Here is a 70,488-nt window from a genome sequence, read left to right on the forward strand (position 1 = left end):
AGCGCCCCAGGCCGCCCCACCCAGGCGCCGGACCCCACCCCCCGACCAACGGAGCCCCCACCACCCCCGGCCAGGCACCGGAGGCCCCGACCCCCACCCCGGCCCACGGCAGAAGGGCAAGGAGCAGCGACGACCATGCCCCCCCCACCCCCTAAGTCACGGAGTTAGCTATGGGAGACCAGAGAGACCGAATTCTTTCAAAGTTACTTGAACTTTGGGCTGACATTTTTTCCAAGCTGATATGATCAAGCAGCAGATTTCTGTGTTGACTTATATTTATATTTTTTTTGCTTTTCCAATTTATTAAAATAGTTTTTTTAGCAATGCAAAGAGTTATGAAAATGATAGAGCCTAATCCTCCTTCTACATCGATGGCACTCATGTCACCAAGCACACAAAGTGACGGTGAAGCTGTGATTGAAACCTTAAGCCAGACTGATAGATCGGCACATACCTGCTGCCAGAGAGCCTGGACAGGCGTGCAGAACCATAGTGCATGCATGTAATTGTCGGGTAGATTACTGTCACAGTGCTGACAATTTATTTTACTTTTGAACATTTCGAGTCATTTCAGTGATCATTGTGGACTTTCTTTCTTTAACTGAGGTGTATCAACAATTTTGTCCACCCCTGTATGTGCAGTTGCAAGAAGCCTGGTGTGAAACGTGGAAGTGGTGCAAATCTTGTGAACCTTGCTTCAGGCTTTTTCTTGCTCTATTCTGTTATATGAAAGACTTGGTGTCATATCATTCTGGCTGGCCACAAACAGCAATTATTAATTATTACAATTATTAATTGTCATTACAAAATCTAAGTCATTCATTGGTCAAAGATCAAGTGGTTTAATTTTAAACACAGGTTCAAAGGCTTTATGTTTCTTTTACGCAGAGACAAAAAAATTGACTTAAAAACTTGCATGGCAACGCTTAAATGTGTCAGGAATGATCACAGGGCTGGACCCAGATGCAGAGATTTAGTGGTTTTAATTTCTTGTACAGGCTTAAACAATAGCTCTGGAAATAACCAAACAACCTGGCACAGGACAAAGGGAGACAGACTATTTAAGACATGAGGGAGGGAACACAGATGGAACCAATCAGAGGAAATTACACAGTCACACCTGTGGGGAACAGACAAGAGCAGGAAGGAACATGGCCTGAAATGAGAGGAGTGTTAGTGTTTCAAAATAAAACAGGAAGTGCAACATGAGACAACACAGATGACAGACCAGAAGTGCACAACTCAGGACAAATGATAAGAACGACAAGACATGACAAAATGCAAGACTTTTGAACATGGAAGCCCAAAAATACACACCTGTGTAAACTTACTATTAGGATATTCTCGAAAATTGTATTGAGACAAAGTGAACATTACCCAAATCAGATTTATCTATGGCTCAACACTCTGTGTCCCGTAGGTAAACTACTTTTAGAAAGTAACTGATTACTTTAGTTACTGGATGAAATTGTAATTAAATTATAAGTAATCCACTACTCGTTACTATATTTTACGTCACTTTACTTTTTTCCACTCATACAAATTCTCAAAGGAAAAGTTTGCACAAACAACGTCCTCTTTTCTTTCATTTAACTTTATTTTTAAAGCAATGATCTCGTAGAAACTACAAACCTGGTTCAAGACATAACCTTCATTGGAATTCAGACAATAGACTGACTGACAATAGACACAAAAATAAGTCACAACACATGTGGTCTATGCTACTGCTCAAAGTGAGATGTGGAAAAATACTGTTAAACCAATATTTAAAAAGTTAGGTTCATATCTATCAAATCTGAAAGTAAGCCAGTCTTTTGAAAACTGTTCAATGCCTCCATGTTAGTTTTCGCGGACTTAAGGTATTCCAACACAATGATTTGCACCTGTCTCTCTCTCTACGTCTGTCTTTTATTGCACAGTTCTGCGCTGACGCGAGTCTACTGAAACAGCAATGATGGCATCTCTGTACTTTGACCGATCCCCAAATCTGCACTCACATGCGTGCACACATGAACCAGTAATTCAGTTTTTTCTTTTTAACTAATCTCCTTTTCGTTTCATTTAACTGAGAGAACATATCTAAGCCTACAATACCGTTACAAAAGTAATGAAGTAACAAGGGTTTCTGTAGTTGTAATTTATTATCGAAATTTGAACTGTAATTCGCCACGTTAACTCCATTACTGACAAAAGTAATTAAATTACAGTAGTTCTTATATTGTATTCGCCCACACTGATCAACACTTACCCTAAATCTACACTGATCTGTCTGCGGTTTCCATTGCGTTGCGTGAGGAATCCATCTCACGATTCATTTACATTCACTCCGTTGCGTTTCCGGTCCGTCACCCCGTCACCCCTGTGTCAGGTAGTTCGCCCCGCTCTCTTCGCTCGTCCAACACTCAAACGATAAAACCCGATGCCTTCTCCTTTACAATGACCGCTACGAAGCCCATTGAGACGACTGTTGTTGTGATTTAGGGCTATACAAATAAAACTGAACTGAATTGAAACCTTCCTAACTGAGTCCTAATACAACGCATGTTTTGTTTTATATGTTGTTATGTTTTTGAGTCTCCACAACTAAACTTTTGTCGTCCATGATGGAACTCCTGCTTAAAGCTTGTGTTGTGGTGCAGAGGAATGGTCGTGGAATGCAGATGTGATGTAGGAGATGTAAATATTCAGATTACTTCATGAACATTCTCTTCTTTTCTGTCAACACAACACAGCAGAGATGCAACGCAAACGCACCAGTGGGAATCAACCTTTACTTTGCCCAAAACAATCAGTCTCTGAGTGTGGGAGCCACTGTTTTACACACTCCAAGCCCCAACTTATGGTATACACTCTTCACTGCCATTCACCAAAATATGGAAAGACTTTGTTCAAGGTGCAAACATTCTGTACAAGGTTTGTAGACAACAATATTTTGTCTAGTTGTAGTTTGTTCAACTAACATTACAAGACCAAGTTAGAGTCTTAAAAACATACAGTTGTGGCCTTTTCCCTGACCAGTTCAGGTTTCCTTTAACCAACCCTGCCCTAGAATACGACTCACCTCCTATTTGCCAGTCAGAGGCTCAGCTGTCTGACCTGAGCAGGAGCCTAATGTAGCCCCAATGCCTTCTCAAACCCTTCCCCGCCTCCGACGCCCATCTCAAGTCTTAATTCATACACTTTGAAGTATCATGGTCTGTGCTGAAGAGCCACTCAATCAATTACCAATGAAATAATCCCCTTAGGATATTTCAGGGTTCCTCAAGTAGAGGAGGGGAGCAATAGAAGAACAGATTATAAAGCCCAAATCAGTCTCTCAGATGTGTCTAAAAGGACAGTGGAAGAAGAATCTTACGAGTGGACGGTGGGAAATTAAATAAGTAAAAAAAGATTATGTGTAAGTGTGTCAGCTCCAAACAGTGCTGTGAAATCTCCAACCTGATCCACGAGGAGTGGAGAAAAGAGAGCAGATTATTGCAAGCCAAGCTTAAGAAAGGGCCCACGATTGCTTAAAAAGCTCTTGGCTTAAAACTATGAGAGTATGCACTAAACTGTGGGGATGACTGAAAAAAAAAACAAGCTAACAAAACCTTTATCTAATAAACTTAGAGAAAACTTTACACATACCTCCTAAATATATGGAAAACAAACCTTTCGAGTTCATCTCATTCTTTAAATTTAAAGTCCACCTATGACATGTTTATTATTAAAAAATGTTCTTAGGGGTGTTTTAATTAGAATTATGAAGTTTTCAACCAAAATCCCACAACATAAATGCCTTCAAAAGCCATGCTTCATGTCTATCTGTATGGGAGTGGCTTTGGTTCTGAAATGAGTAGCCCCGCCCTTGATCCCACCTTTCTGTGAGTGACGAGCTTGACTGGGGGGGACGGGGGCGTGCAAAAAACGACACCGACTGACAGTCTCTATTCTCCAAAGTTTATCTTTAGTGCTCCTCTGTTTTCTGCTCTCTCATCGCTGACATGGCTTATTGTCTTTTCCATCCTTCCCTTCATTCTGGGGAGTATGACCATCTTCAACAGGTTCTCTCAATGCTGCAGTTTATAACCTTGTTTGTCAGCGTATGATTACTTTTCCATTAAAAGACCTATATTGTGCTTTTCTTAAGCCCTTCAGAGTAAACTATGTTCATATAATATCAGTGGCGGTTTTTGATATGGGCGATGTGGGCGGTCGCCCAGGGCGGCACTTCATAGGGGGCGGCATATGCCGTGCCTGAGGCGTTACACCTAATGTGCTACATACTATATTCAAAGAGGAAGCTTAGAGCTTTTAATTTGAAATTGCTTCAGCAGCCAACACTTAATGCTTTCAGTTTGACACATCAGACTCTTAAGAATGTCTTCCTCCTATTTGCTCTTCACACTTATGGTGCAAAAAAAAAAAAAAAAAAAAAAGAATACCTCAGAGTGAAACAACGTAAAACAGGCACATGAAAAGGAATTAGGCATAACAAACACCCGTGCTCAACCCAATTTCGAAAAAAGCAGGCAATGGAGATTATTTCCCACAATTCTTTGCTCCGACACAGCAGACCCGATGCGCACGTGACCACCGCCCTCTGCTGCAAGACGCTTGCGGCCACACCTCTTTGCGGTAGTCTTTGGAACATAAGTCAAAAAACTCGAGAGGGGAGCGCAACTCGCCGGTGGCTGGCTGAATCACACTAACAGGTGATTGGGAGTCTTTTTCTATCTGACAATCAACTCTGGGCCGCAGCTGCGCCTCCCGTCATAGAGACGGAGCCGCGTGTGTCAGAGGGAAGGGGAGGGGGAGGGGGGATGAGATCAGACCATTTTTTATGGATTGATGTTTTTTGGAGGATTTCTGCTGTTGGTGTTGCACAAATTTAGGGAAATGCCAAATATTTTTGGAGTAATCCCACTGATGAGTTCTAAGATTTAGTCTTTAATGTTTTATAAGACCTAAACATATTAATCACAATAAGTTTTATTTTTTAGATCTAATCCCTCTGATATGTTTCACAAAGACACACACAGGACGTCACACATTAAGAAATTATTGCTAAAAATGAAGCAGGAGTCCAGCTCTAAAAAAAAAATTCTCTAAAAAATGATGAAAGAGCAAAAAAATGGAATTATTTGATATAATTTCTTATTAATATTTCCAGGCTTTCTTTGTTTTTTGTCCTGCAGCATGTTCATATTTGTATAATTTTGACAGAATATATTTATATGGAGAACAAAATATTACAACTTATTTAAGGTTTAACTTGTGTTCCTGTTTTTATTCATATTTATGTTCAAAAAGTTCAGTTTAAAAGGTTTAAAAGTTTAGCTTTAGTGTGTTCAGTAAACATTTATCTTCTTCGGCCCAAAACCTTAAGCGTGTTTTTAACTTAGGCCCCTGTGTGACTGAGTTTGACCCCCCTGTAATACGAGTCTAGAAAATTCATGCATTTTTTGTGTAAAATGGCTAAATAGAAGATAGGGAACACAGCAGGATGTTGTCAAATTTTGTATGTGTGTGTGTGTGGGGAGGGGGGGGGGGGGGCGCTGGTGGGGTTACTCGCCCAGGGAGTAAGTTAGTGTAGAACCGCCACTGTATAATATTACCGATTGCACACTAAATAGCGATTTTTTAATTAAATATTCTTTGTTTCGCAGTTCATTTACCTATACCAGGTGTACGGGGAAGTAATGAATCTCTAAGGCCCTGGCTTTCGCTCCTTTTGGGTGCAAATTATCCTTTTACTTGGCCTTATAATCTTAAATAATCTATAATCTTAAAATAAACTGTAAAAAGAAATATGCACAACATAAGGTGTTGTAAAAAGGGGTGAGCTCATACAAGATTTTTCTTCTCACTCTTTTCAAGCATATTGCTTTGTTTTATCTGTGTATTTGTAACTATTGTGTTTAGTTTCATTTTGTGTTTGTCTTTGAAATAAAAAAAGGGGAAAAAAAGTCAGTAGAGAAATGCATCAAACTAGACAGCACATCCAGCCGTGCCCCCGCGGTGATGTGGTTCTGTGGGGTGATATCTAGCTTAGTCTTTCTGTCAGTGTTTGACATGTGTCTTCTCTTAAGCCCCTTGTGCTTTTCTTTATGGCTGACTGTTGTATTTGTTGCTGCAAAACTCGCCCCATGCAGCTTGTTTCCCTTTCCCGCCCTCCACAGTCAGAGTTCCCGCCGTTATACGTGGCCATAACCACTAATTCCCCCGTTTTCACACTTCTTCAACCCAGATTGAGAGGGTCAAAGGAAAAATCAATAACTGTAACAAGTGGGGCGGGGTCATGGGTCAACCAGGACCTTGATGAGTGGGGCAGGCAAAAAAAGAAAAAGATGTGAAAAAAGTGCTTGTCCGTGTGTGTGAGTGTGTTATCCAAAGGGTCTTCTAAAGAAATGGCATGACTAAAGGCCTCATGGGTGCAAGTGTCAGGCTTGTCAGGGATCAAATTTATGACCATTGATCGAAACCGTGCGCATGTGTGTGTGTGTTTGTGTGTTAGATGGTTTTTTGTTTGGATCTTGGTGGAATCTGACAGGGGTGAGGAGTCATCATATAAAGCCCATTACGGCTAAACAAGCCAATGAAACAAGTGATTCTCTGGAGACGTTCCAACAGAGGCACTGCCGCTCAGGTTTTCATCAGTCTCTTCTAACATTTGTCTAACTAGGTGGTGACTTTTAACTCTCTTGGCCAGGAGTAATTAAAAAATATTTTTAAATTTGTACTCTTTTGTTTACGTCTCATACATTCATCTATATGCACAATAGAACTGAGATCAGGTGTATAATGATAAATGATCATTAAATAGATTTGTATTTATAAAAGTTGAAGTAATCTGTCAAAGGTCTCAGAACCTACAGTTTTGGTGCTTACTGAAAAAGAATGACAAGCAAGGGGCAATGCTCCCACCTCCTCCTTCAGACATGGGGGGCCTGGCTGCAGACAGGGTAATTGTTTTATTCCTTTCAAAAAGGAAATTAACAAAAGTGTTCAGATTTGTAAAACTGTTACACCTGAGCTTTTTCTCCAGTGTTTACATTCCTTTGACAGCCGAAACTTTTCAACCCTTAACCCGATCAACATGAATCAGAGTATTCTGTCGCGAAGAAAAGCAGCTTTGCACCGGTATGCAACACTTTATGTGCATGTCAGTTAAAAGCCACTTTAAAGTGTTGCTTACTGCACAAAACCGCTGATTCAGCTGATTCACATTGATTACGTAGGACGTTACAGTCAGAGCATACCAGGCTTTGACAGAGACGTCTCAGCTTAAAACTGAAAAAAACGTAACTGTTAGGGACACCAGATAAATTTGTGTTTTATGACCAAAAAAACAGTATTCTTCGACCGAAAAGGGGAGGGAGGAGATGGGATGTGAAATTCCGGTCCCAAACTTCCTGTTCCGGCAAATGAAGTCTGGACGCCATGTTGTCTTCTGCCAGGTTCCTTTTTGCTTGAGACTGGTGTGAAAAAGACCACAGAGTCAGATCAGTTGACCAGCCAACCACTAGGGGACTTACTACCAACATAAGTGAGTCTCCTATTGCTCTGCAACATAAAATTAAATCATTCAATTCAAAACAAGATTGAAACCAGCTCAATGGGCTTGTGGTAGAGTGTCCGCCCTGAGACTGGAAAGCCATGAATTCAAATCTAGACTGAGTCATACCAAAGACTTGAAAAATAGGATCCAATGCCTCCCTGCCTAACAACAGAGTTGGATTGGGGGATTTTTGAACTACCAAATGGTTCCAGCACGGCTGTGTCTGCAGCCCACCACCCACAGCCCTACACCACTAAGATGGGTCAAATTCAGAGCGCAAATGCTAATGAGACTTTAACTTTAATTTTACACTTAAAAATCTACAGCTGGTGCACCCACAAGGGGTGACTGTGTGATGCCCTACAAATGTAACAACTTTGAGTGATCCTGTCTCTTTATTAAGGGATTGAACAGTGTAATCCTCACCCAACATATAGTGTTAGGACTAGTTTTCAAAGCTTGACAAATATTCATGCTTTTCCTTTCTCATCTATCCAATAACCTTTGAGGTAGGTGTAACTTGGCAAAACCATTTCCTGGTTGATTTTTGTGGTAGGGGGAACCATCCATCCTGCACATCACACAAAATGAACACAAAGTTTATGAGAAAAGGCTTTTTACATCTCGTGCATCATGCTCGGGAACAGACTGTGCCAGTTTTTCTGCGATGCCTCACACAGACACCTCAACTGTACATCCTGGCTGCACACGAGCAGGGGGGGGGGGCACCGATGGCGCATCAAAGAAATCAATTTGCAATTTAAATGGAAATGTAATGAGTCCGTGGTGGCAGTGAATTAGCCTGCTGATCGATTGATCACGTCAAGGACAAATAGGTAAACAAACATATCCATTAACCTCCTGCTCCACCTCCTCTCTGTGCTCCCTGCTGTGGAGGAGTAGGGGAGGATGGCAGAAAGGTGGTGCGTCTGTCTGTGTCAGAGTTAGAGCTCAGGATGGCATGCTTTCATGCAGGGAGGGGGGGGACAAACTCCTCAATAAAACTATACACGGTTAACATAAATGTAGGAACGCCCCACTGTGGCTGTCCCACCCTGCTCATTACACAGGCAGTTGGTCCCAGCAAGGCTCCTTTCAGAGGTAACAGAGGGAGCAGAGGAGGAGGAGGGAGAGACGAGGTCTCCTCTTAAACTAAAAGCAGTCTTGAATCAACAGTGGAGAGATGAGCCAAGAGGCTCTGATTCTGCACCAATCTGTTTCTCCAAAACCAAAGAATATCATCCGTCAGGCCTTTCTGAATATCTCTTGATAACCGCTCGAGTTTGGTGGCTAGAGTGAAGAACACTATCTTCTCCCAGGTTTAAGCAAAGAAGCAATCAAAGTCGTTTCGATGTTTGGATTTGCAGCACTCTGAAACATTGATATTCCATAAATCACTTCAGTCCAGCCTGCTGAACCACATCCATCAATCACAGGAACTCGTTTTCTGATCTAGCAGGTCTCAATCAGCGTGGCTAATTCATCCTAATGAGGACGCTAATGAAGAGCTTCTTTGGTCTGAATGTCAGAAAAAAATAAAGGAAACTCCGTGAACCAGCTTCAACACTGCAAATGGCAAAAGAATGCTTTTGTGAGGCTACTTTGAAAATGTGTGCATTGTATGAAAATACATCATTTTGACAAAATAAAGGATTTTTCATTCCTCCATTTACTTAATCCACTTCATCCCTTTCAAGGTCATGAGGTTGCCAGAACCTAAACTTGTGTTGGGCAAAGGTGCAAACCCTGAGCAGGTTGCCAGCCTGTCACAGCCCTTGACTCAAATTGTTTCCTGTGTCTCCTTTCTTTTGTACCCTTATCTCCCATCACTAATGCCTCAATCTCTCCTTTTTTCTGTCTGGCCCAACAAACACCATGTATACGAATACAATTAATATAAATAAAGTTTAGCCTCAAATGCAAAAGGGGGTTTATACAAATATAAACTTCAAGTGTCTGAAGATTCATAACCCCCTATTGTAACAGTAAAATCTGTCCAACACACGAGGCCTTCAGCTCAGATCTGTTTGCTCAGCTGCTGGACAGAACTTGTTAAAAAAAAGTGTTGTTGTTTTTTTATGAGAATTTTTGTCTTCAACACCCCATCAATTTCCTTTTTCACATTTAAATAGAAAACACAGAGATGGGTGTTTCTGCAGGGTAGCTGACATCACCATTTTTGAAAAGAAAGTTACTTAGTTTGTCTTTGGTGTTAGAAAAACCTGTATGATGAGAGTCAATCCATTCAGATCAAGAGCACTTAAGTTCTGCAGCAGGGTGATAAACCAATCACAAAAGCAATTTAGCCTTTTTTTTCTTTTAGGAAAATACATGTTTTGGAGCAGCAAAGTCAAATTGTTAACTGAAATCCAGTTGAGATTCTGCTTCTTGCTGTCTTTGCTGGAAAACACTCCAATTCTGTGAGGAATATCTGAAGAAACCCCTTCACAGACATGACAGTCATCACAAAAATTTGATGGGGTGACACGTCTGTCCAGCTTTCAGGATACAAAAGCTCATTTTTTCCAAATGGACAGCTTTATTCATATTCTAAATGAACTTAAGAGAAGCGTGTCATTTTTGTTCAATATGGTGTATGTGTGAAGAAGAAGAATTCGGAGCATTAAAGTCATAAATCAAAACGTGTATAGTAATGTGACATTCTAACAACTTAATTTTCAGTGTTTTAAAGTCCCACTCCGATCATCTTTTGATCAAAAGTGTTCCCAGTGGTCTTTTTTATTGTTATTATACCGGGTTTTGGGCTAAATCAAAAAACTGTTTCTGCAGAGCGGCAGGAGTTCATTAGAAATTCACCTCTGAGTTGTGGGCGGGACTGTTGGCAAGGGGAACATCTTCCCCCTCCCTCGTCATCTCCTGCTAGCTTACAGCCACTCACACCTCCAACCGAACATTCCCGGTGCAACAAAAATGGCGAGCAACATTGGAGCTATCCAGCCGTACAGTTTTGAGTCAGATTCCAGCTCAGATGAGAAAAACAAAGACGGACACGGATCTATTAGTATGCAAGTAGATGCATCAGAATGGAACAGGGCAAGGAGCTAGAGGCGCGCCATGGTAGCTTCTACATCACACCTACAAGTGTTTTCCAACAGCAATTTTTTCATCTACTCCTGATTCACAATGTATAGAATAGAGAAATACTCAGAAATACAATTTTCATCAGAGTGGGTCTTTAATAATCTAGTTTAATCTTGAAAACAAGTCAAAGCTAAAAGAAAAAGGTTAACTTTGAGAGCCTATCTGTTTGATTTTAGCAAAAAAATGTTTTTTGTGCTCAAAGTCCAGTTACAGCCTTTGCTCGTTAACTTCAAAATAAAGCAAATGGCACCTTTGAGAGGAGATTTTCCTTCATTAGTCCTAATTATTCACCATAAACAGACTTTAATTATAGAAAGGAAGAAACTACAAAAAAAATCTGTTTAGGGTCTCCAAAGAACAGACGCATGGGAGGAAGAACAGCTTCAGAATTTCCATCAGGAGTTATTTCATGCAGGCTGCTCGCTCAACGAACTAAAAAAACTGCTATCGTCTTCACTTCCAAAGAAGAGCAGGGTATCACCCTGAGCTTTTGAGGACAAGGACAACTGGGAAAATGACTGAAATATTACAAAACTGTGAGTTGGTTCCTATAGCACATATAAGACACACTGATGTTAAAACAAGAAAGGACTTCTTTTTCCTGTTTTTTCAAAGATTCTACATTTATTCTCACATTCCTCCATCCTAAAAAAATGACATGCAAGCAAACAAAAAAAAGAAAAACTGCTGATGTGAAAACTGTGGGTTAATACAGGATAAAATAAAAAAGAGTAAATACCCAGGCGTAAAGAAAAGGCTTTTTAAAGAGGACCATTTGTAAAACAAGGAATTTTAAAGCCAGATTATAGGTGAACAATGACACAATCCCTTATGTTCATGCCTGTAATACACTGTGAAGAAGGGGATTTATACTTTATTGTGGTGGAATGCATCATGCCTGCCTTGTGTTTCCTCCGCCTGTCTGCCTATTTAGGAACCATTTTCCTCCTCCTGGGGCCAGGTGTAATCCCTGCTTCCAGGATTCCTAGACGCCTCCAGCCAGCTGCTGATCATCCTCATGATGAAGAATCTCCAGTGAGGGGAAGCTGGGTTGTGCCGAGCTCTCTGGCGGTTTTCTCCTAGCCACACTGGATCGCCTAAATTATCTTTAATGAATACCGTAAATTGCTCCAACGGTTAGCTTCATTAGGTCTGCATCAGCTTTAAAGACGAGAATAGAGGGTGTTAATGATTAAAGACATTAAGTAAAAAGAAAAAGCTTATTTTTATTTTAGAGAGTTTGTGTTGATATTGGTTATATTTGTGCTGCAAGTGTGCAACGGTGTTTCCCCCCCTGTTCCCTAAAGGTCAAAGTTGAACTCGGAATCTGCCGCAGATTAAAGTTTGACTCAGAAGAGGAGCTGATGCAGAGGGATTTCCTGAACAAAAGACAGATGGTTTGAGAGAAAGTGCAGGGATTCCTGTTATACAGATGAGCTTTGGCTTTGTCACTGCTGGTAAGATTTGCCCTCGTGCTCTCATTCCTTTAATTGGAAGGACAAGGAAAGCGTATTTTAATAAGTGAGGAGGATGTATTTCATTAGGAGAGAAAAAAAAAAACTTTGGTTTAAGGTGATAAATGATTTGTCCACCTTAATGCAAAAAATAACTATTAATCGTTACAACTTTTTAATCTAAAATACAAATTTCTGACCAAAATGTATTCTGAATCCATATTTTGACATTTTTTGTTATGAGAACCAAAAATGCTACAGCCACCATCAAGCATTGTTAACCAGCATTTTGACAACAAATATTCTATTTTTTTATGTCATATTTCCAGATATCAACAGAATATCGATATAATATAAGAATTTGTGGTGACATTAGTGTCCCATAAAAGCATCAGAACTGTGTTCTGTGGTCCACTTGGTTTGTGGTAGATTTCAAATAATTTGATTTTTTGGGAAAAATGGGCTATTATGGGTTAAAATCAATATTTAACTGCATATTTTGTTGTTAATAAAGACTGAATGTCTGCTTTTGTTGTAAAAGTTTGAAATTTTATTTCTGGAGGCATTAAAGAGAAATTTCCAAATAAAACTGCAAACAGAATTAACAATCAATATTTAGCTAATCTGTCCCCAAATAATTGAGTCTTTGCACGTAAAGTATATTTGAATTCCTGGAGTATTAATAAGTAAAATTAAAAATTAAATGTATTACATGTTTAATGTAAAGTCAAATGTTTTGTTGAAATTGGTTTCTGTGTTTTGCAGGATATTTTGGGTTTCTTTTTGAGATTAAAACCCTGTTTTGTCAAAGCCTGGATTATGTTGGTGTTATTCTGGTGATGTTTCTCCCCATTATGTGCGCTCAGTTAACACCTGATCTTCCTGCAGGTGAGAACTCCGGGCATCACTCACCTCCTTCAGGAAACCTTGACCCCTACCTCAAAGATCCCCTTCAGTTAAATCAGCAGTTTGAGTCCCCCCCCCCCCCCCCCCCCCCCCCCCCCCCCCAACAATCTCTTGTTTTCTCTCCTTTCCCTCCTCTGCCATTCTCTGCCACTCTCTGCTTTTTCCTCTCTTTTTTTTCAACACATAGGTGGATTAAGGGAGGGGGGCTTTTGTTTAGATAAAGCGAAGGATTAGGGAGAGATTTGCCCCCATAAAGTTGTGGTCTTGATGGGCCTTTTATCCCTGCATGTCCCTAAAGCTGTGTTGCCTCTGGATTAAAACCATACAATGGAGCCCCTTGTGCAAAGGGATCCGGGCCAGGGAGGGAGAGAAAGAGGTAGAAGGCAAGGGAAAAGAATTGAGACAGAGGGATTGAGACAAGGGTGGGGGCAGAAAAGAGGGCAAGAAGATGTGGAGAAGGGGATGGCAGGAGAGTGAAGAAAAAAGGGGGAATTATCAAGCTTTTATGGGGGGGAACTGACAGGTTGAAAACTTTTGGAAGGAGGGATTTTCAGGGGAAAATTCTGAAATATTGTCACTAAAGAATAAGGATTTCAGGAGGTGTCAAAATAAATCAAAACATCCTTCTATTGTCTTTATTTCTCCTTTATGAACTCATAAAAATGTAAAAATAAAATAAAATAAGAGCAGGTTTGCTGCCAATAAGATGTCTAGGATGTGGCTCCTGGCAAATTGCTTTGTTATTCTTGTCAAAAAAAAAATTAAAAAAAAGGTCCCCTGCAAGACGTCGATTCTAAACTACACATCAAAATGATTAATTGCTTTGGGATGAACAGATGCTGAAATACCCTTGAATGGTGCACGGGAGGCTGAGGCTGGCTGGACTGCACCAATAATGTATTCATGAAGTTGCAGAAACATCATTAGGAATATTTATTGGCTCTTAAATTGAGGATTTTTTTGTCCTGATCCTTATCCTAGAAAGAATTTATGACAAAATCAGCAGCTTAATTGTTTTGTTGATGTGAATTCGATGATGAACTTTTTTTTCATATGAAAAATGAACTTGCAGAATGTGTGTTATTATGAACAAAATGAGGTTGTGTTGTCCTGAGCAGCGGTCCAGGCTGCGTCTGACTGTACTGCGGTGAGGGGAGCCGCTTTCTGCCGTTTAAACCCATCAAATGCGCCGGACAGCTCCGCTCGCTCTAAGGAGCTTTAGGTGGAGAGGCGCTGAGAAGAAACTCTTTCTCGCTTTAATTGCTTTAGAGACGCTCCTCACAAAGAGACAGTGGCCAGATTTACCTCCCGTTTAAGTTCTTATTTCCATTGGTTCACAAGTTAATCCTCTTTCTTTCTCAGACCTCGAAGAAGAAAAAAGAAGTGATAAAAGCCGAAATTCACAGAGACGCACCAGTTTCCCAGGGAAAAAAGGGTTTATGTGGGGGGGAAACGTAATCAAAATAAAATAAAATAGCAATAAGATATTTTTTTAAAAGCTTTATTGTTTAGTAAACTTATTTAAATCTAATTGGATCACCGAAACGAATGTGCTGCAAACGGATGCGTAATTGGGTTTGGAAAATTTCCCATTTTCATAGAATTAGAATGTGTCTATTTATATTCCTATAAATGTTTGTTCAATAATATCAGAATAGAACAGAACAGGATAGAATAGAATTTGAAGTAATTGAAGTGAGTCAACAATTGCGCACTATACAAAAGAAATACTTGAGTCTTGATGCACAACAACATTCCTTCATTCCATCAAATCATTTTTTATTCATCAAGGTGAGAAAATGAGAAGAAAATAAATTATTACCAAAAGAAAAAAAAAAAGAACCTTTGCGCTGCCCTTAATTCTTTACCTAAACGGTTTTGCTCCAGGAGTATAAAATCTTTTCTGAAAACCCTTCAAAAAGAGAAGGGCATTATTGCCCTAATCCTCTTATCCGCAGTCATTTCAAGACAGGGGTTTTCTAGAGACTGAGACGACGTCTTGTCGTTCCTGCATCGCATCCGAAATCCTTCCAGGCCGCAGCTCCCGCCATGCATGGCGTCTGCGGCCATCACCTCCTTTAAAGTCTCAAACATTCAATCAAATTCATCTTTGGATAAATATTTTTTTTATCTTTCCTTAAATGTAAATTAAGGTTCCAATAATTTAACAGAATATTTTCAAACTATTATAATCATATAATAAGAATAAATGTGTTAATATTGCATATTTCTTGAACATTTAATTCATGTTTTGTTATTAAATTTTTAACCATAAAACAGGCCGAAAAAAATGTTAAACAGTGAAAACAAACATGGCGGGTTTTGAAACCTTAACATTGAAGTACTTTATTGACGACTGTAAAGCGATTAATAGCTGCCGTAAGGACGTCAACAAACTTGACGCGGTCAAACTTTTCGTGTTTGGTCATAAAAGTCCACACTGTCCGTGACGTCATCTGACAGGGCGGAGAGCCAATAGGAAGCGTGGAAGCCCCCGCGAGGCGCGGCTTAAAGATCCCTCCGCGGGGGTCTCGCGCGCCAGCTGATGGCGGCGACCCACTTCAGCGTGAGACGAAGAGAAACCGCGGGAGCTGCGCGTGCGGACTGTAAGTTTTAAACGGAGCAAGACAAACAAACAACAAGCGGGCTCAACAGAGGGTCGGAGGAGAGAGCTGAAGTCTGAGGGAGCTGGAATTTTCTCTGTCGTCCACGGATAAAAAAAGATCCAACACAGGAAAGGTAAAAAAAAAAAAAAAAAAACAACAAAAGAACGTGTTGAATTCAAAATACCTTTATTTATAAAGCTAAAAACAACAGTATTAGTCTTAAATGCTGCAGAATAGGCTAGCGGACTGTTATGTTTGTGTAGGAAAACAGTGGCATATTTGTTGTTCCTTACCTCAAATTTGTTTGAGTTATTGTTGTCATTCAGAAAACTTAAAAGTCTTAGCTCAAAAATGTAATTAGATGTTTTAAGTGGGGCAAAAACAAATAGCTAACATTTCCATGGTTAGCTTGTTGGTTTATTCAGATTCGTTCATTTTTGTAGTTTTTGTTTACTTTAAAATTGAGGCAATTTTAGGCAACGTTAAGCAAAACGTCCGATGTCAAACTTATCGTAGATACCCCAAACTATTATAGTCCTTTAATAAATGGAGGTCAAACGTGACAGCTTCCCACTGGTGACTCAGCAAACTGCGTGTCAGCTCCACGCGAGCCCCCCGGGCCTGGAAGCAAATAACGTGTTTCCTCATTTGGGAGGATCAAAAAGTTGCGCTGTATTTGACAATTTACATAATGACGATGTGACCATGGAGCCTCGCAAAGGCCGCCGGGAGGCCTCCAGTTATGAATGACAAAGGCTGCCCTGACAGACGCTCACTCTCTGGTTTGTACAGGAGAAACGGGATTATTGCTGGAAACCAAATCAATCTCCGCATCTTTGCCTTTAATCTGCAGGGCGGAGAAAAGAAAATCTAAACTTCAGCTTTATTGAAGCATTATATTTGGAACTGCGTTTATTAAATAAAATGAAATTGCAAACAAACAAAAAAAAACAGATTATTGGCAGATTACCAACAGGAGCCTAAGTCTAACCGGCCCGGCCCCGCTGCGGAGGTCCAGGCGTGTCAACCGTGATGATGAATGGAGTTCCTCGCAGTCGAAACCTATTTGCACTTCCATTAGACGAGGAGCCAAATGGGGATCAACGTGCATATTTTTACCCGCGGAGAAGCCATACATCTCAGCCAAAACGTTGCCCCGGGGGCGGCGGGATAAAAGGCCGCAAGAGAGAGGAGGGTGGAGGTGTGTGTTTGTGTGTGTGTGCAGTGGGATGGGGGTGGAGGGGGGGCGAGGTGCCTATTCTGCTCAAATACTTGGGGGAGTAAAGTAAATGTTTAGCGAAGCACCTTCTGTCCCCGCGAATTAAACTTTTCCCCCGCCGCTCCGTTCACATTCACCGGCCACAGAGTTGAGCATGCGCACTACTCCACTGTTATTAGTAATATTAGACTGGATTTTATTCCTGCAAACACAAACTTGCATCTAAAGGCGGATTTCATATGTTTGTCTCATACCTGCAGATCATTTTGATCATCTGCAGGTGCCACATTTGACATTTCTTCTCCAGTTTGAGAACACAGCTGTCTCTGCCTATACATATGTAATCGTGTCCTCCAGCATTTCATCTAATAAACCCGTGTAAGTCTGCATAATTTAAGATAAAAAAAATCGTGCTATTTCTAAATGTTACCTCTATCAAATTGCTTTTATTATTATTACTATTTTGTAACAGTTTTTAATAAACATGGGAAAATATAATAACTAAATAAGTAAATAAAGGCTAGAGCTCAAACTAGGTGAGAAGTGCTGGCTTTCCTTACCGGCACCCGTAACAACTTAGCCTCGTTTTGCCGCGCGGCTCCTGCTGATAGAGCGCGAATAATAACTCATGAATTACGCATTCGTCACGGTTCATTATGACAACGAGGGGCAATTACCCTAATTAAGAGTCTTTTGTATAATTAATGGATGGAACAGAGCGATAATTGGATGTTAATGAATAACACTTAAGCGCGCGCTCTCACGGGGCTCCGCGCTCCGTCCGCTGGAGCGGCGGATCGGGCGCGTGGGGAGGATTCCCGGTGGACCGCTTGACATCCAGGCCGCGATTCCCTCCAGGAGTGAAACAGAAAAGTGGAAGAAAAAGAGGAGAAGCTGCCTGGCTTCAGTAAAATAGTTAATCAAATACATGTTTAACCAGTATTTAACCAACATGTTTAATGACCGCAATACATTTGTTCAAATTCACCACGTGACTGAAAAAAAGTGCAGATAAACGTGATCAAACATTAAAATTGATTTAGAAACGGAAAATGAAAGACTAGATATGCACAATGATTTAACATATTATTTATTTTAGGGGGAAAAAACAGTATCTTTATAAATAGTTGAAGCAGAATCTTTAAGATCTTCCACATGAAATTCTCTGTCTTTAATTGGTACACACATCCCTGCTGAGAAGCTGATGAGCCTGAAATTAATCAGTCTGCTTAACTGTAGTCAAGAATACAAAATTGTTCAATTAAAATATTAACTTTTCTATGCCTATTTTGTTTTTGTATTTCTCCAAATGTGATAAAATAATTCCCATCAGACTGCTTCCGGTAAGTTTTGGTTAGAAGAAATGTCTTGCTGACCTGAACCGTGCCTCGTCCTCTCTTCCAGGAGGCAAACGCCCAGCATGCAGCACTACGGGGTCAACGGCTACTCTCTGCACGCCATGAACTCCCTGAGCGCCATGTACAACCTGCACCAGCAGGCTGCACAGCAGGCTCAGCACGCACCTGACTACAGGCCCTCTGTGCACGCTCTCACGCTGGCGGAGAGACTGGCTGGTAATTGAGCGCATACACGCAGACACGAGTCACGCATGAATGCTGAACAGGGGCGGGAATGGTAGAGCCCCTCAAGATAGATGTGATACGAGCTTCCTGATTCTGATCATCATAAATCACTGGATTCTGTGAGATTCAGTCAGACTCTTTGTTTTAAGGGAGTCCAGGTTCTTACAGGTTTTGTGCCGCACAATGTTTAAATTCATCCCTCCTTCATGTCTAAAGCACCAGATATGGATTCAGTCCCGACATTGGGATTAGTTTATTTATAAAAACTATTCAAAACTAAAGATTGCGCAAAAAATACAATTTATTATACTTTCTTTAATCCATTTTTTTTAATAATTCAAACACCGGAAATATTTAATGAATTAGGTCCTAAATCCCTGTTAATCTCTGTGGAATTATCTGACTTTACATTTGAACTGCTGGTAAAATGATCCATAAGTGACGCAATGATCCGTTTCTACGATCCCAACACAACTTTGCCCTCGTTCGACATTTCTGGATGGATTCTATCAAATTAAACTCACTTCTAGTTTTTAGGTAATGTTGGACACTTTATGCTTTATTAAGGCCTTATCTCATTTTTTGGGGCCAAAGGTTTTTGTTTTGTACTCTTGAATTTTTTTGTAATTTAAAATCTGTCAGGTTCATTCCTCTTTGAAATTTGTTGGCATGAAAAAAGTAAAGTATTAAATGGAGTTTATCTATAGTTTTGATGTCGAGGAACAAATATTTAGTGTTTCATCCGGCCTCAGATCAAATCGCTGATCTGTTTCTTTCAAATGTTATAATACATAAAGAGCAATATGTTTGATCAGCGTCCATGAAGACTGCATGTACACTAGAGATTGTTGTCTGGGGTAAAATAAAACTCGCCGTGTGCTTTTCTCTCCTAACGGCTTCGCATTTCAAGACATCATCTTGGAGGCTCGCTACGGATCTCAGCACCGCAAACAGCGCCGGAGCCGCACGGCCTTCACCGCTCAGCAGCTGGAGGCGCTGGAGAAGACCTTCCAGAAGACACACTACCCAGATGTGGTGATGAGAGAGCGACTCGCCATGTGCACCAACCTGCCCGAGGCCCGAGTCCAGGTCTGACAGACCCCATTCGTGCAGAATGACAGGCCTGACTGCATTACATTTACAGGAACTGTTTTGTAGATGAATATAAGACAGGCAGCCGGAAAAAAAAATCTTCAAAACGGCAACAATAGGGGCTCAAAATGGAGAATTTGTGAATAAGCAATATGAAATATAGATGAGTGATTGGAATCTCATGAATTTGTGCACTTTTGCCACCAGGTTTGGTTTAAAAACCGCAGAGCAAAGTTCAGGAAGAAGCAGCGCAGTCTCCAGAAGGAGCAGCTTCAGAAGCAGAAGGAGTCAGGGGAAGGAGGGAGCGAGAAGGAGGACGCCTCCTCCTCAGCCACCGTCCTTCCTGATCCCCAGCTACCTCAGTCGTGCTCTTCCTCCTCCTCCTCGGAGACGGCAGAGGGTCCCGGGGTTCGTCCTGTCGCTCTGGACATGGAGCTGAACGTCACCTCTGCGGAACATTCCGGCAGCGAGTCAGCAATGGAGGACAACGCCACAGACAAGGAGGATGAGTGTAAAGCTCCAGGACAGGAGATGAAGTGCGAGAGGGCGCTGACCCCTGCAGACGCCTCCCCGGGATGCAAACGGCTCAGCCCTAAACCAGGTAAAGATTCAGAGCAGACCGGCCGGGCAGAAAAGCTGCCGTTTTTACAGAAACATGCACTAATTTGAGGACATTTTCTGTCAGATTCTCCCTCAGTGTCTCCATCGGTGACTCCGTCCTCCTCCTCCAGCAGCAGCTTGACCAACACGGGCCCCCTCTCTCAGACCCACTCCTACTCCTCCTCTCCGCTGAGCCTGTTTCGTCTCCAGGAGCAGTTCCGCCAGCACATGGCCGCCACCAATAACCTGGTGCACTACCCGGGTTTTGAGCTGACGGCCCCATCCTCCCTCCCGTACCTGGGAATGAACGTCAGCATGCCTCCCGCTCCTCTGGGCTCCCTGCCCTGCCAGTCCTACTACCAGTCTCTGTCCCACCACGCCCAGCAGGTGTGGAACAGCCCGCTGCTGCAGGCCTCGGCTGCAGGAGGCCTCAGCAGCCACAACAGCAAGACCACCAGCATCGAGAACCTCCGTCTGCGGGCCAAACAGCACGCTGCCTCTTTGGGACTGGACACGCTGTCCAACTGAGGCTGGCTCTGTTAACTAGACACCACAGCATGTCCGAGAGCCCGTCTGCTGACACCTAACATCTCCATCCACCAAAACCATCTGCTTCTGTACTCGTTTCAGTTGGAGCTTCCAGCGTAAAAATGACTTCAAAGTAAAAGTTTAAAAAAAAAATGTAATTGCTGCTAAAATGATTGCCGGTTCAGACTAAAAGATGTGAACAGCTGACGGGGGTTAAATGACAATGCAAATCCTGTTTACATGAGAATGAGGCACTTTGGATGGCAATTACATGTGCAGGAAAAGAGACTTTTCATCTAAGCAGCTGTTTTACAGCGAGAACTGCACAACAGCACATTAAGAAAAGCTCTTTAGTCTTGAGCAATGGCTACTTTAGCAGTTCTAATATTGATAGAATCTGCAGTCACTAACTTGATACTGACAATAAAAATTGAAAGAGATTAAATGACACAAACTGTTGATTTTAGAACACAAATCTCTTTTTCTTTGATTTTCTCATTAATGTTTAATCTTGTTTGAGGGTGAAATGCATTTTTCTCCACACTAAGCACTTCACACACATCCCTAATGTTCTCATTACAAAAAGCACATTATTTTAAAATGATATGTAAAAAAAAAAAAAAGCTATCTATTAATGTTTACTTGTAGGGTAATCGTTGTAATGATTGTAAGATTATATTCCAGCGCTTTCTGTCACGAGTTCATTTGTTTTTAAAAAGGGAACACTTCTGGAAAGTCAAAGCCTTCTGCCATTTGTAAGAAAGGGAAAGAAAGTGGAAATACTCCTTGAGTGAATATTTGAACCTGTGTGTCATTTCTGACGCCGTTTCTGTGACCAATAGGTTCTGATGGTGGAGAAAAGCCTTCGCCGTGTTCCGTTTTTGGGTTTTGCTTTTCTTTGTAATGTAGTCTTGAATTACTGTTGATGTTAAATACCGGTAAATGAAAATAAAAACTTTGCTTGAAGAGCTTTATAATAAGGGCTGCAGTTTGTTTTTGTTTGTTTGTTTTTATTGACAGCACTGCAAAAATCTGAGTTTTAAGAAAATAAAAGGACTTATTCTCCGTCTTTCAGGAAAATTAATCTCATCAAGAAAGTTTTTCAGTAGCAAAATAATCTTAGTTTGCAAAAACATGTCTTGGTGACTACAATTCTGTTTTTCCTTAAAATAAGATCTCATTTTTCTCCCCCCATTTGCAGATTCTTTTGCTCAACGAAAATCAGCCAATAGGGGAAGAATTTGTGACTTATTTCCTGTTTTTTTGCATTGAAACTGAATGAAAACAAGATCTTATTTTTTTTTTTCCTCTAACGTTAATTTAAAAAAAATCCAAAAATACTTTTTTTGGTGCAAAATGGCAACAGTAGGGGCTTGCGATGAAAACGATAAAAACAGAAAAGAGAGGATGTGAGAAGAGAACAGTTTCATGTGGAATATCTGCTAAAAAAGCAGCGTGGAGACATGGAGGCCTCCCCAGTGAATAAGCAGGCCATTATCCTGAAGAATGACGGCCCGGGGCGGTGATTATGATGCTATTATATCTGTAACAGCATGGTTTGTCAAAATGTACAGACCCCCCCCCCCAAAACACCCACTCACCCCCAGCTATTTCTGCCTCTCGCACACGTGCACACACACACACACCACCCTTACTTTATCCTCATAAACTTAACACGTAGCTGCACTACTTTAGCTCAGTGATATATTTGTACTGTTAAGTGAATCGGCCTTGGTGTGTGTGTGTGTGTGTGTGGGTGTGTGTGTGTGTTTAAATGACTAATGCAGCTGCTGTGCATTTTTATCCGGCAGGTTATGAATGGCCGTTCCTCCCAAACTGGATGGAGGAGGAAAATGAGCTCACCAGATTAGCGGCGCTAATATGGCTGTAACATCTCACCCCAACCCTTGTTGTGTTTTATTACACCACAAACATGTTTGTGCGTTTGTCCTCAGCCAAGGGCGCCTCGCTGGTGTGACTGATCAGACGGTGTGATACACACCCCGATAAGCGTGTCCTTGTTATCCAGAGGTGGAATCTGTTCAGCTGTGTGGCAGGATTTTTTTTTTTCTTTTTTATTCCCGTGGGGAGGCGGAGCAGGAAACGGAGCAATACTCCTGTTATGAGAGCTCTCACTTCTCTGAACGCCCATCCTCCCCCACAAACACACACACACACACCCTGAGGCTAGAACAGGGATTGGATTGCTTGATTGTACCGCTGCAGGGTCAAGTGTGTTGGGTCTTTGGCACTAGATCAGCTGCTTCAAGGGCTAACACTCAAAAACGCTCACGTCTCCATCTACTCCTCCTTTTAGCGAGGGATCTGATGCGAGCTCTGCAGGCTGTTTTTTTCAGTGGTTTCCCCTGCTTCTCTCTCTCTGCACCCTCGGATCAAGACCTCCACACAAAAATCACAGTGTACCATTCAGTCAGGGCTTTCTCTCCCTCCTCTTCATGGTTCTCTTAAAGGTTTTAACCACCGCAAGAACGAAAAGTGCCAGCGTTAGAAACCTCGGTCCATTGAGGAAGTGACAGGGTCTGCCAGAATATGATCCTAATCCTGTTTCCAGCATTCTTTTAGCTCAGTGGCACGGCCGTTTCGCAGCATATTCTCTGAGCTGTCAGGCCCAGGGAAATCCCTCTAATAGAGCATAGCTTAGATACACATCAAAGCCCTCCTGGAAACCAACAGCAGGAAGGGAGAAAAGCTGCAGAGCAATCAAATGCAAAAAAGGCAAAAGCTTTAACTCATGCCGTACCCTTTAAGGGAAGCAAAACTGTTCGCTTGTTTGCATAGTTCTCCCTAAAAGTATCAAGAATCCGAATAAAGTCGATTAAAGAATCGAAGGTATCAGGAGGTGCCCAACAGGTGGCTGAACAGTGAATCCAGGACCACCCTCCATTCATTCCACTTCATCTTCAGTTCTCCTCTTGTCCTTTTTCTCTTAAACACTCCGACTGTCACCTCGCCCCTCCCCAGGTAATCTTCTTAGAGAGAAGACAATGCCCCATTCTCTCCTTTCTTAATCTGGTTGCAGCTAAAACCTGAGGTTGCATTTCCAACGGGGAGCTGAACTGCAGCGCTTTCGGCACCAAATCCACCGGTCAGCACTGAGATCACACATCCAGAGCTCCCATGAGTAAGGAACACCATCTAAAGTCATTTGAAGGGCGTTTTTTGGTTCAGATCCCATGCACTCCTGGCCGTTTGTGTATTTTCTAAAACTATACAAAATAAATCCAAATACTAGCTGTAAGCCTAAAGAAAAGCTATCAAAGTCGCCAAACTATCAGCTTTATATTTATATCAGAATATATCAGTGTTTATATCAGTTTTAAAACTAATAAAAGCAAAATACTTTGAAATCAAACAAGTTAATAATTTACTGACAAGAAAACATATAATACGAACAACACAATTAAAGTTTTGACTGATGTTTTTTTTTTTTTTCATTTCGTTCACTAAATGAGCTCAGATTGTTAACTTTTACAGATTTTAACAGAATTGATACAGGCAATTAATTACTAAAATCACAATTGCTCACTTGCTGCTAAAATAACTAACAATTGACTAGATAGTTGACAAGTAGCTAAAATAGTAACAGCTTGCTAAAACAGCTCACAATTGACTAATGCTATGTCCAAATTCTCACCCTAAGCCCCAACTACTAAAAAACTAAACAGTACGGCACTATGTAGTGCCCTAGATTTTAAAAGCAATTTGATTAACTAGTTTTTTTTGTTTTGTTTTTTAAACGCCATTTATGACGTCATTGATCTCACAAAGTTAAAATTGAATTGATATGAGTGTTTTGCAACGATTATTTATGAGTCCACTGTCTACTGAAAATTAAAATGTTGATGGTTTATTAAATAAATATATTTTAATAAATATTTTGGGCAAAAATTGCTCCAACGCAATATATTGTGGTCTATATTCGCCAATCTAGTGAGCATTGATGCACACTAGTTTTTCCACCGAGAATTTCTAGGACACTAAATTTTGGAATTGTAGATTTGGACAGCACTACAAAATGGCGAATGCACTATTTAGTGCACTATAGAGTAAGTAGTGAAGGAATTCGGACACAACATATGCTCACTACTTTTTCTTTCTTTTAACGGTGACTATGACAGAATCGATTTCACAAAGTAAAAATCTAATTGATAAGAGCGTTTTTCAACGACCACTGTGTTCTGAAGATGAAAACAGTCCAATAAAAAAACTGTATTAACAGTTTTTCTCAGTTACTTTAGTACAATTCTCAGATCAGAATTGAAGTTTGCAAATATGTGTGTGCATTTCTCAAAACAATTTGTACAAACAGCAAAACACTATGGATTTCTTGCAAAAGCCTGTAACTTGCTCAAAATCTTTAGTTCATCTCTCAAAACTAAGTCTTTATGTCATTGAACATGTCAGTGCCATCAGAATGTCAAGTCTTTGTGTCATTGTCTACGAACAAGACAGTCAAATTACTTAGTCATGTTGTCAATATAACTGTGTACTTTAGAGGGAGGTTCTGAAGTAAACTATGGCTAAAGTTTGGATGACAATTATTGTAAAATGTAAGTTACAGCTTTTTTGTTTGATTGCAAGAGACTGGAAAAGATTCCCATTTACACTTTTATTGTTCATTTTGTAATTTGTTGACAGACCATGTCATACCAACATAGAAAAAACCCACTGCAAACAGTAACACAAAGGGAGATAGGACAATATTCTGTCCAACAGTACAGGCAGTGCAGTAGGAATTGGTGTGGTCTTCCTACACCTCTTGTCGTTCCTGTATGTTAGGCCACAAATTCTCATCCACATCACAGCGAATATCCTCTCTTGCAATGCAGCGAAATATGTTTGTCACATTATGACAACTTGGTCAACCATTTTGTAGTTAATGACTTATACAATGAACTAATGACTAGGTGTTTTGAGGAGTAAGACTATTGCACAGTGAACTATATAATACATTTGATCAACATGACATAAACAATTGATAATGTAGCAAAGAGCAGAGAATTGTACATAATCATTTGCATGGATGTACCAAAGCAATTGCAACTTGTTCAAAGAAGTGAGAAACTGCTTATATGATGTGCACAAGTGACATCATGATGTGAAGATTGAACAAATAGTTTTGAGAATTTCATTCTGATCTGAGAATTGTACTAAAGCGACTGAGAAAAACTGTAAATACAATTTTTTTTCGCAAACATTGTTCAAACCCAATGCTATGTGGTCTATATTCGCCAATTTAGTGAGCATCGATGCATACTTTTTTCGCAGAGACTTCTGGGAAATTTCTAGGGCCCTTGATTTAGGAATTGTTGATTTGGACAGCACAACTAAATAGCGAACGCACTATATAGGGCACTATGTCGTAGAAATTTGGACAAAGGCTAAGATAGTTGGCAAGTAGCTAAAAAGGCAATTAGCTAAAATATTAGCAGTTAGCTAAAATAAGTCACAGTTAGCTAAGACAAGGCCATTTCCGAAGTCCTGCCTGGATTAATAAAGATTACATAAAATAAATAAATTAGATTTTCAGTTGCCCCCTTTTTCAGAAAAGCACAAACTTCAGCCATTATTGTCGCTTTGTGCATTACAAATGTGATTTTGTAACATCTTGAATTTAAAAATAAAATAGGAACTTCATCCCAAAAAAAAAAAAAATGCTTTTATGAAATTAAAGTTTACCAGACCCTCATGCGCTACTACACGGCTTAGCTTGTTCTTATTGACCTCCTCTGCATCGTCTAAGGTCTTCATTTATTAAGAAATTACATTGAGTAGCCTGAATGGACCAGCTCATGTTACTCTGATGGACATACAATACTTGTAGTCACTTTAGATTATTTACTATAGTTTTTGAAGTATCTGAAAGGTAATGCAGAATGTTTTAAAACTGTTCTGAGACGGTGATGTTGTGAGGTCAGTTTTGATTTCCCTGGATCTATGAAACAACAGCAGCACAAGGTTTTTTCCTCTGGTTCTCTGCTCACATTCACATCCCGGAGAATCCCTGCGATGCGGTGAACAGCTGCAGCGTGACTTTGTGTTTTTTTGTCACATAAATTTGCCCTGTGCAGTTTCTGCTAGCGTTGAAATCGTCTCTCTCAGCAGATACAGCACTTATCTCCAATTCCAGACGGGAAAACAACACAACAGGCTATAGGTTCTAAGTGTACCGACACCTTCCTGATCACCGTGATCACCATTTACGCAGGTAAATGAATCATTAAACCGTTTAAGACCCCACATAGGATCTCAAAGTGACATTGCAATAATGTTTATTTGTCTTTCTGTGTGGTGCGAGGTGAAAACAGTTGGAATACATTGGAAAGCACATCTGGGAGCATTACAGCCATCATATCCGTCTTTCCAACACAGGCTTACACGGGGACACAAAAGCGCAGCGCTCCATTGGCTAATTCAATAATAAAGCAGGCAGTCAGACGAGTCTATAGACAGGCAGAATAGAGAGTAACTCATCTCTAACAGTCTGCCGTCTCCTGAGTGTTAAAACATGTAAATTTATGGAGGAGCCCATAGGAAACACATATTTACAATACGTTTAGGTAATCACAAGATATGCAAAGAGGCGTTCGGGGCCCTCGGGACGAATGCAGTCGATACAAAAATAGTTTTATGTGTCATTAATTCTCTCTGCATTCCCTGATACATCCCTTTTTTGCCACAGTAATACAGTAATCACTCACAATCGCACTGAAAATTATCTTCACTCATCTGTGGAATAAAAAAAAAAAAAAGCGAGGGAGCAAGAACAGGGCGAGTCGTCCCATTCCAGCCTTCTGCTGCCTCTTTAATGTTCATCTGGGAGCCGCATGGATGCCGCCCGTCCCCGCGTGGGGATGGCAGCCGGCTCCGCCGCTCGGAGCAGCTTAATGACACTGGGATGTGGGTTCGTCTGACGAGAAGCACATGCACGCCTCTTTCACGCTACATTGCCTGGCCAGGACAACATAAAGGGTCATCTGCAGAGCGACTCTAAAAGAGGCAACCTCTGCACTCCCATTAGGCTGCGAATCGGGGGGAAAATTTCACCTGTGAGGGATGTCGGTGCAGAAGGGAGCCAATCCGGGGAGAGTAATGAAAGCTTCATTATCTTGTCCTTCCGCGCCAAAGCAAGTTATTAGCCGAAGCTATCAAACCTGATGAATAAGCACAGAAGAAAAAATGCCCCATTTCACTGCAGTTAAGGAGCTAATTCTCTGCAATATGAAACATTGTCTTTGCAGAACTTAAAAAAAACCCTCACACACAAATGCTTGGTGTCCTCCAGCGGGCAAAGACTGCACAGGTGACCCTGACTGCTGATCAACTATGGCCATCTAGAGGACAAACATGAAACTGCAAGCAAAGCAAGATTTGAAATCCACAGCTTTGAGGGGGATTTCCTCCATACGCTCCATGTTTCTGTTTTTGTTTAAAAAAAAAAAAGAGAAAGCATCAGCCCCGGATTGTGTGCCTTCTTTGTTTTTTTTTCCTATGGGTAATATGTCCAACAAAGCACTTTACGCAAGTCTCCTCAGTTTACAGAAATAAATGGGTCCAAAGTTGGCTGCTAAATGTGGAACGACCATCTCCCCGAGGTGGAGGTCTGGAGCGAAGCAAAAGGTGTCGCTGAACATCTTTGTGAGGGCTCGCAGATTCACCACCTGAAGGAAAAGCAGGTGAGAGGACCACATGAGAATCAGTCCGGACTTTAGTGGTCATCAAATCTTTGAAAATTCATACAAACAGACAAAATTGTCAGGGGGGAAAAAAAGGGATTTAAAAATATAATTCTTTAAAAGGATTGTTTAAAAGATGTATACATCTCAGAAGCCAATTTTTAATGCAAACTAGACTTAAGTACGGTTTAAACTGAGAAGTTTTGCACTTTTATCCACTAAACTGGCTCATTTACAAATTTCATACCAACTGTAACAAAATAACAGAAGGGCAACAAATGCCTGCAAAACCTAATTTTGAATGGGATTTCTTCTACTAGAATAACATTTTCAAACTAATTACATGAGTCTGTAACATAACTAGCTAAATTAAATGTATTAAAATTTCTACTTCTGGTAGTAGAATTATTGAGTAAGAAGATTATAGAATGCTCTAAGCAAAATTGAATGCCAAACTACCGAGACCTTCAAGAAGGGTAAAAATCTGAAGGGATATGCTGAAAGGTGAACAGCAACATTTACAGTTAAGAACATCAACAAAATCTTAAAAAAGTGGAGAAATCTCTGTGTGTAAGGGACAAGGAACAAGAGTTTCAGATGCAGGATTGTCTATGCATCATGATAAACAGGTCAAATCAATTATTTCTGCTTTTCTTCTGCTTATTTTTGTAGTGATATCGCTGCTTTAATCCCACACATTATAACTGACATCCGTTTGGTTCAAATACCTGAAGCTGAATGCCAAAGTTCTCCTGAGCCAGGTAAACAGCTTGTTCAACCACACTCAGGTTCTGGTTGAGAGACAGGGAGCAGGTGGAGTACACGATCTCTCCTCCAGGACAAGCTGCTTGAATTCCTGCTCTGCAGGGACACAGGATGTCATTCCATCACATTCACAGAGGACTGTTTGCTAGACACTGTGATGGGAACGTTGTGGAACTATAAAATGTACAGTACAAAGAGATTATGAGTTTAAGCCCTTTTTAGCTCTTAATATGTTGTTTACTTACAAAGTTTCCATGTTAGTATTAAACTTGCAAGCAGAGAACAAAAACAGCTTTAAAGACAAGATGCTTTGATAAGGAATTCCTTACGGATGCAGGAAATGTCCATTTCAATATTCAACAAAGTGATGCTGCAAAAAATTGCTTTACAGTTAAAACAGTTGTGTTACAGGAGAAAAAAAACGAAAAGAAGCAAAGAAAAATAAATGAAAAAACATCTGCAAACACAGGGTTGTTACATTGTTGCAGCACCACAGTTTTTTTAAGGCCGTGTCAAACAGCCACTACGTACATTTTGAGCTTTTTCCACAAATTAAAATTCGCTCTTTAATAAAAAACACGCCCGATATACGTACTTCATGAAAGTTTCTACATCTGTCATTTGTCGATGTGCACAGAGGTCAGCTGAGGGTTTTGGCCAACGGGTTTACATGAATTCCGTTTTGAGCTGTACAAACCTTTCAGTCAGTAGAGAATAACGCAGTTTACGTGTATTTTACGTGGTTTATACACAATTATTACGTAAATCTTACAAAATTGTGCGTGATTTTTCTGAGATGCATACACAAATTTGTAGCTGTCCACAACTGTTCCACGGATGATTAAGGGACGTTTCATGCGTGTACCACGATGCATCGCTTTCATATACGGCACATCAGGTTAAAAATGACATACTTGACGCACAAATATTGGCCCAAATTTTGCTTTTACATTGGTTTAAGGGTTTGACGTGGTTTATTCGTGATACATCTGTGTTAATTTCACATAAATATCACCATCTGGAACGTATATTCACGTAAATAAAGCTTCACAAAATCCTCCAGGTCTTTCATCTTCCAGCACGGCTTCAATAAACAGACAACTTGGTGTTTATGTTCTCATTATTTAAGGCTTTTTTTCTCATTAATTCACTGAACAAATTTTTTTTTTCCAATTTTAAAAACACAAATTTAGAAGAAAAAAAGCCATAGATTTAGCCTCTGACTTTAAAAGTGGGAAATATTACTTTCTTACAACTTGTCTCATAAATCTGACTTTCCTCTCATAAATTTTCCTTTTTTTGAAGTCGTAAATGTAAGAAATTTAAAGTAATAAATTTACAACTTTAAAAAAGACATACATTTACAAGAAAAAGTCATAAATTTACAACTTTATTCTCAAAATATTTAAATTTTCTCGTAAATCTACGACTTACGACGCAATTAATAAAAACCTTTTTTGTAAAATGGTCCGAATACTCCCTTATACTCCTGCGTTGATGAGCTTTTTTCTAACAGTGATTGTTCTTGGAGCACATTGTTCTTCATAGCAGTAAGTTGACCCCTCAAAGCTACAGAGTAGATTTATTTGGTTTGTATTATTTAAAGAAATTTACCTGCTGTGTTCATTCGTACCCTTTAAAAAATAACAACGCAGCATTGTGTCTCTGTCAAAGTATTACTCAAAATTATAAACCTCAAGGCCACATTTACTGACACTAACTACAGTGTAATTATGAAATTTGGAACTAACAAACTTTTTAGACCAATATTTTCAACACTTTATCTAGCTGCACATAGAGGAAAGAGCTTTAAAAAAATCAAATGAGGATTAAGAATAAAGTCTCATCCATTACAAGTTTAATTGAAATATTTTTCTATATTTAACGTTTTTAACTGTAGAATCTAGAAAATATACGGGAAATTTAAATTTCAACCAGAAAGAAGAATAAATTAAAGTGTTCTTTCTTCAAGCAAACAAATAAAGCACTTAAAAAGTGCATCCCACTTCTGTAATTCCTTACAAGTTTGACAAATATTCCTCTAACTTTGTGGGAAAATAAATAATAAATCACAAAAATAAAAACTTTTGTACAAATGTGTCCAATCTATGACTTCTGTGAATCAAACTTACAGGAGCAGCTCCGCCTGTAGCTGTGGCAGCCTTCGTCTCTCTCCAGTCCTGCTTTTACTGAATATATTGTTGTCATCCTCCATAAGTGAATGCCGGTCTGTGGTGCACGGAACATCAACAAGGACCTGAACTCAAAAACAAAAGTACCTGATCAGGTCAGGAATTTCCGAAAGGTCAAAATAAATGTTTTTTTTTGGTGGTGGGGCCTTACTCTGTCAAATGTGTTTTTCTCAATCTCCCCCCATGTGGTGCCATCAAACGAGCTGATGCGGACTCGCTCATCTGTCAGAAACTGTTTAGGAACATAGCTGTGGAGGACTTTCCTCAGCCGTGATGTTCTAGAAGTCGAGGCATCGTTTACACACAAAAACCCTGTTGGGTAAACACAACGTGGAGAGAAATTAGGAAAACTAGAAGTCAGAGAGAGACCAAGAAAGATGTTTAAGAGAAATGAGTGATCACTCACTCACGAGCTGAGTCTGAAGTAAAGCCAGGGTCTTTCCGCCTGGAGCAGCACACAGATCAAGCACAGTGTGACCTTCCTGAACATCAAGCGCCAAACATGGCAACACAGACGCTGCATCCATGAGGTAGTAGCCCAACAGGCCGTGGCTATCTGGTCTTAAGTAAAAGATACCAGAAGATCAAACTGCAGTGACCTTCAGAAAAAAAAATTCAGACGTTTGCTCACCTGGCAGGCTTAAATCGAGTGACATCACCTCTTGGAAACACATAGCACTTGATATTTGGGCTGAGTGGTGGAGGAGACAATTGTTGATCATTACCATCAGCACCACTGGTTTGCTTCTTAGCACCAATCTCCGATGGTTCAGCTACAGAGACAAAGAATGTAGCAACTGACCTCTGACCTTTTACACAGAAAATAATCAGCAACATCACTGCAAATGCTGTGAACCAAAACATACCCCCTCCATGTCTTTCACTGATGAAGTCTCTACATCTCTGGGCTTGGAGATCAGTTATACCAACGTCAACATCAAAGGAGAAATTATTGAGCAGGGCGCCATACTTCTTCTCTGTCAACAGGGCGACTCGCACTGAGGGCCACAGCTCCCCCAGCTGGGTACCATAGGTGGCGTCAAAATGCTGCAGGGCCAGCCTGGTGGGTGGGTGTTTGACACGTGTCGCAGCCTAAAAAGAGCAAAACAAATGTTATTTTTTTTTTTTTACAATTTAACTGTTCTGTTTTGTTTATTTATTTGTAGCAGTTTTGTATTTGTCTAATAACGTAAATCTAAAAGGTAATAAAACTATACTATTTTATTATTTTATTCATTAAATGTAAACAAAAAAGTTTCCCACCCACAGTAAATTTATAAATATACTTTTTTTTAAATAGAAGGAAAAAAATGAACCTGAGGTAATGTATAACACACATTTTAACAAGCAGGTGGTAAATAATAATTATTAGCTTAAATCTTTATTTTCAGTGGGTGCTGAGTAAAACAATAGTTCTCTTATGTCGTAAAATCAAAATTATTATAGACTTTCTATTTGCACTTTCTTTAAATAGAATTAAACAAACATTACAAACGGCTTTTTGTATTAAAGGTTTTTAAATGTACCCATTTCTCTTTGACTCGGTTCCTCCGGGGCGTCAAAAACCTTACATCTGTCGTTTTTCTGAGCAGAAGCCTGCTGCTCGGTAGAAACAAGGCCATGCTTCGGTCCAACCCGGTTTATGCTCCGTCGTTCCCGTCGATTCACAAAAAACATAGTTCCGCACTTGCACGTAAAAAAAGCAATTGGCCAGGGCAAAGCTTAACTCTAATATGATTGGACAACATAAACGTCAATCATAATTGAACCAATAGAATGTGATTTTGCGTGAGTTTTTTTTTATTCGGAGCAGTTTCCGGCGTGTGACCGACCTTGCTTTCTCCAGTAGGGACATTGACGAGTCGTGAGTTTGATTCGCCGACTTTTCGAGAAGGTTCGCCGGTGGAAAAAAAAATGGGATTTGAGACGAAGATGCTTACATACGGAGAGCCGGACGATGAGGTATGAAAAGTACTATCAATCACCATTTTGAGTTACTATAGAAGCTAAAGTTTTAAGCTTGTCAGCTAACTCTGCTGCTCAGAGTAAGTTTAGCTGTAACGTTCGGCTTCATGCCCCAACCCCAACTCAGTCACGTACTCCCACTGTATACTATAAGTGTGTCTAGAAGCACTAGCATGTTGCTGTAGAGACAGTTAGAAATTGTATACAAAAGTTAGGAGTAAAATACTTTTCTTGAGGCTTAATTTGTAAAATTACAGTCCTTTGATTTATCAAACTCAGCACAATAGATAAACTAGTGTTTATGTAGGAGGAAGATGCACCTGCAGAGGAGGAGGAAGAAGAAGAAGAGGAGGAGGAAGAAATGGTGGTAAGTATGAAAATTATGTAAACTGAGTATTATATTCATACTTGTTTAGTTTATTTATAAGCTAAGAAATCAGATACATAAATGAAGTAGTTTAAGTCTGTTCCGCTGCCGTCCCAGACTGCAAGGACCAGATTGTTCTTTTTTCTTATTGCGCCTTTGAGCAAAGATTTCACCCCCACCACATTCTCAAAATCTGTACACACCCAGTTCCCAGGGAGAGGGAAATCTAGGCATGGCGAACGACCCTACCCCTCCCAACAAGCGATGACATTACAGCTGGGAAAAAACGTCTAAAAATGAATGTGGTGCAAAAACCTATTTTAAAAGACATTAACAAAACCAAAACACACGTGTAGGGATATCATAGGGAAGTTTTGAAATTATTATGGGATGGCCACACGACCTATAACCTGTAGACTGTAAAAACAATGGATGAATCGATCCGTTCATGCACGCTCAAATTTTAAGTCACTTCCTCCTCCTTATTGCCACAATTAAGCAATTTGATTTATATTTACTCGGGCTGCACGGTGGTGCAGTGGTTGGCACTCTTGCCTCACAGCAAGAAGGCCCCCGGTTCAAGTCCGGGCTGGGGGACATGAAAAAGACAACATCAATGGGGGACCTTTCTGTGTGGAGTTTGCATGTTCTCCCCGTGCATGCGTGGGTTTTCTCCGGGATCTCCGGCTTCCTCCCACTGTCCAAAAACATGCTTCATAGGTTGATTGGCAACTCTAAATTGTCCAAAGGTGTGAGTGTGAGAGTGAATGGATGTGTGATTGAGGATATTCCACCCTGCGACAGACTGACAAGTGGCCAGGATAGGCTCCGGCAACCCCGTGACCCGAAAGGGAATAAACGGTTAAGAAAATGAAAAGAAAAAAAAATGAATGATTTATATTTACTCCTGTAACTTGGATACATTTTATACCTTTGTTGTTTCCAGATTATAAACCTTGTAATTCATCAAAAAATAATTGCAAAGTTAACTTAAACAGCTGAGAAATCTGTGATCGCAAGAATTTGTTTTCCTCACAACAACAGAGAGCGACCGGATTACAGCACCAAAAAATAACAACTCTGTCTTGTTTATTTCCAACAATGAAAGTCTGGATGATAGAAAGACAGCCACGGCTTGCAGTCATTTTGTTTGATCGTTTTTAGTTTTCATATGTTGAGAATAAGTTAGTGCGTTTTACTATAAGGAGAGTTCATTGGCTACAGCAGCCGCTTTAGCCGTTAATAACGTGTTAATGGTGTCAGCAGGTGGCGCTGTATCCCCCTACTTTGGGGGGTAAACTGCCATAAAACAAGGCAGAAGAAGAAAACGTTTGTATTTCTTAGCAGGATCTTGCGGTCCTGAAGCTTAACCTTTTGTTCTTTCATTTTTTTCTCAGCATTAAAGTAAATTTTTTCATTATTCTAAACATTTGAAGAGGTTATTGTTGCCAAAGACAAACCCTGACCGTAAACCGCTATGGAGGAAGTGACGTAATATTTGTGCATGCGCAGACGGATCGGGAAGCCGTCACAGATTAGGTAGAAACACCACCAATTCCTCACCATTGCTTCCTGATACGGGTCCCGACATTTTGAAACCAGGCGACAGTGATTGGTGCGAGCCGCTATGAATCATCGGAACTATGGCAACTGCTGTCGCCAAACAAGCAGGATCTTATTTTGAGTCCCCACCTCTTTCCAGGCTGCTACCACTTGACCGCTGCGTTTCCATTGGCTATGGAATTGCGCAAATTGGATTTGTGATAATAAATTAGCTTAATTGAAAAACACGTCAGTTTTGGAGAAAAAAAATAGCATTTATTGAAAAAAATATTTTTCTCTTAGACCTTTTTTTCAAATTAGATGAGTCACATGACCAACAATTCTGCACAGGTAGACAGTTTGCATCCATTTTCTTAACTGGGGCTGCAGAGTTGCCGGAGCCGTCCAGTCTACTGTTGGTGGAAGGAGGGATACAGCCTGGACAGGTCGCCAGGCTTCGGTTGCTCCGCTGGATCCTTGCGTAGCAGCTTGCAATGCCCGGTGGCGGGGCACGTTTTCTTGTTATGCCGGCACCCAGGCAGCTGGCGGGCCGCAGACGGAGCGCCAGCCAGCCAGAGCGATTATTTAAAAAGATCCTGTAGTTTGATTCCTGTTTTTATTTTTCCTCTCCTGAACTAATGTGGCTCACAGAGACACAGATGTCGCGGCAGAAAGCGTTTTTTGTTATTTTTTGTTTTTTCGCAGCGGGAGTGGAGCTAATACTGGGAGAGACTGAATGATCTCATGAACATTGAGACTTAAAGCTTTCTAAAATAAATAAATCCCATCTCTAAACATCCTCCATGTCTTCCATGCATTGCAATGAGTTGTACGGAGATTTGAATGCATCTGCTGTAAATCCAAGTATTGTTCACATCCGTGTTTGAATGACTTATCACCTGAGTTGGTTTGTGTTTATTCCCATAATTATGATTTAATGGAAACAGGGAAATAGTTGGGTTTTTTTCAACATTTCTAGAATTTCGATAAAGTTTTGCGCATTTGTGTAGTTGAAACACAGACTAAACTCAGCTTTCCCTTTCTAGTCACTAATGGGGCTCAGGAGAATTGTTCAAGCTGTTGAGAAAGAATCATTCCAACGTTTCAATCTAAACGGTAGTTTTGCATTTAACATTTATTCTTATTTTTATAGTTTTCCCCTCCTGGTATATATAGAGCTTTTTATATATATATATATATATATATATATATATATATATATATATATATATATATATATAGAGCTTTTTTTTTTTTAAGTCCCAAATTTTTAACAGAAATGTTTTCAATATTATCCAAGTTTTATTGTACAGAAAAGACTTGAGCTGTTATGGGTGCATGAACCCTATCGGACTGATTTAAAGGCACAAAAATGAACATTTTGTCCTCATTTTATTTGAACGGTAATATATTTACATCCTCCTGGCTGTACATACATAGGGGTAAAAATGCTGTCCTGCTATTCATTTCTAAGCCTACGACGGAGTTTTAGGGCCAGTTTACAAAAAAATATTTTTTAAAAATCTAAGTCGTAAATTTGCGAGAAAGAAAGTCATAACTGTTAAATTACGAGATTTTTTTTATAAAGTCATAGATCAAATTTTTATAAAGTCATAGATTAAAGAGGACAAACACCAAAGTTGTCCGTTATCGGAGCTTGAAGATGAAATATGTGGAGCCTTTTGTGAAGCTTTATTTCCAAATTATTATAGGTTTAAAACAAAAAGATTCTGAACCTTTTGGCGACTCAAAATCAGATTATTTTACATATGAAACTCCGCTTTCCGGGGTTCAGTGTCGGTAAAGTGGAGTTTCATCGGTAAAATAAGGAGCTCAGAGACACGTTTGGGTGTAGAGGACCACTGCAGCCTTTGTTTTCCTTTTCATTCACATAACCTGAAGTTCATTTGTCACATTACGTCATGAACCTGTCATCCCAACACCAATGCGGAAGTAAACAGTGTTACATACGCCCCCTCCTCCAGATGAAACGTCCCGTTTCAACATAAAACAACAAAGGAATGAAAATAATCTGTTATATTAGCATTAGAACGTTGAAAATGCCAAAAAAAAGTGCTATTCCTCAGACGGAAGCATCACACAGACGTAGAGATCTGGTCTTTGCTGGAGTAAGAAAGGATTCAAGTGAACAGCTGCAGGGATGCCGTTGTCTTCATCATCAAGCTGCAGAGATCCTGCAAACCACCCATCAATAAATAAAACATTAATAAATCATTAAATCAAACAAATGCGCTTCCAAACATTCAGCTCACCTGTTCCATTGAGTTTAGTCTGTCTGCTGCTGCGTGGCGTTCACTTGCTGCACTGTATGCTCACTTCCACTTTAATCTCGTAAATTTACGAGGAAAAAAAACTTTTAAATTTACGAGATTTTTTCTCAAATTTACGACTTAAAATCTTAAGTTTATTTATTTTTGGGTGGCCCTAAAGCTCTGTCGTACAGGTCGGCACTTTATGAGGAAGAATATTTTTTAGCTCCTGAGGGTTATCTTTTAACAAATCAGAAAACGTTTGTCTTCCAGGATCCCTTAGAAGCCATACGATCAAAATGTGAGCAGACCGAGCACTGTGTGCACGCTAAGGAGCGTCTGGAAATGTGTGAAGCCAGGGTCAGCTCAAGGTCCAACACTGAGGAAGACTGCACAGAGGAGCTCTTCGACTTCCTGCATGCCCGGGACCATTGTGTAAGCGCACGCTGACAAACCAGCAGAATTCTGGGCTCTTTTTTTTTTTTAATCTGCGTTTTCCTGCCTTTCCCCTTCTGTTTTGCAGGTTGCACACAAGCTGTTCCACAACGTGAAATGACCTTCCTCCTCCGTTGACACACAGTGCAGCTTTACGAACTGTTGAACCTCAAACACAGACATAATCAGCCGTCTGTCTTTAATCACAATGGAAGTGCGTGACGCCCTTTTGTACCCAATGAAAGAATTCTTCTACATTACAGTCAGTGCTAATTGATTTAAATGTCTTCAAAGAAACTCCTGAACTATCAAATCCTTATGTAGTTATTTGCCCTCACTCAGAGTTCACCTCAGGATAATGTATATGGACTAACTCTAGTAATAAAGGTTATCTTTGGTTTACCTGTTTGTTCCTTTTTTCAGTGAAATAATAGGAACTTTGCTTTTGATATTAGGAACTGTGGCCATTAGTGAGGTCCGGGAAACGGAAATGTGCTTCCGTTTCTCTGCTTTTACGCATCTTTGGGGCCAAATGTATTGAATGTGACATTTTGAGACCACAAAGACATAGCAATGCTGCAAAGAATGCATAAATTAGGAATGTTTATAAAATTGGACAGGTAAGATCTGAATACTTAAGGGAGAAATCAGTAAAAGGCGGAATGGACAGAGTTGAAAAATGAGATTTTCGCAAGAACTTGGTGAATTCCTGATATTTTATTCCATTCATCCATTTTGTTTGCAACATCAAGCCAAAAGAAAATCTGCGTCTCCTTCCTGTGACAATAACAGCTGATGAATGTGCTAAGCTAAACTAAAAATAAGTACAGATAATTTAAAATGCTAAAGTAACAGAGCTGGCTCTCAGGATTAAATCCCTGCTTTGATGAGGGGCCAAAATCAAGATATATGGGGCATTAATGCAATAATTTAAACAGCATTTGGTAGGGCTGCACGATATGAGGAAAACTCGCGATATGCGATATTAGAGATTAATATTGCGATAACGGTATAATTTGCGGTATATAAACAAATAACAAAATAACCAAAAACATCATTCCCATTTCATTGCAACAGTTTAAAAATTATACTCCAAATGACCATCGTCGACATAGGTGACAAACATCTAACATAATAGGCGTCCATGCGATTGGTCTAATGCATTAAGAGATTTATTTTATTGGTTGAATGCTTCAAGCTGCCATAAGGTTGTATTAAGGTTGTATTTACTATTTATTGCGATTTTCGCTGTCTTTTGCGATATGCATATTGCAGAGCTGGATATTGCGATAACGATAAATTTGCGGTATATTGTGCAGGCCTAGCGTTTGGATACATCAAAGTTCTACTGCCTAACTACGTTGTATCATAATGCAGCTCATCTGGTCAGTTCTCGCCCGACCTTGACACAACCTTGTGCTCCCCCTCCTGCCCCATATCCTGGGTCTCATACCTTTGTCGTGTTGGGATTCTGCTTTCATCGTCCTGCACTCCTTTTAAACTGCACTGAGCAATTGAAAAGTTGTCAAAATTTAAAAAAATTGTATTCGTTTAAAAGTCCCACTCCATCTTTTTTAAGTGTTCCCAGTGGTTTTTATTATGATTTTGCTGTTTTTACCCAAAAATTAAAAAACATGTACATGTAGTTTTCTAGGACATAGTTTCCACAGAGCGGCAGTAAGTCATTAGAATGTTGCCTCTAAATTGTGGGCATCAGCCTCGTTCCCCCCTTTCCCTCCCAGTTACTGAGAGTACTATGTTTACACGCTCTCCTGCTTTCTTACAGCCCCTCACAACCCCAACCTAACATTAGCAGTGCAACAAAAACTGAATAATATTGGAGCTATCCAGCCGTACAGTTTTGATCCAGATTCCAGCTCAGATGAGGAAAACAAAGACGTACATGGATGTATTTGTCTGCAAGTGGATGCATCAGAATGGAGCGAAGCAGGGAGCTGATGACCCGCCCAGCGTGTTTTCTAAATCATATCTACGATCTTTTTCAAACTGCATTATTTCGACTCCTTAATTCACAAAAGTTTGAAGTTATTCTCAGATATGCTATTTAAAGCTAAATTATTTTTTATGCATGTCCATCATCAGAAGAATGCCACAAGAACATGATAAAAACACCGAAACCCCAATTTTCATCAGAGTGGGCATTTTAATTACGAGACTAAATGGAATCCCTGGCCAAGTACAGGGGAATCAGCAGAAATAGAGTAGAAGTAGAAGGTCTCCTGTTTTTATTTAGCAAGGACATAAAGCCTGTGATTATAAATTAGAATGTTTGAACCACACGTCTCATCTATGGCTTCCCTTTTCCACGATAAAGCATCAGTTAGCATTAAATAACATTCTGTAGCTGCATAACTGTACTGTATAACTATAACAGTTACTAATGCAGCCGATGTGATCGATGCAGTTCATTCAATGAAAAGCCCTTTGGCCTAATCCCATCTGCACAGAAATGTCTCCAAGTTTTCCAGATGTTTTTGATGACATTATGACCATATTATTTATTTATCTTTTTTTACACTGCAACTTTTAAACATAACCTTCAACAGACCGGAGCCCTGCTGTTCAGATGCACTTCTGAGAAAATACCACCATCAAAACCACTGTTACATCTGTTTCAAGCTTCAAATGGCAAATAAGCTCATTTAAAAAGGATAAAAGTGCAAATACTTAGGTGTTTTTAACCATGTGCTGCAGTGAATAAAATATAAACTTTTGGTCTTCATTAGCAGTCTGGTGTTCATAATGTCTATAGAGGCTTGTTTGCCATTAAAGCGATTTCCTCGTGTTAAAAAAAAAGAAATCTGATCACTGAAGCAAATAACTATAATACACTTCTATAAAGCAAAAAAAAATAAGCAGAAAGACAGTATTGTAATAAAACTAAATCTTTAATTTGGAAACAAAGGAAACTATTAAAAATAACATTTCTAAAAAAATGAACACATGGTGGCAGTATGACTCCGGAAAAAGTCAATTAAAAGTCATGCCTCTTGCACACGGTGCATACCATTGAAAGCTCCAGAAAGGTCTTCAGAAGTTTTCTTTATCGTTTGCAACAAACTCATCCATGGAGGCCTGCAGAGACGGAGAGAGGAAACGCGACTCAGTTTCCAGCAAAAAGACCTGAGATGTTGGAGTCCTGTTGTAACTGACCGACAGATCACAGTGATGACAAAAATGAGGGGCGTGTCTTGCATCTGCAGTGCCCTCGGGCTTCGTGTTACCTGCACGAGTAGCCTCTCCTTCCTCAGCTTTTTATAGAAGAGCAGAACATCCGGATCTGCCCGCACCACGTGGGGATTGAAGTCCATTACCCTGAGGCCCTCCAGGCTCCGAGCCCGAGACAAGGCCACGTAAGCCTGGCCGCTCTCGAACACGCGCGCCAGGGAAATCTCTACGCAGTCCAAAGTCATGCCCTTGATGAGGAAGGTGGGGGAAACAAGAAAGCATTTGTAGAATTTGTTTTTAAACACTATATTTCTTTAAAACCTGTGTGTCGAAGAAAATAAAATTGGTATTTTTGCTTGTCAGAAGAAATTGCAGACTGTAAGTTTGCAGGAGAGCATGTGAACGGAGAGCGACAACAAAGGGGAAGGGTGGGTGGGGTTCCTCCGCACCATCAGTCCTGCCATCTACCATCGACTCAGAAGTGAATTTCTAAAAGGCTGTGCAGAAAAACGACAGGTATTTAGATTTTGGCTAAAAAACAGGCATAATCAAAATTAAAAAGACCAGTGGGAACTCTTAAAGTAGATCAAAAGACGAGTCCAAAAGTCCAATTCAGACCGGAACATTCCAATGACGCAAAAAAATAATTTTTAGCTTTTATAATGTGTTGTAAAAGTGTCTTACCGTATAAACTGGAGGGTTTTTTGTGTGATTAGCCACACTAAACAGAAAATGAATAGAATGAAATCTTCAGTAGAACCAGCCTTCAAGGAGGGATGTGTTTTAGGGAACAGCTGGATCAAATGTACCTCTTCCTTTTTCCAACATTTTCCGTTGAAAACGACTGGATGGGTGATGGCATAATAGAACCGACAGTAACTTCATCATGCTCCTGAACCACAAAGAAACAGGAAGTTGACGGAAATGCGTGAATCATGTATTCCTTGAAACTTCTGAAATAGGATGAGTGTTCCCTGAAACTGACCGTCTCCCCCCCTAGGCCAATTAGTGAGTCTGGGGTCAGGATGTAGAGGTTGTGGAGAGTGTTGTTGAGAGGTGTAGGTTTTGGACCAGGTCACCGTGTCAATTTCCTTTCAAACGGAAAGCACCTCCTGGAGTCGAATTAGCGCTGGTTTCACCTGCCATCTGTACTAAATGGAGCCTTGTTGTTCGACCCCCGTTTGCTTACAGATGAGCAGCAACAACAGAAAAGGGAAAAAATAAAATAAAAAAAGTACCAGGATGGTTGTGTTTTCTCCTTCGAGAGGCCAGGAGTCAATCTAGAGAACAAGGCTCTGTTGCTCCATGTGCAACAGACTCCAGAACAAACTATAGCCAAAAAAAAAAAAAAAAAAAGTATTTACTCTTAATCTGCAGAAAAAGTCACAACAAGCGAGAGATCTGTCGAAACGGAAGATGAAATGGAGAAAAGTCAAGTTTGCATTAGTTTCCCAGCCTCTGAAGATGTTGGACCAGAAATCATCTCGAAGTAAAATCACACCTTTTTTAAGACTTTGGCCATCATTTGTCCTGTGTGTAAGCCAAAAATAAATAACTTTTAGGGCTTGAAAGTCCCACTCTGATTATCTCTTAAATGCGTTCCCCAGTGGTCTTTTGATCATGATAACGCAGTTATTTTTTAGCCAAAAAAAAAAAACAACTGTTTTCTGCACAGGTTAATAGTTATTCACCTCTGAGATGTGGATGGAACTGTTAGCATGCAGTAAGCGCTACCCCATTTCCCATCATCCATCCGTTTACCCCAGGGGTGTCAAACTCCAGGCCTGGAGCCCTGGTGTGCAGCCGATTTTCCAGAAATCCTGCCTTATGTGCTGCAGGTTACCTGGATCAGGTACCAGGGATGGGCAACTCCAGCCTCGAGGGTCGGTGTGTCTGCATGAATTCCAGATATCCAAGCCTTTCTCATGACCGATTACTTGGTTGTCCAACCAATTAGCAGGGTTGGAAAACGTGCAGGCAGGTAGCCCCTGAGGCCTGGAGTCGGACACCCCTGTCCCACTAGCTTACAGCTCCTCACACTGAGCAATGGGCGACCCGACTAAAAGGTTTTGATCCAGATTCCAGCTCAGACAAGGAAAATATGGACAATCATGGATCTTTCTCTAAGTGAATGCATCAGAATGGAGCGGAGCTATTTTATACGTCACAAATAAGCTCTTTTTCGACCTGCATTATTTCCATCTGCTCCTGGTTCATAATGATTTGAATAAAAAACCACTCAGAAATGGACTTTTAAGCCTATTTTCCTTTATATACACGGCCATCATCAGAAAAATGCCACAAAAACACAAATTTCATCAGTGGGTACACTACAATTATTTTTCATCATCACAGACTCATAACATCAGTGGCAAAGTGAAAAGGCACTTTAAAAGAGGACTTTTGCCGTGGAAAAAGCACCAACTGTTTGGCAACAGCAAGAAAATTAATCAATTTGATTTAAATAACCATTAAAAAAAAAAAAAAAAAAAAAAAAAACGCCTCCGATCATATTTTCCGTTTTTTTTTTCTCATTGTAAGACATCTGAATTGTTGAGCCTCTAAAAGGGAAATCATTCAGCCAAATTTGCCTTGTTAAACATTCTTTCAAAGCTCCCAAAACCAATGAGAGACCGAAAGAACAAGTTTCCTTCTTTCACTTCCTAAGCATAAGATCTTTTGTAAGATGTCTTGTTTTTATTGTTTTATGGCTACAAAAATAACTAAAATATTTTTTTAAGAAAAGATCTTCTGAACTCCAGATGAATCCTGTTTATGTTCTTATATTAGTGGCGTCAAACTAATTTTCACTGAGGGCCACATCAGCATAGTGGTTGTCCTCAAAGGGCCAGATATAACTTATACATGTAACTAAATGTAATGAAAAATAAATATAAATACTCCTTAATGTTAAATTACTCATTTATTTATTCTAACTTTTTAAAGTGACAATTACAGTTGCTTATACCATGATCCGGGTGAATACTCGATTCTGATTGGCTGCTGGGTGTGCATTAAAAAGTGATATATCACAGGATACCCGCACGGTGAAAAAAGAAGTTCGGTTCACCTAGCTTAAATGTTTTGTATCACTCCGCCGGCTTCTTTAAAACAACTTTTTGCTTCATCATTTGGACAAAAACAAACGGTAAGAGGTGAACTTTCTCTCTGAACTGATGCTTTATTAAACCCATCGGGACAATCAGCATATATATATATATATAATCGCCGAATCTTGACTGCAGTGGTGGTGCGGCGGACTATTCACGTAACAAATAGTCCGCTTTTTGTGAGAAAAGCGATCCAAATCGGAAAAAAACAAGAATTAAGGACTAAAAACTGGTTAATATTCATTTCTTTCGTAAGTGACCATGGAAATGGTTAATGGCCTTAAAAGTGTGCATTATTACTTTTTAACTCACTTCGTGGAGGCAACCGTCCAACGAGAAGGCTTCCCCGGCGTGTGTTAAAAAGTAATAATGCAAAATTCGTCGGCCATTAACCCTTACATAGAAAACATGTTTGCTTGTTACTCTAGCATAAATACTTTTAACCCTTGTGCTATCTTAGATGACCCCACCCTTACATTGACGTGTTCTCCCTACCATGACAAAGGTGGATAAAGGTGGAAAGATTTCATGTAATCCATGGACACCAGTGAAGATCACAAATCAAAAAAGGTTCAGAGCACTGTCTAGTGCAGGGGTGGCGAACAAGTTTGACACCAAGAGCCAAATTTTTTCACTGTGAGAGTCAAAGAGCCACAACACACACTGACCTGCCAAGATGTACACACAAACACGCAATTAAAGCCGTATTATTTTCAACAACACATAACACCTTAAATACATTACAGTTCAGTTGTGTGCAACTTTAATTGATTTTTACTTTCATTAGAATATCTTGCTTTTATATGTTTTTTTATTTAAATTTTACTGACTAGTATCAAAAGCCAGTAATTTATTAAATGTTAATACATTGCAATAACTCATTTCTTTCTACAACGTAGTAATCAAACAAGTGCTAAGTTACCATTTAGCTGGCTGCATTCTTCGCGTCGCCCACCCTTTTCACATTAGATGCCCAGTAATTTGAACACACGCACATTCAGCCAAACGGCATGAAAGTCACTTCTGCTCATAGCTCCCTGGCTCATGGTTTTGCACTTAAGATTCCCCACCGTTTCTGTCCAGTTGCGCAAGCAGCTCCACGTTCTGCGCTTTATTCATTTTGATTGCAGCTTTCTGCTGTGTGAGCTGCTCCGCAAAGAAGGAAAGTGGAATGATGGCGGTTTCTAATGTGCACTTTGAAAAGCTTCAACTTGTTAATAAAGGAGACAATGTGTCAGATCAGGAAGACTTTAATTTTCTCCGGGATACGTTTTGTTCTTTTCTGCCATGAATTATTTTACTGCTTCCAAAAGCTCATAATAATAAACATAGTGACTTGCCATTCTGTTCAGTAAAAACAGTAAGAATCTTCCCGTTATTCCAGAAACGTCCTTTCTGGAATATATTTCTGGAATAATATTTTTATACTCTGAATTTCACCATTTTGACCATAAGGGTAACAGTCTGCTGCACGCACATGAAATCTTTATCTATGTGTGCCGGCGTTGGGCGTAACCTGCGCAAATGATTGGCGCTCACGTATGTGTCGGGAGCAGCATCAAACACACACACTGCATAATTACTTTTATTATTATTTATTTGTAATTCCCTCTGATGGTTTGAGTGTGGTTTAAGAGAGAGAAAAAATAATGATATGAGCCACAGTATATAGAAAATATGATGAGACGCAAAGAGCCGCACGCTCATTGGCCAAGAACCGCATGCGCCTCGAGGGCCGCGTGTTCGCCACCCCTGGTCTAGTGGGTCTAGATGACCCAACTCCCAATGTTAAAGTGCCTAGGATAGCACAAGGGTTAAATTTGATTCTGTCAGGTTAGGTTATATGGACAGTGTTTAAGTCCAAGTATAGTTGCCCAATTTGATATTTCAAGTACAATTCCCCCTAGATATGAAAAAAATACACACCATTTTTCTTTTAAGAATTTAAAAACTTTTATGCTCTCGCGGGCCACATAAAATGAGATAGCGGGCCACATTTGGCCCGCGGGCCTTGAGTTTGACACATGTGCTCTATACTCACCTGGCTCTTGTGGATGGAGATGGCCCAGGCCAGTTTAAGCGGCAGCTGCGTTCGACTTAAATGGACGCCGCTGGCAGATTTAAACACCCAACGCTCTGGCCTCAGCACCTCGGTGACGCCGCACAGGAATCGGACCCGTGGGAGTCCTGGGGACAGGATGAGTCAGTATTTGGGACGGATGAGTGGCTACCTCTGCCATTATTGCTGCAATACGTCGCAGTTTTTTTCATATTCGTTCAGCTCAACCCAAGATTTAATAACAGATCTGTAATTGTTAAGTCTAGGAAAAATAAAAGAAAGCCCTGCAGTGATGAGCTGCTTGCTTTATTTTTTTCTCTCCACATTAGAAGGAATGAGTCGCTGCTGCAGAGTCTGGCGGCTGTAGATGCCATTTCCGTGACAGAAATTCACAAAAAGACAAATGTCTTCCATTCAGAAGGTGTCCACAATGGTTATTTGTAGGGTTAATTTTACCACCACTGGGTTCCTCTTTTTCTAATAAAACACCTAGTGGTCAAGGCTTTGACCAGAGGGTTGCTGGTTCAATACCATTATTCGACTCTTCCTTCCAGACTGAACAGAGTTCCCATACATTGAATAACAGCTGTGATCAATATATGACAGGTCTTGGATACAATACAGAGGCATCCAAAGTATCTGCTGATGTTTACATGCTTGTGGAAATCAAATGGGCTCTAAGATGTGTGGTAAAGTTACACAGGTAACCGCACGATTGATTTCCCGTCTGCGATCGTGTCTTAAGCAAACAGTTTGTAAAGCTGCAGAATCGATATTTATTGATCTGAGAGCAGCTCTCAGATACAAGGATCTTTTCCAACAACATACAAGCAAGAAAACTCAAACAATGTCGGACATTAAATATATTTATGATTAAAAAATAAGAACATTTATGTGACAAAGCTCCAATTTTACCTTGATTTCTTTCATTCTTAGCATCCTAAGCTTATTTACATTCATTTTCTGCCTAGTATGATTAGCAGCTGAGCTTAATCCATACGTTTGAATGCTTCTGCCACTTAAAATGATTAAAGACCCACGCTGATCATCATTTGATGCATTTTTAAAGCATTCCCAGTGGTCTTTTAGCTGTGACTATGTCGTTTTTTGCCTAACTTCAAAAACAAAAAAAAACTGTTGTTTTCTCTGACACAGTTTCTGCAGATCGGCAGTAGTTTACTGTCTCAGAGTTGAGGGGGATGCCTCCTGTTGGCAGGGGTCAAGCCCGCACACATTTCACATCATCCAATTGTTTACACGTTTCGTCACTGGTTTGCAGCATTTGTCTACAAGTGGATGCATCAGAATGGAGCAGAGCAGGAAGCTGACTGTAGTTTCTATTTAACTATGGCCTTTTTCAAATTGCATTTTTTTTGTCCGTATCTGATTTACATCAATCTGAATAAATAAATACTCAGATGTCAAATTAAGTTGACTTTCTCTCCATTTATGTCCACCATCATCAGAAAAATTGCTTAAACACTATTTTTTATCAGAGTGGGTCTTTAAATACCAGATGACGGGTAAATTACCAGATCTAGAAAGTTCTTTTTAGGCGGAATAACAACCAGCAGGCAAACCAGCAGCAGCACGATGGAGGTTTGAAGCAGTCGTAGGAGTAAAAAGTAGAAAGCGTACCCTTTTTCTCAGACTCGAATGCTTCCACCACGCCTCGAGCTCCGTTCACTAAGCCTCGGGCAACATCAAGGTTTTTTGTCAGCATGACCTTAAAGAACAAACACACAGTACAGGTAACTGTTTACCCAAAGGTTTGGAAGAATCACTGAAAAAAGGTGAGGAATTGTCAAATAGTTGTTTTTTTTGCTGCAGGAGAAGCTAATGTACACTAGAGCTGTGACTGTGTGGGGTTTTTGACCGCAATACACCTTTTTCATAAGAAAAAAAAAAAAAAAAAAAACACCAAATAACTTAATTTTGGAAAATTACTTTCCTTTGCATAAGCTACAAAAAAGGTTACAATTCACATTTTAGTATTTAGGTTTGGCGGGGTTTTTTTGGGTCCAAGAGGCTCTTCACTTCATGAGGAAAATCTTTTTTACATACACCAGACAGGAAAAAAAAAGAATTCCGCTAAAAATATTCAAAGAATTTAATAGTGGACTGAACAGGTAACAGCTGTATTTCCAGATCTTTCCAACACATTTTCCTCCTTAACTGCTAAACTTTACAGTGTTTTACTATGAGATTAAAGCATGCACGTTTGTGACCATGTGCAGTTCAGATTTCCCAGACATTGTTCTGTTGCCTTTGTTAAAAAGTTTCAACTTTTCCTAAAAAACATTTAAAATTTAAGCAGATTAAAGTTCAAGTTCATCCATGATCCATAATGCCATTCAATGTAGCTAAGATTAAAACAGTCATCTTTATAAATTCCACTCTCTTTATGCAAATTACCAAAAACAAACTTAGGGAAGTCTCAATACTGTAGGTTCAGAAATAATCTACATAAAATCTTTGAATTCTGCAGATTTGTATAAAATCTGATTTTTTTTTTTTTGAAAAGTTGAAATAAAAACATGCATTAAAAACAAAACAAAAAAAAAACAAAACGGAAAAGGTGATTATTTTCTCGTTTTGTTCTGGAAAAAAAAGAAAAAAAAATGTAACTACAGATAGACACCGACTCGAAAAACAAAATTAAAATCCAGAAAGACCTACCTGAGCTCCCACTTTGAGCTGGATCAGTCTGCTGACAGGACTGTGTGCGTCTATGTTCTTTACCAGCTCCGGATCACTGTCCACTGCTTCAAACAGCCGCACCGACCCTGAGAAGCAGCACAAAACCGTTAGCCGCTGTGCAGTAGATGGTCATCTGCTAATCTGAAGGTTAGCACTTCAATTCCAGCAAAAAGTTAGACAAATGTGAAACAATCAAGCCACAAAAGAAGAAATGGCTTTTCTCAGAACAGCGGTGTCCTGCACACACTGATAATCAGCTTCTGGCTGAACTTTTTTTTAATGAGGTTACACCACCGAGTAGTGGGTCAAAAACATCACCTGCTCGGCAATTATAGGAACATTTGTGCAGATTCAGACCTGGCAGCTGCTGGAGTTTGTCCTCGTTTGTCAGCTCCACGTCGTCTTTGTGTGTGCACAGCCGCGTTGCCAGAACCCCGTCCCTCTCGATCCGATGGTAGGAACTCGTCATCAGTTTCATTGAGATCTCCTCAGTCACCCTGAAACACAATCGGTGCCTCTCGCCATTAAAAATATGAAAAAGAGCTGTATATTTTCTGTAGAGTTGCTGCATTTCCAAAAGTTTCTACAACTAATTTACATGAGATATGAAATAAAAAAAGTAACATTATTTCACCTGCCCAGCCTCACTGCCTGCAGGAGGGAGATGAAGTTCTGGTCTGTTTGTCTACGGACTTCTGTGAGCTCCATGTTGACCTGGATGACTTTCCTCCAACATCTGGCCTGAGGATTCAGAGAATTCATGAGATTTGCCCTCGAGTGCCCATTAATATGCCTCAGGAAATGAGCAAAGAGGAAGCAGGACAGGTGCCGACTCGCACACCACATGCTCCATGAATAAAAATGCAGATTGAAGTCATGACTTGGGTGTTGTTTTTTTATCTTGTTTTTGTTTTTAATAGTTGGATGGCTTAGTTGGCCCAATAAGTCTAATGATCCGTAGCCTGGATAAAATACAGGGTTGTGTAGGGCATCTTTGCCAAACCACCTGTGCAAATCACTGAAAGCTGATTTGCTGACCACTAACAGGATGTGCCAAAAGATGAACAACGCCATCCACCCATCCATCTTCTGTTTATCTGGGACGGGTCGCTGGGGCAGCAGTCTAAGCAAAGATGCCCGGACCTCCCTCTCCCAAGCCCCTTCCTCCAGCTCCTCTGGAGGAACCCTGAGGCGTTCCCAGACCAGCCGAGAGACGTGGCATGTCCCGAGTCTTCCTCTGTGCTTTTGCCCAGTGGGACATGCCTGAAACACCTCCCCGGGGAGGTGTCCAGGGGGCATCTGGTCCAGATGCCTGAGCCACCTACACTGGCTCCTCTCAATGTGGATGTGAACAACAATACTTAGTAGATGCATCTTTTTTTCAGAAAAGAACAAACGAAATAAAAAGTGGATGTGAAAGATTTGGGTAAAAAAAAAAAAAAGAACAAAAAAAAAAAAGGTGTTTAAGCAGAATTTCAATAATTATCAGGTTTTCTGAAGTCATTAATTGAAATTAGTCTGTGCCTTATCTGACCTGGAAGCAGAAGCTGGCCTTTTCTTTGCCTTTAGAAACTGGGGGCAGCTGAAGGAAGTCGCCACAGACGATCAGCTGAATGCCTCCGAACGGCTGCGTGGACCTTTTTACTGATCTGCAGACAAGAGGGCAGGGGGATGTTCTCAGTCCTGCAGCAATTATTGATTACCAGAAGATTTTACAGCAGAATTACTCCCAAAAGTGTCGAACTTCAGGAAATCAAGTTGTAAAACAAATAAACACTTCAAAACCTGTTATTTTGTCGTCAGAATAAATTGATTCTCTATCCTGAATGCAATCCATTTAGGAGCCACTAAAGAAACTAAATGTTTTCCTAATTCTGCATCCTTCTCTCACCTGGCCACAGCCTCCAGCTTGTCAAAGAACTGGGCCTCCACCATAGAAATCTCATCAATGATGAGGTGCCGACAGCTGGTCCAGTGCTGCAGCACACTGGGCCGCTGGGCCAGCTCAATGCACTGCTCCAGCGGTGCAGAACCAGAACCAATTCCTGTAAAAATGTAAAAACAAAACGAATTATGAGCAAAAAATATTCACTTTGAACTTCCATTATTGGCCGACTTAATGCTGATTATTAATCAGAAACATAAACCTGGAGGACAGAAGAGCTCTTTATTTTGCCATTAATACGCTTAAACAGCCTCATTTATAAAACTTAATTATTCACAAAAGTCTTTGTAAGAACAAGGCAGTCATGTAATGAGTTCTGCCCTTTCATTATTCAGAAAGCAAAGTTTATATTCACTTAAACATTTGATGAAAATGTATAAAAGAATTTACAAAATAGGCTCATTTGCCTAAAAAAGGCAAATTAAGCTTACACTTTGAGTTTATAAATCAGCTTTCATCTTTAAATTGGGACTCTACAAACACACCGGAACAATAAAAACAGCATAAATTATCCAAGCAGAGCAAACTTTTACATTTTGTTTTGAACCTGGAGGATAGTTGGGGAACCTCTGAGCTCTTTAGAGAGCTGGTTCCATCTGGTGCGTCAGCATCAAAGCTGCTCCTCAAAGGTTGGTGATCCTTCTCTTAGTTGGGGAACCATCTATTTGGGTTTATCAACTAGCAGAAAATTGATTTTATTTTTGTAACTGATATAGCCTGTAAGAGCGGGCTATATGGATATTTGGATCCGGCTAAATCTCTAGTAGCGGTGCTCTAAACGAGGCAGTTTTCCAACAGTGTGACAGATGTTCTTCCACCTGTAGATGAAAGCCAGTACTGTCTTCTTTAAATCTCATCTGGACATGTGACCTCTGAGGTTTGCCGAAAGTTAAAGATGGTGAAAAAGCTGATTTTGTTTCTGGGTTTTTGAGCACTGAAATTCAAAAATGTCTATTTTTTCTCCCATCAAGATTGACTCATTGTTTTTGTCCTCTAAGGCAGAGTTCTCCAGTAGCCTCCCACCAAAGTATGCCAGTAGTAGAAGTTGTTTATCCCATACAGAATAGAGTTACACCTATAGGCTACAAGTAATCTTTTGAAATAAAAAATAGAATTACTCGGGTATTCCTGCGTTCAGGTCAAAATGTTTCATTTTGAAGATAAAAATTAAAACATTACTTTAAACCAGACTGATGAAGCCACTTGGATGAGCGGTGAAACTAGGGGTGTAACAAATTAATTTTGTATTGCTAAAATCCAACCAGCTGGTGGGCTGAACTTTAGGAAATTAAAACGTGAATGGATCCGCCATTAATTCTTGTTTAATTTAATTGATTGTTTTGCAAGAAATCCAAAGAATCTGGAAATATTCCCCTGCACTGTTCAGTACCCGGGTATTTCTCGCTGAGTCACACTGGTTGAAGTTCTGGCTAAAGATGTCCTGGATCGATTTTAGTGTCCGATCAATCGAAATGAACAAATAAACAAAAAATTATGATATCCCTTACAGATGACTTTAACCCTAATACCTAGTAGTCAAGTTTTTTCCTTTCCGTAATTCTTAAATCATTTTTTGGATGTATCCATTTTCTTTTCTTTCAGTACTTTTAATTTTAAATTATTTTAATTTAGTTTTTTATTTAGATTTTCTACCCCTCTGATCACTATTCTGTAAAAAGTATGATGCAGTAAAACTACTTTTAGAAATAATAGATCCTTCCCTCTATTTACTTATGAACCCTTTTTTTGTTGTTTCTATAATTATCTAAATGTAGGCGATATCTGATTCAGAAGTTTAAACAGTGAATTATCTGATGTCATCAGTGAACAGCTGACCGGCAAAGTTGTGTAGTGTTGTTCCTCCGATGTGACACGCAGCCACGCCGGTGCTGGCGGTCACGAAGGTGCTCTTCGGGGGGAGAGATCCCATGATCCTCTTCAGCAGGAAGGATTTCCCCGTGCCTGCGTGAAACGTAGGATCATCTGGTTTGAAAGCTTAAGAGACAAACAGGTAAACAAAATCTGTTGCTGTATCTGTTCGTTGTTTACCTGCACTTCCGGTGAAGAAGACGTTCTTGCCCCGAAGAACTGCGCTGAGAACCGCCGTCTGCTCCTTGCTCAGCCTGCGCGATGGCAGAGTCAGGGTTGGTTTCTTGTTGGGGTTCGTCTTCTCCTGAAAAGATTCAAGGTTGTGATGAACCGTAATAAATCAGAGTGGGGGGGGCGCGCCTTCTCTATGGAGCTCACCGGGCTGCTGCTGGTGTCGCCCCTGCCCCGCTTGACCTGTTGCTTCCCCCCCGCCCGGTTGGTACAGTCCGCCGGGCCGCCGGACGCCTTGCTCCGCAGCTCGTTCGCCTTCTGGATGTCCTTCTGCTGCAGCGGGCTGATGGCCTCGAAGCTGCGCGGCAGGGCGGCTTTCAGCTTCTCCCGTTCACTGAGAGGCTTGCAGCTCCGCCATGCCTGGTGCTTGATGCTCAGTGTCTTCAGGAAGAGACTCAGTCGGTCCGGCGGGCAGTTGGAGAGGAGCACCTGGGTGTTTTCGGGCAGCAGTTTGACGGTGCACTTCCCGTCTCTGACGAACTTGGTGAAGAGTTGAAACTCCTTGAGTCTGTAACTCTGCGCTAGTTTGCCGTCGTGCACTCGGAGGAGGATCTCCTGGAACTCGTTCCGGCCCAGAATGACAGCAGCTTTTCGGATGAGCTTCCGGCGCGTGGCCTGGCCGGAGCTGTTGAGCTGCTCCACCGTCACGCAGCACTGCAGATCCACGCCATCATCTCCAGATAACATCTCTCACCAGCTGTCCAACAGCTCAGCTTAATAAATAAGTTCAACCCCCTTTCTTTAATTAGTGTAAGAAAAAAAAATTCTAGAACGAGGGTGCTCCTCCGCAAGTATAGCAAACCGCGTAGATTTTCTTTAGACGCTGTTTTCTGCTGTAATAAATTCTAACCCGGGTAAAAGGAGAAACCGTTTTAGAAACTCACTATTCAGACCCGGTCTTCTCCACAGCTGTTTTCTCTGATTGTTCAAACGCCCATTTTCAAATTCTGAGTTTACAGAATCAACCAATAGCAGAGAGAGGCTTCCTGGCCAATCATGATGGGGTATTTAAAATCTTAACCAATGAGAAACTAGATGTCTCCTCCCACCGTAGTTTCATAAACCAATCAGACAATCCGTCACATTCTCTGTCTGGGCTTAAAAAGCTCAAATTAAAGTTACAATCTATCTATCTATCTATCTATCTATCTATCTATCTATCTATCTATCTATCTATCTATCTATCTATCTATCTATCTATCTATCTATCTATCTATCTATCTATCTATCTATCTATCTATCTATCTATCTATCTATCTATCTATCTATCTATCTATCTATCTATCTATCTATCTATACTCTGACACATTAGATTTTTCATGTTCTTTTCTGTTTCTTTTCCTCTATTTGTCTATTATTTTATGTTTAGATCTGTTGTTTTGACTTGTTTTTTGTTTTTATTTATCAAAAATAAATAAATAGATAAAGAATGGATATTAAAAGCCCACTTGGATAAAAAATAGGCTTTTTGGTGTTTTTGACATGTTTTTGTGACATTTTTTACATGATTAAGGGCATTTATAAATAAAATTAGGCTAAAAATGTTATATATGAATATTTCTTTATTCAAAAAGTTGTGAATCAGGAGCAGATGAAAAAAGCCATTTACAAAAAAGCGTTTTTGCGTACAAACCACAATCGTCAAATGAATCTGTGTTTCCAGTGGTGTCCAGAACAAAATAAAGGATGATGTAATTCCCACATATTTACATCCAAGATGCTCATTGCCCGTTCAGAGTTTTAAGTACCTCCATGGCTAATGTTTCAGTAGACTAATGCTAACCTGTCTTTGGGTCCTCCTTGCAGCGAAGAAAAAAGCACTGGCCACACGGATTTAAAAAAAAATATGATCGAGCAGGCCCTTAATAATAATCATAACTGAAATAAAAGCACATTTAGAAGATAGTCTCCTGCAGCTTCGCGCTGAGTGTGTGTTGGTCCAACCAGCAAACGTTTAGAATAGCACAATCTGCTATAGCTGTTGATGGGACTCCAGCTGTCATCAAACAGCAAAATCAGCGCAAAGCTGCAAAAAAATATGTAAATATGTGGGAATTACATCATCCTTTATTTTGTTCTGGACACCACTGAAAACACAAATTCATGTGATGGTTTCTCAGATCATAGCAGCATTTCCGCCTTCGGAAATGTTCGGGAGCTTCGCGCTCCGCTATGCGAAGGCAGCTGCCGGTTCGAAGAAAAAAAGCTTGTCCGCGATGCGTCCGAAGGAGGGCCGCAGAAGGCGGAAATGCTGCTACGTAGTCCTGAGAAGCTGTGTAAAATCATCAGGAGTTCACAACCAACACAAAGCCCTCTCCTCTGCCGCTAACACAAAGCTACACTGCTCCAAGCATGTGTCTCTCAGCAGCCGGACACTTGTAGAATGTGAAAATGAAAATGCAATCCCCTCTTTGCATTTTTGGTTTTAATTATGACACAAAATAAGCGGTTTTTAAGTAGAAAATGAAAAAGCATTTTGAAGTATTGCTTTTTCATTTTGAGTCATTTTATGCAGTTATATTTTGAAAATTAAAAAGTATTTCTGTTAATTGATTTTAATTGTCAAATTAGACATTTCTAAATGAATTTTGATACACAATTGGCAGAGAACTTTTTGAAAATGAAATGTCAAATACCACTTTTCTTTATCATTTTAGTTAAGTGACAGAATAAGCAGTGTAGAAGAAGGAAATGAAAAAGCATTTTAGTGGATTGCTTTTTCATTTTATTTTGAGTCAAAAAATGCAGCTTCATTTTGAAAATGAAAAAGCATTTTTGGTTTTTACTTTTATTCACTGTATAAAAAAAAAAGTTGTGAGCATCCAGGGCACTAGATAGTCCCACACTATATAGCTTTTTGGTAGGGAGTAGGGTGGGAATTTCAGATATAGCCTATTTTTCTGTAACTCTCCGTTTAGTCGGCTAAATGGTCGGGGCAGGGATTTATCCATAGGGGTATGGGAAGAACTCAGATTCATCCTCAGTTAACAGCCTAATTTGTCTGGCTGCATCTTCATGAACCTGTTTGTGCAGTTTAAAGACAGCCAAAAAAATGTCCATGACCGACTCATCACTACTCCCCAAATGCCACAAACAAAGGATGAGTGATGTCTTTCTGTAAGAATGGAAATATTCAAGAGCCCGCTCTTAATCCAAAACTGGCGCAAATGGTCGGCACCATTCTTTTGAAATGAGGCTTCATTTGAAAAGTGAATGCTTTTTCATTTTCAAAATGAAGCTGCATTTTTTGACTCAAAATTAAAATGAAAAACTTACATTCACTTCAACTTTGAAAGATCGATACATTGTCGAGCCGCCTGATGGAGCTGAACATCTCTACTTGTTTGAGCCAACCCTAACAACCATGACTTGTTTGTGAACAACATGAATGAAGACCGAGGCTAACCACAAAAAGGAAGAAACTCTTGACTGTATACTTTTCTGGGGGGAAAAACTGTTAAAATACTAATTATGTCAGATTAAAATGGCTTAATTAAAGACATTTGGCCTTTTGTGTCAAATTAAGACAGAGGCAGACGGTGAACTAAAAGCTAGAGATCAATTAGTAAGAAAAGAAATCAGAATATTTTGTCTTCAACTCTAAATTCACTCTTGATGAATATGATTATTGGTGAAATTAGATGCTGTATATTTGCCAGTTGGGGAAATTTGCATTATTGCCACAAAGTTTAATGTGTCGTTAAATTACTGCGATTTATTGTTTAAGTGAAACTAATAAAAGTTATAGTATCCAGAAGCTATCCTGATAAAACTTTTAGTAAAACAGAGGCTAGTTTAACTTTTGTTGAAATTGACATGAAAGCGTCAAGCTGCAAATCACTTCCAAGGGTAAACACAGATCTGACGCAGTTAGATGATTACTACATCCTCCACTGCCATGCCTGGCAAACTCCAGCAATTCCACTAATGGGCTAACCATGGTACACCGGAAGGCAGACAGCAGTCTTTGGAGGTATGAGGTCTTCATTCTGCGTTATGCCTTCACTACTGACCTGTAGCTGCTCAGTTTCCTGCATATAACAACGTTTTTCATGCATAAACAGCACTGCCAACAGCTAAAAATAACACTTCCTGCATTTAGTTTAACTCGTATTTCCTTTAAATCCATTATTCACATAGAAAAAAAAATCTTACATTCTAGTTTATCTCCAAGCCATCACATGCCTAGCATCTATTTTGGGGCTTTTCTGCATTTCTTTAATGAATAAAATACCTGTCCTTGCAGTGCAAGTACCTGCAAAGTTGTATTGGGAGGGATTTGTACTGTTGTTAGGATGAAAAATTGCCCTAACGCAGGGGTGTCAAACTCATTTTCACCGAGGGCCACATCAGCATAGTGGCTGTCCTCAAAGGGCCAGATATAACTTATACATGTAACTAAATGTAATGAAAAAAAAAAGTAACTACTCCTTAATGTTAAATAACTCATTTATTTCTTCATTATAACTTTTTAAAGTGCCAATTACAGTTGCATAGAAAACACATGTTTGCTTGTTACTCTAACACAAATCCTTTTACATTTGATTCTGCCAGGTTCACTTTCCATCTCATTCGATGATCTTGCAAGCTACGGCCACTTTTGGGTGGAACAAAGCTTGGGACCACCAGATGCTGTAAATTAGTGCAACCACACGTAGTCTCTTTCCATTAGCCAGTCCCAAGTCTGGTTAAATGCAGAGGATTGGGTTAAAAAAGTGCATCGGCTGTAAAACTGGCTGAATTCACATGTGTGAAATCCTGGGGTGAATCGCTGTTGGGACCCTTACAGAGAGTCACTGATGGGTTAGCAGAGACAAATGAAAAAGTCTTTGAGGACTGCAAGGATTTAAAGACCCACTCCAATTGAAAATGGTGTTTTTTTTGTGTTTTTAACATGTTGTTGTGGCCTTTTCTGAAGATGGAGGACATATATTTGCAATATTATGGTAAAGATTTCATTTCTGAGTATTTCTCCATTGAAATCGTTGGAAATCAGGAAATTGCAGTTTGAAAAAGCTTGTAACTGTGACATAGAAGCTACAACTGGAGGGCTACAAGCTCCATTCTGATGCATCCACTTGTAGACGACTGGATAACTCCAGTATTGGTCACCATTTACACTGTACCGGAAATGTGAGGTTGCTGTTGCGAGGGGCTGTAAGCCAGTGGGAGAGCGTGTTAACAGATGGGCGACTGGAGGTGGGGGTGGGCTTCCTCTACGCCAACAGTCCCACCCACAACTCAGAGGTGAATTTCTGATTAACTACTGTCCCTCTGCAGAAACTATGTCCTAGAAAACAACAGGTTTTGTAAGGATTACCACAAGTGGACATGGGGATCAAACCAAATGAGTTAATAATAGTCTTTACTCTCATAACTGTCTTTAGTGTTTACAAATCTATGCAAATTCAACCAAGTTCTACTAAACTATTTATTGAAATGTTTTGCATTATTTGAAACATTATGTCACTATACAGTGGGTTTCTTTCACTCATTTTCTTTCTTAGCTATCAGGGATCTCCAGGTTTGCTGCCGGAAAGAAGTTCAGAAAAATGTAAAAAAGAAAAAAAAGTACAACCCAGATTCTGAGCTTTAGAACAGTCATGAGGACACTCCTGTTGTCTTCTGCTTTGCAAGTGACTGGCTAAATGCAAAGTGAGGTCTGTTGATAATCAACAGAACTGGTGTCTGGTATTCATTAGCAAAGCACAGAAAAGAGGTCTCTGATGGTACCTGTTACTCTGGAGTAGCTCTGTGGAATCAAGGTTTGTTCCCTGAAACACCTGTCAGTCGACTGTCACAACCTCAACAAAAATATATCTTTCCTGTGGGGAAAAAAGTGAGACTCATTCGGTATTCTTTTAAAAGCTTCAGGGGATCATGTGCTCAGAGGTCTTTTCAGTACATTTTGGTCTGGCTAGGGCTGTTTTGCACACATTAGAGCGCATTTTCATTAAAGCCAAATGTGTGTGACGGCTCTGTTTTCATCTGAAACGGTGCAGGAGGACATTATTAGCAATTTTATCCTGGCCTTTAACACCCGCCAAGTGATGGATGTTACAGCCTCTCATCTGCCGCAATTCTACAGTTCCTTTAATGATGGTTCATGGAAGATTTGCCGTCATAATATAAACCAAATAACCAAGACTCTCAAGAGATGTTATTTCCAACACTGAGAATACCCAGAAATGAAAATATGCTCTTGACATTAAAGGCAAATTTGCAACCAGAAGGGTGTTATCATTGTGGTTTCTTCTTTATTGTCAAGATTACTGAAAACCTGTACAAAAATCAGCATCTTTGAAGAGATGTGGTGCAGAAAACAAGCAAACAAAATAAAGCCAATACATTTTGAGCATCATGAACTCTTGTTGCATCACCTCAAACCTGATCCGTAAGAGCTATTGCTCTGCTTTGATCACCTTGATCCGTTACATTACGGCAGTAAGAATCAAGTGTCACTTTAGCAGCAAGTCAGCAGGTACTGATCAATTCAGATGATGTTTAAATCGCAAATTCACTTCACCATCCCAAGGTTTTCACACAAAAAATGAATTAAACAGAGCCAAAAAAAAAAACTGTGACATTACAATTCAATGAGGTACTAATTGTTTATTTCATATAAACATTTCAACATGAGTAAAAAAGGCCCTTGAGCTGCAACACCTCTTTTTAACCCTTGTGCCATCCTAGGCACTTTAACATTGGGAGTTGGGTCATCTAGACCCACTAGACCGGGGGTCGGCAACCCGCGGCTCAGGAGCCGCATGTGGCTCTTTAGCGCTGCTCTAGTGGCTCCCTGGAGCATTTTCAAAAATATTTGATAATGTAAAAAGATTGGGGAGAGAAATATATTTTTTGTTTTAATAAGGTTTCTGTAGGAGGAAAAACAAGACACAAACATTCTTAACGTTTTCCAATGCTTTAAGAATGTGTAGAATAAATATTGTAACGCTCAACAGGTATGTCACTTGCAGCAGGAAATGGGGGAGCCAAGCTGTCAGCAAGTTGAGCTGTCCATCAACTGGCTGCGCTGGAGAACTGTCCGTGGCCCATACACCGCACGACTCCAAACAGTCTCAGAGAGGAGGAAGCTTTTAGCGGACCGCTATGCAGGTGGCTGATGTAAATCAAACCACCGTCAGTTCCGTGCATTGCTTGATGAAGTTGAAAGCGAATATTCTGATCTCCTGCTACACAACACAGTCTGATGGCTGTCCAGGGGTGACGCTTTGCGTCGCTTTGTCGTCTGTTTCGAACACGTGAAAAAAATTCCTGAAAAGCAAAGACCTGAAGTTGAACTACCCGCAACTGGAAGATACTGTGGCTCGATAAGCTGCACGTTTTGGTGGATGACTGTGACAAGCCACCTAAACGAGCTGAATGAAAGTCTCCAGGTGCCGCAAATGTTTGAAGCTGTTCTGTCATTCGAGCGCAAGCTGACTGTCATGGGGCACGCACATTCCATTTTATTTTTAAAATTAAAACAACATCAAAAATCTGATTTCTTTATTACATCTCTTTCATTTTATCAAAGCAATGAAACATAATTCATTGATATTATAATGAAGTTAAACTTGCACAACAGAGCAGTCACGTGACGCGTCGTTCTCTGCAGAATGCACTGCAGGGCAAATAAACATTTAATCGTTAATGCTCATTACATATTTGTAGCAACTTAGTCATTTTGATATTAATATACCGTAGTTAATATAGATACATATTCCATGTGTTGCCTTCATTATAAGGCTTAAATAGGGCTTATGTTATATTGCGGCTCCAGACATATTTGTTTTTTGTTTTTTTTCGTCCAATTTGGCTCTCTCAACATTTTGGGTTGCCGACCCCTGCACTAGACAGTGCTCTGAACCTTTTATCTTTAATGATTTGTGAACCTCACTGGTGTCCATGGATTACATGAAATCTTTCCACCTTCATCCACCTTTGTCATGGTAGGGAGAACACGTTAATGTAAGGGTGGGGTCATCTTAGATAGCACAAGGGTTGAGAGGGTCCTCGGTATCGACCGCTTACAAGAGTAGAAACAATTTACTAGATTAAAAAGAAAGACTCAAGCAAACAAACTATACAATTTAGCTAGTAATATGACCTAAGCGACCTACACAAGCAAAGGCTCACACACACACACCAGCTCTCCACATTCACCACTCTCTTAAATGACATCCAACAAAATAAATGATTCCAAGTATACAACAAAAGTAGCATTAGGTACATCTGGTAGTCCAAAAAGACAAATATCAAAAGCAATGGCATGTTTGAAATGAAATAAGAGAGCATATTAAATTATAAAGGCTTTAACCCTTCTGCTATCCTGGGCACTTAAACATTGAGAGTTGGGTCATCTAGACCCACTAGACAGTGCTCTGAACCTTTTTTCTTCAATGATCTGTGATCTTCACTGGTGTCCATGGATTACATGAAATCTTTCCACCTTTATCCACCTTTGTCATGGTAGGGAGAACATGTCAATGTAAGGGTGGGGTCATCTGGACCCCATAGGATAGACAGAACGTAAAGAAAGAGGAGGATAGGTGTCGTAACACAAAAAGCTTTTCCCAGACTGCTTTTTATATTTAGGAACAGAAAAAAATAGAGTCTTTTGGTCACTTCTAGAATTTCATAAATCTTCTGCAACACAGTAATCAAGCTCATTCTATTTATCAGCCAGTATTCATGCCTGAACCCTTCTTCCAATCTATGCCAGTTTGTTGTTGCTTACCTCCACAGGCTTGCAATTTCTTTTACGTTCTTGCCACAAATTTTGGTCCTGGACATTAATTTTTTGTCCTCTAGGTGGTTCTGAGGTGGATGGAGGCAGAGATTCACTGTGGTGACACTAAAGTGAACAGCTGAAAAGCAAAGATCTTTAAGTGGTTGTCACTCCTACTTTATTCTTGTAAGAAGTAGGAAGAGATACTTCCAAGAAGAAAGATTTTTAAAACGTAGATTTTTGACTCTCTGAACTTGTGGCCTATTTGCTTCTAGAGCTCGTTTGTGTTTTTTCACCATCATGCAATTTGAAGAGACGTAGTAGGAATATGCAAAAAACAAGAGAGCTGTTTTATTCATGAGGAGACACCACCGGCCCCCTCTATGCTGCAATTAGCCATTACCATCTGCTGCTTCACATCTCTACTGTTTGTAGTGTATGTTCCTCCATACATTTTTCTTTCAATTTTACAAAATAAAACAAGGAGTAAGACCTAATAAAGACAAACATCTATGTCAGGATCCATCTGTTTGATATCAGAAAGATTTTGCACTGGTCCACTTCAGGCAGCTGTCTATTGTCCACGTTGATGCCACTTATAACAAACCTCTAGTGACAAATATTGCAGAGGTTCACCTTTATTGCTTCTCAGAAGATCAGGGCTTAGCAAGGATCAGACCCTAGAAAATGAAGAATTTTCAACAGACACCATGTGAGTGAACACGCATACATACATGAAAGTTCTCACACACTGCTGATATTGAGTGACTAACATACTGTGTTTTTTCACAATAGATATTACTGAATCTGGTTCTGGTGGGGTGCTTTTTTTTCTATTTAGAGAAAATAGGTTATTTTCCTCATAGATTTTTGCTTGCTCCGTATGGGCAACTACAGGGTCAAAGATCTGAGTGTAAGCTGTTGGACAGTTTTACCAGGTATTATGAAAGGTTCTATTTCAATTGAATTGTATTTATATATCCTAATATTACAACACAGTTGTCTAAACGGGCTTCACACCAGTAATTGTACAAAACATACAGTGGAGCAAAAAGTATTTTGTTTCTGGTGTCCTTAGACAGATCTTTGGTCTTGGTCATGGTGGAATTTGGAGTGTCGTTTGAGGTTGTGGACAGGTGTCTTTCATATATAGATAACAAGTTCAAACAGTTCCCAATTATACAGGTAACAAGTGGAGGACAGAAAGACGTTACACGTCTGTGAGAGCCAGAGATCTTGCTTGTTTGTTGGAGACCAAATACATATTTCCACCATAATTTGCAAATAAATTCTTTAAAAAAATCACACAATTATATTTTCTGTATTTTTATTTTTATTTTGTCTCTCATAGTTGAGATATACTTATGCAGAAAATTACAGGCCTCTCTCATCTTTTTAAGTGGGAGAACTGGCACAATTGGTGGCTGACTAAATACGTTTTTTGTCTCTTAAAATACAAACCATACTTTTATCAGCGCCTAACTTCTAGCAGACCACTAGCAACTAATTGTTGTTGAAATTTAATTTAATTCAAACATGTTAACAGTAAGGTGCATGCACAATGGTACTTATAACACATGGTAATAATATTAACAATAATAGAAAATCTACATATTTAGCATAACATTAATTCAATTTAGTATTAATCTAAGCAGGAGGAAGTTAGGATTTATGTGGTCTTTCAAAATGTCTCCAAGGTTTTTCATTTTAGGGTTGTGTATCAAGTTGATTATGTTTTTTGGAATTAGTTCATGCCAGCAGGAAGGTATGCAAAGATCGTTACGTTCTCATAACCCTTGGCAGCGTGGGTTCAAGCAACTACTTCCAATGAAAAGTCTATGTAAACGCGTGTTTCGGGCTTTTGTGTTCATAGCTTTCACGTTCACGCGTAGTTACGCAGGGTTTTATGACTGTTTTCAGGGTTAAAGTACAACATGTGCATTGAAAGTTAAACCAGGTCTAGCTTTGTGATATCAGGGACTCAGATTTGGTAGTGATGTATTGATGGTGTCCCCTTTAATTCACAGAAGTGCCAACCATTCTAAAACTGATCATGGAGGAGAAATTGATAATTGCGTTTTGTGCCCGGCAGAAAAACTATGACACCAAGTCTTTCATATTTCGAAATTGAGCTGCATGTAAACTGATAATCTAAATAAAAATTAGTTTTGGCATTCTGCTTTAATCATTTACGGTACTTTGTGCTGTGGGCATATTTCAGGGCCACACTACATGTCTAATGGGACAGTTAACATAATATTAAATAGAAATACTTTTGACCTTTTTTGTTGTTATTGCCCTTTCTTGTTTCATTTTTCTAAAGTTTGTCTCTTCAAACAGAGGCTTCAACCTCTCAAAGCCAAACAGGAGGGTGGCTGTCCACATACATCATTAGACTTCCCACTTGTGTTGATTTTCACTTTGCAGACTTATGCTAACTCACGCAGCCTCCTTACTCCGACATTTAAAGTCAGTTTGGAATAAAATCCTTTCCCTTTTGATTTTGCGTGGTTGGTTTGCTCATGTTCAGTTTGCCTCCTGCCGTTTCTCAGTGCAGAAATAAGACAATTACAACACAGTCTAAGAAACTCAGTGGAAATACAAATGATGATGTCTTACTAGGAATGATGATCCCTTTTGGTTCAATCAAGCCATCATGTTCATATTCAGTTCTGAGATGAGGATTTTCAGTTAGATGTGGGGAAAAATTCATATTTTTTTTTATATTAGCTTTGTAAATATTGTCCTTGACTACACCGAACATACCAGATTGTTTTGAGAAACAACAAATACAAATATTACTTAAGGGGGTCTTGTGGTTGTGTAACAATAGATAAAATGTTTGCAGGGGGATTTAGAAGATGCGTCACCTTTGCAAAGTGCGTAAGGTGGGCGTGAAATGGAAGTAAAAGATCTCTGCTGGAAATTCTGCAGAATACTTTAAGTGGAAAAGTATTTTATTAATGCAAAGCTGAAGCCACATGGCTTATTATGCTGATAAGAAAATCCAGAATGTCTCATCAAGCTGTGTAACAACTGATGTTGTCCTTTACATACATCATAGAGTGCCACTGAGATTAGACCGTTAAAGGAAAAAAGCCTCAGCAGGGGTTTGGGTAGGTAAATTAGAATGGATGGAGATAGGTCTGCCTAAAAGGGCAAGCAAGCTCATTTCAAATTTTTCTAAAGGAGACGTCGTCCAAAGCAGCTTTTAAAACAAATTACCGGTTGAGGCACAAATGACGGAGGCAGTTTGTTTGAAAAACTGCTGTGATGTTACTGGGGGGAAAAAAAGCAGCCGCAAAGATGTCAGCAAAAACTGAAGCAAAAACGCAATTTCTGTTTCAAGCATTTCTCTGAGAGACAAATGGACAGAGGTAAACAGTTCAATTCTCCATGAACATAAACATGCCTCTGAACCACACAGATTGGATCTTTCCTGCTGCTTTCAGGGAGCAACAGAATCAAAGCCTGAAGCCCTTTAGTTACACAAACGGGATAAGAACACAACAGACATTTTTCATCTCTGGACAACAATGGAATGAATGAATGAAACCTTTAATTTCTATTCAGGGAGAAGGTGAAACCTTAAAAGTAAAACAAGTTGTTGCATGAACAGAATTTTTGGCTCAGAAAAAGGAAGGAATACTAAAAACGTGCAAGAAAAAGTAGAAGTAAAAATCCACTGGTGATAATGAAGGGTTGAGGTCTTTATAAGACATCGACATATTGATGTGCATTGAGGGAGATTTGTTAAGATCAGATCAAGGCAACCTAAGGAGTACGCAGAAAGTGATGTACGGATATTCAACTTGACAGTTTGTGGGTAACTGACTTAAAGGGAGGCATCTAAAGCTGCGCCAGACAAGAGGCTGGAATCATAGCTGAAGAAAAGGCAATTAAGAATCAATGATGCATGAGAGAGTCTAACTAAATTAATGGTAATAACGAGCACTCAGTTTAAAAGCCGACAACAAAAGCGTGTAGGCTGACAACTGGTCAATTCTGACTGTGCTTGTTGTAGGTCCTCCCCAGTGACTGGTGACAAATACATTTTTTAAAACTACAAACAAATTGTTTCTTTTGCCTGTGCTGTGAGATTTGGGGTTCCGTTTTATGGGGTTCAGTTTGTGCCAAAAATATGTATTTGCGTCCCCTGTCTGTCTCTTTGGTCCATTGTCTATAGACGGAACCCCGTACACTTTGTACCATATGCTCAAAGCGCGTTCAAGAATCCGCGTTCAGCGCACTGAACGCACATCATATACCTGGTGTGTACATAGCATTAAACAATACGTAAGGGTAAGTCAATGTGAAGTTGATAAAACACAAGCATGCTATGTAGAGTTTTCATTTTCTCCACCTTCTTAAACCTTGCACACTGTTGGTGCGGTTTAATTGATGAGTGCATTGTGTGCAGCCTGACCAAATTCAGGAAATTAGACTATCATAGCGGAGTTTGTGTGGGAATCCTACAGGCACTCATGTTTCACATGCTCGCCTAGTGCATGCGCATTTGCACACGGTCATTGAGGAGCCAACATGCACAACTTACTAATGATTAGAGTGCAGCATTAGGGTACTGTACAACTACATCACCTGTATGTCATGTCTAACTCACATTATCCTTACAAAGATTTACGATACTTACCACACACACAACAATGGCACGTTTTATTTTCATGATACGTTTCATCGTTTCATGTAGGACCTTGAGTCTCTTAAGGTCTTCATACAGGGCTCAGGAGAACTTCAAGCCACACTTCCGCTCCTCTCTATGTCCCTTCATCAGCCTGGATAACCCAAAAAAACTGCGGCACGTGTACAGGTCAACCCCCCATATAGGGGCATGTGATAAAGGCTTAAGCTGTTTCCAGTTGTAGATGTAGTCATATTTACTTTTAAGTTTCTTTTATGTTCTAAGATTGTTGTTTAGTTTAGTCAACAACTTCAAGGCTGACCATGATTGAAGAGGGGGATGTGACAGTGACAAACTATAGTAAAACGTGGTTCTTAAACCAGAGTCATTATTTTATGTCAAAAATAGAAAACTGTTCTAAAGGAAATTGACTTTAATCACACCAATCATGACTCAACTGAGGAAGCTGTGTTTTTGCAGTTGTGACTTACAGCAAGACCAGACAGCAGACCTTTCATTCATTCATTCATTCATTCATTTGTTCCTTTCATGAAAATTGATGTTCAACCTTCAGAATTGTGATCGCTGTACTTGCATTTAAAACTTAAAAACATTGTATTGCAGAGATAGACCTTTTGTCTATCCAGTTGGCAGCATGGAAAAATGAAATGAAGAAAAAAAAAAAGAAAGACAGAAGGTTTAAAACAACTACTGAGAGTGTGAACTGATGTGGTCAGATCACATGACTTTTGTTTTTACTGTCATAATAGACAAAAACCATCATCTTTTCTGGACTGCTACTGCATGAAACGGCTAAAATGTTTCAAAATAACATTTATCCAAATCTACTTTGAGGTGTTAACCAAGTAAAAGATAATAATGATTTGTAAAATCAAGAAAAACAATTTAGTTAAACTCTGTGACACATTTAACACTAAAATCAATGAAATCTGAAACCCAACCAGATGTGCGGTACAGTCACGTGTATTTAGACATAATTTGTTCATCATCACATTAATCAGCCAAGGTACTAAAGACTCCCAAGAGCCTGTGCCATGCTTGCATCATAATATCTTAATTACTCTTTGCTTTTCCTTGCTAATACACTGAAATAACGGAAATTGAGGCTTGTGCTTTCAAGGAAAAGTTGTGTGGAAGACTGATGACACACAGTCTAATGACAACCGATTATCACTCTTGCCGCACCAACATGGAGCCTCAATCACATTAATACAAAATTAGAATGAATAAAGTTATAATTGTTATTGGAGGGCTTTATTTTGATTTCCATGAGTCATTACATTATGCATCAAAGTGATCTTAAGCAGATCATTTCAAAGCATAAAAGAAAACTTCAATGGTAATTCTTGAAAAACTGTCTTTTAGGTTTTGTGACAGCTTCATTATAGATGTAGAGTTTGTCCCTAAGGTACGGTGGCCGAGAGGTGCAAGACACGCTTACATTTAAGATGCAGCAACAGCAAATCCCAGTACAAATGAACAAATCATGAAACACAACAGCAAATACTGAAACACAACAGCAAATACTGAAACACAACAGCAAATCATGAAACACAACAGCAAGAACTGAAACACAACAGCAAATCACAAAACACAACAGCAAATCATGAAACACAACAGCAAGAACTGAAACAAAACAGCAAGAACTGAAACACAACAGCAAATCACTAAACACAACAGCAAATCATGAAACAAAACAGCAAATCAATTGTGTATGATTTTTTAAATGTTATTAATAACTGTTTTCTTTATGTGGACATTTTAAATACATGAAACAGTCCTGAAGCATTCTTGCTAGAGTGGTCTTAACGGAGAGAGAATACCCTTAATACCGGAAAAGCAAAAACTTTACCTTGTTAAACGTTGTTGTAATTTTTATTGTAGTAATACAATTGAAGAAATGCTTTTGGACTGTCTCATGTATTGAAAATGTCCACATAAAAAAGACAGTAATAAGGAAATGTAAAAAATAATACACAATTAGTTTTATATTACGTCACTTCCGGGATTCAGGACGTTCCGTTTCAGTTAGACGACGTTTCTCCGCTTTCCTTGTTGTGTTTCTGGATTTGTTCATTTGTATCGAGATTGTTTTTGTAATTCAGGATTTGTTAGTTTTCACCCAAAATTGCTTTTGTGTTTCAGGACTCTGTCATTTGTTCCGTGGTTTGCTGTTGGGTTTCAGTTTTTGCTATTGTGTTTCATGAATTGCTGGTGTGTTTCATGATTTGCTGTTGTGTTTCGTGATTTGCAGTTGTGTTTCAGTATTTGCTGTTGTGTTGCGTGATTTGCTGTTGTGTTTCGTGATTTGCAGTTGTGTTTCAGTATTTGCTGTTGTGTTTCGTGATTTGCTGTTGTGTTTTGTGATTTGCTGTTGTGTTTCGTGATTTGCTGTTGTGTTTCAGTATTTGCTGTTGTGTTTCATGATTTGCTGTTGTGTTTTGTGATTTGCAGTTGTGTTTCGTGATTTGCTGTTGTGTTTCAGTATTTGCTGTTGTGTTTCAGTATTTGCTGTTGTGTTTCAGTATTTGCTGTTGTGTTTCATGATTTGTTCATTTGTACTGGGATTTGCTGTTGCTGTATCTTAAATGTAAGCGTGTCTTGCACCTCTCGGCCACCGTACAGGGGATCATTGGAAAGACTCCTGCAATCTTGCTTCAGATGTTTTGGTTTTACGGCTTTGCTCCTATAAATGTCTACCTTGGAGTGATATTGATCTGACCAGACACAACTGTTATTATTAATGTCTCGATCACAAACTTCAAAAATGAGTGAAATGATGCCATTCACTTGAAACACCTGGTTTTCCAAAGGGTGTTGCGGCTCCTTGTGTTTTAATTTCTGTGAGAAACTGATCCAGACGGCTATTTGAATGGTAAAGGTTGCCGACCCCTGACCTAAAGTCCAATCTTGGCAGCGTGTCTGCGTTCCAGCCACATAAACAAAACAAAAACATCCAAACTTTTGCAAAGATGGATGTGCATATTGTGCCAATCACCGCTAGCTCCACAGAGAAAGTGTGTGTGTGTTAGCCTGGGGGCGGTGTTGGCAGTGCAGACTTTTCCTGGAAGGGGCTGTTCCTCAATGATCTACATCAGCTGCACAAGAACCCGATTGTTCTGGATTGGGAGGGGCCGGTGCTCAGAGCACAGATTTTTAGAAGAATACTCAGAAATGCATGAACGGATCAAAATACTGCTTTGGTGTTTCTGTTCGGGGGGAATGAACACGATAATGTACTTAAAAAGCCCTATAATAATTTTCCATTATTATTTGGTGACCTTTTCTTTCAACAGGTTTGTGTTCTCTCTCCTTCTTTCTTAATGTCAAACTTATTGGCGGAACCTACTTTAAACTTATCTCACAGGTATTTGAAGGTAGTTGTGTGTACAGACACACACACATGTTTTTCCCCTCAGTGAAGCACCACCTTACACTGTGGTCGAGGGATTTGAGAGCTTGAGTGATCCTAGAAGCTGTGCTGTATTGGGTTAACTGTCTTTTTAGGCTCTCTCATTGCAAACAGGTCCTAGGTGACAATGGAAAATGTAACAAGGTCAATGTTATCTTCACATTTTTTGCCAGCTTTACATAAGATGCAACATTACAGACTATCAGACACTTTATAGCCAGGCACCTGCACATGTGCACACCCTATTGTTATTGTTCTTTTTTTATTAACATTAATAAATTCCTGTTAGTAAAACAAGAAAAAAAGTTACTACAAAATCCCCACAATATCCTTCTATTGTACCTATTTTCTTGTAATATGAGGGTTCTTATCTACTGCCTCTGTCTTGACTCAGAACCGCCAGAGATAGACAGAGAGGGACTACAAGAGAAATTGTTGCCCCACGGAGAAGTGAAGAGATGTAACAGTGAAGCTACTTGAATTTTTTAGTTACTGTCTAACTAGTGGCTGTCCGCTGATTCAACAACCTTAAATATGGTTAGAAACAGAAAAATGCTGTAGATTAGTCAAGGAGTCCATTTCTACTTCTGCAATATGTCTCAGGTCTGAGGGAAGCGTATCAAAACACAGAATATGTGGGGACAGGATATTGGGTACTACCGTAAGTACAACATAACACAATGGATGAAGTTTCAAGATAAAAGAACCATATTTATGCA

The 70,488-nt window shown here is 39.8% G+C and overlaps 4 protein-coding genes and 1 long non-coding RNA gene across 8 annotated transcripts; 2 read left to right on the top strand and 3 right to left on the bottom strand.

Moving 5' to 3' along the window:
- The first annotated feature begins 15,475 nt into the window (after positions 1 to 15,475).
- dmbx1a (diencephalon/mesencephalon homeobox 1a) lies at positions 15,476 to 21,607 on the top strand. Of its 3 annotated transcripts, none has more exons than XM_078935250.1 (5): positions 15,476 to 15,741; positions 18,232 to 18,400; positions 19,305 to 19,499; positions 19,710 to 20,103; positions 20,188 to 21,607. In XM_078935250.1, exons 2-5 carry the CDS (start codon positions 18,248 to 18,250, stop codon positions 20,628 to 20,630), a joined length of 1,185 nt encoding a protein of 394 aa, XP_078791376.1. In that variant the 5' UTR covers positions 15,476 to 15,741; positions 18,232 to 18,247; the 3' UTR covers positions 20,631 to 21,607. The 3 variants fall into 3 exon arrangements, with proteins under 3 accessions (XP_078791376.1, XP_004078989.1, XP_078791377.1); XM_004078941.5 differs by having other exon boundaries at positions 15,484 to 15,741; positions 18,232 to 18,401; positions 19,321 to 19,499; XM_078935251.1 differs by lacking the exon at positions 15,476 to 15,741 and adding an exon at positions 17,377 to 17,734.
- Positions 21,608 to 26,906: 5,299 nt separating this feature from the next.
- nsun4 (NOP2/Sun RNA methyltransferase 4) lies at positions 26,907 to 32,967 on the bottom strand. The gene is made up of 8 exons (XM_004078942.5): positions 32,811 to 32,967; positions 32,151 to 32,376; positions 31,916 to 32,057; positions 31,691 to 31,845; positions 31,436 to 31,596; positions 31,225 to 31,349; positions 29,056 to 29,188; positions 26,907 to 28,312 (listed from the first exon to the last, which is right to left on the bottom strand). The coding sequence occupies exons 1-8, from the start codon at positions 32,904 to 32,906 to the stop codon at positions 28,169 to 28,171; spliced, it is 1,182 nt and encodes a 393-aa protein (XP_004078990.1). The 5' UTR covers positions 32,907 to 32,967; the 3' UTR covers positions 26,907 to 28,168.
- Positions 32,968 to 33,088: 121 nt separating this feature from the next.
- LOC101166083 (cytochrome b-c1 complex subunit 6, mitochondrial) lies at positions 33,089 to 38,265 on the top strand. Its single transcript, XM_004078894.5, has 4 exons — positions 33,089 to 33,246; positions 33,557 to 33,616; positions 37,702 to 37,863; positions 37,952 to 38,265. Exons 1-4 carry the CDS (start codon positions 33,199 to 33,201, stop codon positions 37,982 to 37,984), a joined length of 303 nt encoding a protein of 100 aa, XP_004078942.1. The 5' UTR covers positions 33,089 to 33,198; the 3' UTR covers positions 37,985 to 38,265.
- Positions 38,266 to 40,753: 2,488 nt separating this feature from the next.
- pif1 (PIF1 5'-to-3' DNA helicase homolog (S. cerevisiae)) lies at positions 40,754 to 53,953 on the bottom strand. Of its 2 annotated transcripts, none has more exons than XM_004078897.5 (12): positions 53,114 to 53,953; positions 52,916 to 53,039; positions 52,703 to 52,828; positions 50,813 to 50,966; positions 50,456 to 50,570; positions 49,556 to 49,662; positions 49,279 to 49,418; positions 48,901 to 49,007; positions 47,860 to 47,947; positions 46,204 to 46,349; positions 41,109 to 41,300; positions 40,754 to 40,959 (listed from the first exon to the last, which is right to left on the bottom strand). In XM_004078897.5, exons 1-12 carry the CDS (start codon positions 53,651 to 53,653, stop codon positions 40,915 to 40,917), a joined length of 1,884 nt encoding a protein of 627 aa, XP_004078945.1. In that variant the 5' UTR covers positions 53,654 to 53,953; the 3' UTR covers positions 40,754 to 40,914. The 2 variants fall into 2 exon arrangements, with proteins under 2 accessions (XP_004078945.1, XP_020566513.1); XM_020710854.3 differs by having other exon boundaries at positions 41,038 to 41,300.
- Positions 41,421 to 42,381, bottom strand: LOC144986845 (uncharacterized). The gene is made up of 4 exons (XR_013650689.1): positions 42,038 to 42,381; positions 41,862 to 41,944; positions 41,737 to 41,773; positions 41,421 to 41,549 (listed from the first exon to the last, which is right to left on the bottom strand). It is a non-coding gene; the product is annotated as an uncharacterized LOC144986845 (long non-coding RNA).
- Positions 53,954 to 70,488: the final 16,535 nt, after the last annotated feature.

Source organism: Oryzias latipes, chromosome 17 (assembly GCF_053564925.1).
Source record: "Oryzias latipes strain Hd-rR chromosome 17, Olatipes_Hd-rR_3.1".
Lineage (NCBI taxonomy): Eukaryota > Metazoa > Chordata > Actinopteri > Beloniformes > Adrianichthyidae > Oryzias > Oryzias latipes.

Excerpts from the sequence above, each read along its gene's own strand:
- dmbx1a (XM_078935250.1), top strand. The coding sequence starts at position 18,248 with ATGCAGCACTACGGGGTCAACGGCTACTCTCTGCACGCCATGAACTCC. Across the intron at positions 19,500-19,709 it reads TGCCCGAGGCCCGAGTCCAG|GTTTGGTTTAAAAACCGCAG; the intron begins GTCTGACAGACC and ends TTTTGCCACCAG. Across the intron at positions 20,104-20,187 it reads ACGGCTCAGCCCTAAACCAG|ATTCTCCCTCAGTGTCTCCA; the intron begins GTAAAGATTCAG and ends ATTTTCTGTCAG.
- nsun4 (XM_004078942.5), bottom strand. The coding sequence starts at position 32,906 with ATGGCCTTGTTTCTACCGAGCAGCAGGCTTCTGCTCAGAAAAACGACA. Across the intron at positions 31,846-31,915 it reads ACTCGATTTAAGCCTGCCAG|ACCAGATAGCCACGGCCTGT; the intron begins GTGAGCAAACGT and ends CTTTTACTTAAG. Across the intron at positions 31,350-31,435 it reads AGAAAAACACATTTGACAGA|GTCCTTGTTGATGTTCCGTG; the intron begins GTAAGGCCCCAC and ends TTTTGAGTTCAG.
- LOC101166083 (XM_004078894.5), top strand. The coding sequence starts at position 33,199 with ATGGGATTTGAGACGAAGATGCTTACATACGGAGAGCCGGACGATGAG. Across the intron at positions 33,617-37,701 it reads AGGAGGAGGAAGAAATGGTG|GATCCCTTAGAAGCCATACG; the intron begins GTAAGTATGAAA and ends TTTGTCTTCCAG. Across the intron at positions 37,864-37,951 it reads TGCATGCCCGGGACCATTGT|GTTGCACACAAGCTGTTCCA; the intron begins GTAAGCGCACGC and ends TCTGTTTTGCAG.
- pif1 (XM_020710854.3), bottom strand. The coding sequence starts at position 53,653 with ATGTTATCTGGAGATGATGGCGTGGATCTGCAGTGCTGCGTGACGGTG. Across the intron at positions 49,663-50,455 it reads AGGCCAGCTTCTGCTTCCAG|GCCAGATGTTGGAGGAAAGT; the intron begins GTCAGATAAGGC and ends CTGAATCCTCAG. Across the intron at positions 46,350-47,859 it reads ATTCGAGTCTGAGAAAAAGG|GACTCCCACGGGTCCGATTC; the intron begins GTACGCTTTCTA and ends TCCTGTCCCCAG.